At 39.6% G+C, this 72,089-nt stretch overlaps 1 protein-coding gene across 3 annotated transcripts; it reads left to right on the top strand.

Moving 5' to 3' along the window:
• Positions 1-22,549: 22,549 nt before the first annotated feature.
• On the top strand, positions 22,550-68,726 carry CREB1 (cAMP responsive element binding protein 1). Of its 3 annotated transcripts, XM_008050921.1 has the most exons (8): positions 22,550-22,672; positions 28,203-28,349; positions 29,085-29,126; positions 36,497-36,597; positions 41,993-42,135; positions 46,783-46,965; positions 49,221-49,371; positions 67,775-68,726. In XM_008050921.1, exons 1-8 carry the CDS (start codon positions 22,559-22,561, stop codon positions 67,917-67,919), a joined length of 1,026 nt encoding a protein of 341 aa, XP_008049112.1. In that variant the 5' UTR covers positions 22,550-22,558; the 3' UTR covers positions 67,920-68,726. The 3 variants fall into 3 exon arrangements, with proteins under 3 accessions (XP_008049112.1, XP_008049113.1, XP_021564706.1); XM_008050922.1 differs by lacking the exon at positions 29,085-29,126; XM_021709031.1 differs by lacking the exons at positions 29,085-29,126; positions 49,221-49,371; positions 67,775-68,726 and adding an exon at positions 48,325-48,628.
• Positions 68,727-72,089: the final 3,363 nt, after the last annotated feature.

Here is a 72,089-nt window from a genome sequence, read left to right as displayed (position 1 = left end):
GTGTTTGGCTCGGTGTGGTTGTAGCAAAGCCAAATTGTGGCCTCCGCTTTATTTTAAAATTGCTACTCCTGTTTTTACAGCACAGAAAAGTACTTGTAGCTCAATGCTAGAATTTATCGTTTCATTTATCCCGTACATACATTATCAGATAGAGGTTACATAAACTCGTTCACACCCGGCCTGGGGCATCATTTTGAAAATACCTTTCTTGATGTAACTTTCAGTGATGTCTTCTTTATTTGGTAGTTAGGGATTCTTTTTCTGACCCCTGTGTGGGCCTCTCTATACTTCGGTATTTCTCCAGACGACAGTTTATGGTAATTAAAATGTTTGTTTAACTCGTACTGTGACAGAGAATGTAGTTGAAAGAGTAAGAGGTTTGGAATCGCCAGCCTGGATTTGAATCCAAGCGTTGCCACTCTGTCCTTTGCCTACCCTCAAGGAATTTTGTGACCTGAGAGATGTTTCTTAATTTTTCTCAACCTCCATTTCCTTATCTGTAAAACTGGGGTAAGCCCATCTACTTCATAGGGGTGCAAGATGAGTCTCGAGCACCTGAAGGATTCCACTCGGGAGCTCTTCACCTGATGCTTTGCCTGTGGGACCTTGGGCAGGGTTCTCCTCCTCCACGCTGTGCTTTTCCTTGCTGGTAAATGTACAGTAGCTACTGAGAATGTGGGGATTACATACATCAATACACACTAAATGCCAGGCATTTTACAAGCCCACCTATTCTTTTTAACAGTGTGTATCACCACTTTTTAATACTCTGGGCCAGAAGTTGAAAATCCAAAGGTGAGTTGCACGGTCTTCTCTCTGCCGACTGTGTCCTAAGAAAGTAATCAAAGAAAGAGATCGCCTTGATGAAGTAAAAGGGAGTATATTTTTTATGCTTTCAGTTTTGCTTTTTGAACAAGTAATTCTTTCAGGAGGTGCTTAATTCAGAACATAAGAAATATAATACTGCAGGATGGTCTGCATTGTTTTGCCCTGTGACCCAAGTTTTACCAGTTTGTTATTGTCTTTTCGGGGATATTTTCTTCATATACAAGTGACAGGCATGTGCTCTCCCCCCTTTTTACACAAATGGTAGCACATTATATACGCACCGTCCTGTGTCATGTGCCCCCCTGTAATGTTGGCTTAGTAATTGGTTTGTATCATGAGAGCGACTTTATTCTTTTCGTAAATTTTGAGGCATTTCATCATATGACTAGGCTTGTATCTATTAAGCAGTTAGTGAACTGATTTTATTTTTAGGTCTTTTAACTGAGGGACTCTGTCGTGTCTTTATTTCTCTAAGTGAAAATATTTCACTTGAGAAATATCAAGTAGTTCTTGGCAGGAAGTTGTCTTTGCTGTGTCTCATTTCCTTTTTAGCTTTACTGTTTTGAGAGTTTTAGGCTAGGCATTGTGGCTGACGCCTGTAATGCCAGCACTTTGGGAGGCTTAGTCAGGAGGATTGCATGAGCCCAGGAGTTTGAGACCAGCCTGGGCAATATAGTAAGGTCTCATCTCAACCAAAAAAAAATGTTAAAAATTAGCTGGGCATAGTGGCACATGCCTGTAGTCCCGGCTACTGGGGAGGCTGAGGTGAAAGGATCACTTGAGCCCAGGAGATCAAGGCTGCAGTGAGCCATGATCGTGACACTGCACTCCAGCCTGGGCAATAGAGTGAGACGCTCTGCCTCAAAAAAACAAAAGTTTCAGTAAAGTGATCAAGGTGTACATGAGGAGGCAGGCAATCTGTGTGAGGGTTAACTCACAAAGTTAATTCAGTCTGAATTTAACTCTTGTTGAGGTTTTTGCAGCCTGAAGACTGCTTCTTTTAATTATTATTTTGACCTAAAACGTTTTTGTAGTTGTCTTTCAATGAGAAAGAACATTTTTTATAGTCCAGTCTTTTCTTATTGTAAACAGTCAGCTTGTGGGATATTAATTACCCAGTGAGCCTGGTCAACAGACTAGATTTCTCCCTGCATTCTTTTTTCTTTCTTTCTTTCTTTCTTTTTTTACATGCAGAGGGTGCCAAAAAAAGTATACGCTTTAAGAAAGGAAAAAATTGTAATACTCAATATATACCAATAACAAAAGACGAATACAAGTCATGTTTGACTTCTGCAATTACAAGAGGTGCTCAAAGTGTTTACTGTCAGCGTCCAGATGCTTCTGAATACGGTGAAAATCTCTTAACATCACTTAAAATGTGTATGCATTTTTTGGCACCACGGTATTCATTAACTTGCTTGATGGCTTTTTAATGTCTCTTAATGTAATTGTTAGTGAGCTTTTTTTTTTTTAATGTAAAAAAATAGCGAGCTTCACCTATGTGGTCTTCTACTGAGATGATAAACTTTACTGCTTGGGTAATCTTTTCCTGTGAAAGTCCTTGGTCTATGAGTTGGACCAAGTAATCTATATTTCAGCTAAAGCATGAAACAAGTTTCTTACCTTTCTGTTTGTTCTTCTTCCTTGACTCTTCAAAGCAGCCTTAAGCTACAGTGATTTTAAAAGTACATGCTGTTAATGTATTTATCTTGAAAATAAACAGACTAGAAAGTTCCTTTACATTGATTAAACTCAGGAAGTGATAACTAATGATAAGAGTAGCAGGGTCACAAATAAGTCTCCTGGCTTTAAAAAAAAAAAATCATTAAAGCTATCATGGTATATTTCATTCTTTGTATGCCCAAGTTGATAGTTACATGTTGTGATCATATGTGCTAAAATTTTTAGTGTAAGAATATTATCTTACTATTATTTTTGAGACTTTCTAGTATTTGGTATTAAATGTTACTATATGCTGTTTTTACCTGCTAAATATTTAAAATGTTGCCGGCTTGGTGGCTCAGCCTGTAATCCCGTGCTTTGGGAGGCTGAGGTGAGTGGATTACCTGAGCCCGTGGGTTCAAGACCCACCTGGGCAACTTGGTGAGACCTCATCTCTACAATAAATCAAAAAATTAGCCAGACGTGGTAGCGCACGCCTATAGTTCCAGCTACTTGGAAGGCTGAGGTGGAAAGATCCCCAGAGCCCAGCAGGTCAAGGCTGCAGTGGTGGGGAGTGGCCACTACACTCCAGTCTGGGTGACAGAGTAAGACTCCAACTCAAAAAAAAAAAATTTTTTAATGTTTACAAAGTACTTACCTATATAGGTGTGGTGGTGGGGTAGATAATTGAAATCTATAAGGAAGAAAAATTTCCTTCTGGAACAGATCTGTGAGCTACCAGAGAGGTAAATGATCCCTCTCAGTGTCCTGGAATCATCAGGGAATTGTTCTTGGGGTGGAGGTGAAGATCTCTGAATTAAAGCAACACACTGATTATGTGAAAGTGGCTGTTTGTTATTCCTCTGTCAGTTTAACATATATGCTAGATCAGTCATTATAGAAAAGCCTAACGCTGTTCCGATTGCTGAAGTCGTAAGAAGAGTGTTTCTAAACTTACTCCACACTGTCCTATCTGTAAATGTGAATTTTTCAAATGAAACCTGAGTAAGAACAGCTATCTCCCATTAATATATGCACACTTTTGTCTCACCTCCTGTTTTGCTTTGTTTTGCTTTTTTTTAAAACTCCTCCAGACAAGGCCCTATGAAGATATGTTTTGCAGGTTGATGGCTCTTATCAGAAATGCTTGGGACCAGAGTGTTTTGGAATTCAGAATGATTGCATATATACACATAATTGACTGTTTATGGATGGAACTCAAGTCTAAACGTGAAATTTATATATGTTTCATGTATATGTTATACATGTAGCCTGAATGAAACTTTATACAATATTTTGGATAATTGTGGGCATGAAACCAAGTTTTGCCTGGGTTGCAAACTGTCAAGGTCAGGTGTGGAATTTTCCGTTTGTGGCATCATGTCAGTACTCAGAATAGTTTCAAGTTTTTCATTTTCAGATTAGGAATACTCAATCTGTATTATATCTTGCCCATATTTTTGCTTGTTTTTGGGCTACCAAAAAGGGGAAAAAAGATTATCTATCATGTTCTGATGTTTGTTCTAACAGATAAGAAGGCAGTATCTCTAGTGATGAAAAAGTATCTATAATCTTACATATACATTCTACATTTCCAGTGGTGGAAAATGTATCTAAAACTATATATTAATTGTTTTTGTTTCTTGAGTCTAGGTATACAAATCTCAACTTCTTAAAAAACAAAACAAAAAAGCAGTAGGCCAGGTGCAGTGGCTCCCACTGTGATCCCAGCATTTTGGGAGGCCAAGATGGGAGGATTGCTTGAGCCCAGGAGTTGGAGACCAGCCTGAGCAACATAGCAAGACCTCGTTTCTACAAAAAAATAAAATAAAAAATTAGCTGGGCCTGATGGTACACAATGGTCCCAGCTGAGGCAGAAGAATCACTGGCTCCTAGGAGGTCAAGGCCATGGTAAGCTGTGATGGTGCCACCGCACTCTAGCCTGGGTGACGGAACGAGACCTGACTGGAAAACTAAAAAAACCCAGCAGTACTCCTTGATAAACTTATAAATGCCCAAGTTGCCTTTTCTTTGGGCTGAAGCAAGGTAAGTAATAAAAGAGCCTCTCACAAGTGGCATGAGCTATGTGAACAAAGGTGAAAAGGACCTATCATTTTTCGTCCTCCTTTTGGATTAACATGGGATCTCTAAGAAAGTACAGTTTAGAGAGAAAGAAGTCTGAGGGATGAATGGTGAGTTTTTCTGAAAGGAGAAAAAAATGAATGACATTTGGTTGGAGAAGAAACGTTAAATGGGAAGTTAAAATAGCTGAGTAGTGACCTTGTTCGGTGTAAGGGGTGAGTCTGACAGTTGACTTACACCAGTGATGATAGAGAAAGTGTCTTTCCCAAAGATCAGTGAATCTTCTCAAACCAAAGACAAATTTCTTTCATCAATTTCAAGTGTACTTCCAATGAGCTGAGTATCTGCATGTGAGTTTCTGGCTGTAATTATATGATAGTATTAACGTAGCTAAAATGGTCTGTGGCCATACCACCCTGAACATACCCAGTCTTGTCTAATGTAACTAAGATGTTTGTTAATTTAGCCAGGGCTGAATAATCATAATTTTTGAGGGCTGTTAATTCCTGTTGGTGTACGTGGTTGACAGTGGGAGACTCAGAAATATCTCGGTTTTCATCACTGAAGTGAAAATTATTGCTTATTCTGAACTATTTGTACTCTTAAAGGTATCAGCAGCAGATTTATTGTTTTCTGTGACTAGTAATAGTAATATCTTGGCATATGTACTATGTTTATCAATCTAATCATTTACTCAGTGAACATTTATAGACCACTGACTTCATTGAAATACAATGGTGAAATACACCTAAGAAGATTTATCCAGTTAGGTACTTATAAAAGTGATAACTAGATGTTAAATGAAGATCATTCTAGTTGCTCTAAGCAGTAGAGCCTAAGTATGAGGCTGCTACCCAAAAAGAACTTATGTCATAATGGAGATGATGAAATGGTGTAAGAATGATGTATACGTGTCAGAGTGTCAGTTTCCACTGTTTTGGAGGGCTGCAGAGTTCGCTGTCTTGAACTCTATACAAGGAGCTCAGTAAGGAAACGTTCTGTGGGGAAAACAGACTTTAAACTGGCTACAGAAGAGCTTGCATCAGTGGAGATAAAAGGGAAAGCACCAACAAAATGTCCTTATGCAGTGAGTAACTGTGTACATGTATCTACCATGCAGGAGGCATGAGAGTCAGGAAATCTGCATCTCAGCCCAATTCATCGTCGCACTTCTGTTTACATCTTACCTTCTCCCATGGAAGACATGGCAGTGTGGTGAACTCGATGTGTGCCTAGGTGGGTGACAGAAGGATTCGGTTAGCTGTAAGTCTATGTTGTGAGGAAGCCGAGTGAGGGAGAGAGTTTTACGTTTCATCTGGGAGGAGGTAAGACGTAAATAGAAGTGAGACGATGAATTGGGCTGAAATGCAGATATCCTGACTCTCATGCCTCCTCTGTTGTAGATACATGTACACAGTTACTCACTGCATAAGGACATTTTGGCGAATGGCAGACTAGACAGTGGTGGTCCCATAGATTATAACGGAGCTGTGTTTGTGGTGATGCTGGCGTAAGCAAACTTAGGATTCAAGAAAAGCCTCAGGCAAGTCCTTCAGGAGGTGTTCCAGAGTTTGTCATTACAGGAGACACAGCTCCAGGTGGCTCCAGGTGTGTTGCTGTGCCAGAAGACCTCCCGGGGGACAAAACATGGAGTGAAGACAGTGGATCCTGACCAAGTGTAGGCCTGGGTTCCTGTGTGTGCTTTTGTCTTAGTTTTTCACCAAGAAGTTTAAAGCATGAAAGAAAAAAGAATATTTTGGTACAGAAGTTTGTATTTAAGTGCTGATTACAAAGTCAAAAAGTTTTAAAGAATTGAAAAGTCGGGTCGGGCAGGGTGGCTCATGCCTATAATCCTAGCACTTTGGGAGGTGTGAGGATTGCCTGAGCCCATGGGTTTGAGACCATCCTGGGCAACTTGGAGAGACCTTATCTCTACAGTAAATTAAAAAATTAGCTGTCATGGTGGCGTGCACCTGTAGTTCAAGCTACTTGTAAGGCTGAGGCAGAAGGATTGCCTGATTCCAGCAGATCAAGGCTGCAGTGGCCATGAGTGTGCCACAGAACTCAAAATCTGGTTGACAGAGTGAGACTCTGACTCAAAAGAAAAAAGAATTGAAAAGTTAATACATTTTAAAAGGCAGTAAGCTAACGTTAGTTTACTTTTGAAGGATTTTTTTTTAAAAAAAGAGTGCAGCCTAAGTATACAGTGTTTAGAAAGTCCACAGTAGTGCACGGTCATGTCCTAGGCCTTCACACTCACTCACCACCATCCACTGACTCACCAGAGCAACTTCCAGGCTTGCAAGCTCCCTTCATGGCAAGTGCCCCGAACAGGTGGACCTTTTCGATCTTTCATACTGTGTTCTGACTGTACCTTTTCTGTGTTTAAGTATGTTAGATACACAAATACTGTACTTACCATTGTGTTACAGTTGTTTACAGTATTCATTACAGTAACATGCCATATGGCTTTGCAGCTTAGGAAGACTAGACTACAGCTAGTTGTGTAGTGGGCTACATTGTACCATCTAGGTTTGTGTAAATTCACCCTAGGATGTTCCCGCAGTGACAGAATCACCTATTGACACATTTCTCAGAATATAGCCCCAATGAGTGACACTTGACTGTATATATAGTGCAGTTAAAAATTGGACATCGTAATGGTTTTTTTTTGAGTTGGAGTTTCACTCTGTCACCCAGGCTGGAGTGCAGTGGCACGCTCATGGCCACCCCAGCGTTGACTTGCTGGGCTCTGGCGATCCTTCCGCCTCAGCCTTCAAAATAGCTGGAACTACAGTCAAGCGCTACCACCCCTGGCTCATTTTTTGATTTATTGTAGAGATGAGGTCTCACCAAGCTGCCCAGTCTGTTCCCGAACCTGTGGACTCAGTCAGTCTGCTCACCTCGGCCTCCCAAAGTGCTGGGATTATGCGCCTGGCCACAGATTTCTTTTTAAAATAGCTTTATTGAAGTATAAAATTCATATACCATGCAATCCACCCATGTGGTGTGTACAGTTCAGTGGTTTTCAGTGTGTGCACAAAGTTGTGCATCTGTCACCCCAGCCAGTTTTAGCACATTTTTATTACTCAAAACATAAACCCCTATATCCTAGCCATCACCTCCTAATCTCTCTACACCCCATCTCTAGGCAACTACTGATCTACTTTCTGTCTGTAAATTTGTCTCTTCTGAACCTTAAATATAAGTGGAATCATACAGCATATTGTCCATTGAGATAAAGTTTATCCTTGTTGTACATAAAAACAGTATTCATTTTTATTGTCAAATAATAGTCCATTTTAAGGACAAGCAACATTATATTCATACATGAGTTCATGAACATTATGAATAGTGCTGCCGTGATCATTCATGTGAATATTTTTTCATTTCTCTTGAGTATACTTGTATACCTAGGAATGGAATTACTGGGTTATATGGAAACTATTAATATGTTAAACCATTTGAGGAGATGGCCAGGCTGTTTTTCAAAGTGACTGCACTTTTTTACATTCCCACAGCAGTGTATGAAGGTTCTGATTTCTCTACATCCTCACTGACACTTACTTGTCTTTTTCATTATAGCTATCCTAGTGGGTGCAAAGAGGTAGCTTTTTGTGGTTTTGATTTGCATTTCCCTGATGACTAATGATATCAAGCATTTTTTCATGTGCCTGTTTGGCCATTTAAAAAATATAATTAATAATTTAATTTCTCAATTTAAAAATGTGGGGCACAATTCAAGATTGGGGAGATAAGAGGTCCTCATGCAGGGAAAGTTTCGAGCTCCCTGGGGTCCCCTCTTCGCCTAGTTTGAGATTGGGCGCCTTTATTGATGCTATGTGTGCCCCCATCTTTCCCCCATCCCCTGGCAGTTTCCTGCGACTGCCAGCCCCTTTCTTAGAAAAGCGTTATGATAAGTGTTCAGGGTCCACTTATGAGTGAGAACATGTGGCACTCAGTTCTTTGCTTCCGTGATAGATCACTGAGTATGATAGACTCTAAATTCATCCAACTTGGCTATGAAGTCCATAGTTTTGTCCTTCTTTATGGCTGTGTGATATTCCATCATGTCTGTGTACCACATTTTTTTATCCAATCCACTTTCGATGGGCAGCATGGTTAGTTCTACGTTTTTGCTATTGTGCTACTGATGCAATAAACTCTTTGGGAAATTTTCTGCTCAGATCCTTTCCCCATTCTATTCTGGGCTTTTTGTTGTCATGGCTCTTTGTTATTCTAGATGCGGGGCCCCTCTCAGATGCTCCCATCCTGTGTGTTGTTTTTTCACCTTCTTGGTGGTGTCCTTTGGGGCACAGAAGGTTTAAGTTCTGATGATTTCCAGTTGATGTAATTCTCCTGCCGCTGTTTGTGTCTTGGTGTCATGCTTGGTATGTCATGCATTCTTGTCTAGTTATTATAGGCAATTTCACATGTCTCTGTGAATGCCCATGCACACAACACAGGATTTCTTTCTTTCTTTCTGGTTTTGTTTGTTTTTTAGAGTCTCGTTCTGTTACCCATGCTGGAGTGCTGTGGCATGCTCATGTCTACTCATGCCTACCACAGCCTCAACCTGCTGGGCTCTGGCAATCCTTCTGCCTCAGCCTTCCAAGTAGCTGGAACTATAGGCGTGTGCTACTACACCCGACTAATTTTTTGATGTATTGTAGAGATGAGGTCTCACCAAGTTGTCCGCGCTTGTCTCGAACCCCTGGGCTCAGACAGTTCTCTCCCATCTGCCTCCCAAAGTGCTGTGATTACAGGTGTGAGCTACCATGCCCAGCAAACAGGTATCATTATTTAATGAAAAGTAAAACCACTAAGGCATATTTGGAGTTATAATCTAACTCTCTCTGGTCTTCTCTTGATGTTCATGTTTCTTAGTTTGGAGTGACTGAAGAAGCAAAGATAAAAATAAGAAATGGCAATACGTTTTAATTTGAGCTACAGTTGTCCCTTGGATCGGTCCCAGGACCCTGTGCAGATGCCAAAATCCACAGATGCTCAAGACTCTTATGTAAAATGACATTGTGTTTGCACATAACCTATACACATCCTTCTGTATACTTTCTTTTTTTTTTTTTTTGAGTTGAGGTCTTACTCAAGTCACCCAGGCTGGAGTGCAGTGACATAATCACGGCTCACTATAGCCCTAGACTCCTAGGCTCAAGTGATCTTCCTGTCTCTGCCGCCCAAGTAACTGGGACTACAGCCATACATTACCACACATGGTTATTTTTTTTTTTTTTTTTTGGTAGAGATTAGGTTTTGCTATGTTACCCATACTGGTCTCCAACTCCTGGACTAAGCAATCCTCCTGCCTCGGCCTCCCAAAGTGCTGGGATTATAGGCATGAGCCACTGCACTGTATGCTTTGAATCATCTCTAGGTTACTTAAAATACCAAATGCAATGCCTACACATCACTTCATTCATGTGGATTCAGTGTGGTACTTGATATGCAACAAATACAACTTTTGCTTTCGCTTTGGGGGTCTTTGGGGGATTTTTTTCCCCAAATGTCTTTACTCTTCAGTTGGTGGAATTCATGAAGTCCAAATCCTTGGACAGACTCCCACTTGTACTATGTTTCGAGAGTGTATTATGAGAAAATTTATTATGACTATGAGTGTAGTATGTTACTCACAAACTCCACCATATCTGGGAAATTCACACTTACAACACCCACGAAGGGAGTTCCTTTCATTTTTTACAAACTGAGTTGAGCTGAGTGGGGAGAACGTCAGGTGTATGTGTGTTTTTGTAGCTCTGCACAGGAAGGCAGTCTTCATCCCTCTGTTGTAGTTTTCTCTATTTGTGAAGAAAGTTTTCAACGCTTTTGCTTTTTTTATGGTTACTAAATTTTTGTTTCTAAGCAGTTGAGTTTGGATTTATGAATAGTTCACTTGGAAGAAATATTTTAGCCAAGATCATGAAAAAAATGTTGGTTTTGTCATGTTATTAATCAGATCTGTTTCGGATTGCCATAAATAGCAAGCTTATGCTTTACTTTTTTCCATAATTCACTGTATTTTTATCATTTCCAAATAAAAGTTTATAGTTTTAAATTACTGTTTATAAATACTTGTTTCTAGGGACTTACAGTTAAACTGGTTATAATGATGAGCTTATACTTTTTGAGTTCTTTTGCATATAATGTATATTTTAACCTCTTTAGGCTGTAAACTCTTGAGGAAAAGGCTCTTGTTTATTTTCTACTATAGTTCTCATAGTTTTCAGCCACAACACCTGTTGCATAATATGCACAGAACATTTGTTTAATGAATGATTCACTTTTAGAGGGTCACAAACTTGAAGGATTAGAAACAATTCCCCTGTAGAGTTGTGCAGATTAAAGGAAGTGGATATACATGTTTTGGTCAGTTAAAACTTACCGAAATTACAGATTTTTTTTTCTGAGGAAATTAGATTCATTTTCCATAGCTTAAAAGGAAGGTTTTCTACTTTTGAGTTTTTGTTAACTCTGCTGCTTTACTAATATAGGACTTCACACCTCTGAAACATGAGAAATAGCATGAGATTGTGGTGATCAAAGACCTTATCAGAATCACTGCCAGCTTGTTAAAAAATAGTACACCTATCTGAAAGGTTGGACTTGATGTTGATTCCTTCAGGACTAAAGATGAAGATATCTGAACTTGAAACAAGTCTTCTATCAAAAGGAACTGAAAGGAAAATACTCTGTATGATACTGTAATGGTGGATACATGTATAATCCAAACCCACAAAATATGTAACACCAAGAGTGAACCCAGATGTAACAGAAACAAACAAAAACCCTTGTACATAGAGTCTGTGCTGTTGTCTGCATGTTATTGATCGGTTTTGTAGATTAGCTGTGGGCAGTTTTTAAATATAGTTCAGTATATCCTTGGTACCATTGAGTTCTTGGGCTTTTTTCCTTTGCGGGTTGACTGGTAAGCAAAATATAATTAAAGTGATTAGCATATTACATAATGGTCCTTGTCATCCCATTGCCAGATAGACACTTTTTGTAATATTGGTGGCTTTGTGGTGTGGCCCTGAAGTCTTGTGAACTTCTTTACATATCTCTGAACATCTCTAGTTTTCTGTCAGTGAAGTCGACTGAAACAAGAAGTCGACTTATTATTCCTACCATAACATTGCTGCCTTACTTTAGGAAAACTGAATTTTTGCTCTTCCATGTCTAATTTGTAAATGACTTACCAAGTGTATCATTTTCAGAGTTTAGTGCAAAACAACTCTCAAAATAACAAATGTTGCTTCATAAGCGTATTAAAGAAAATCACGGGGATATTCACTTCCCATTTGCATGTAGTGATGATCACATAGTTGCTTCGACTTTGTTAAGTAAATGTAATAGCAGGCTACCCATGTGTAACTTCAGGTGTGGTACCTGTTGCGTCTGGGCAGTTTCAGCACTGAACTCATGTATGAAGTGAACTCAAGATGTAAAGACAACCTTACTCTCTAGTCAGTTAAAAAAAAGTTTATAAAAGTAATTCTGTGTATGAGGTATATGCTTCTTGCTTTCCTCAAAAAATGAAAGCAAGCCGGGCTCGGCGGCCCAGCCCGTCATCCCGCGCCTTTGGGAGGCTGAGGTGAGCAGATTGCCTGCGCCCGCAGGTTCGAGACCCGCCTGGGCAGCGAGACCTCATCTCGACAGTCAACCAAAGAATCAGCCGGGCGTGGTAGCGCGCGCCTGTAGTTCCCGCTACTCAGAAGGCTGAGGCGGAAGGATCGCTGGAGCCCAGCGGGTCGAGGCTGCCGTGGCCAGGAGCGGCCACTGCACTCCAGTCTGGGCGACAGCGTGAGGCTCCAACTCAAAAAATAAAAAATGACATAAAATCAACTCCAAAAATCTGTTTAATAACACTTCATAGTTAGAGGTTTTTGTAAGATCACTTCTTTGAAAGCCTCAAAGTGTAAAGAGCTGTGAACATAGTATAATTAGGTGGGTGTTTGGAACAAAAGGGGAACAGGATAAAAACGTTATCATCTAAAATAAAGCATAGTGATGTTTGCTGCTTTGCATAGCAACAGTATCTCTTGGTGACCAGCTACATGAAGTCTTGTTTCAGAGCCCTCCTATAGTCTTACTTGATGGGAAAGAAGGCAAGTAAACTTTGTCAATACTTTGAACAGAAAAAAACAAAAAATTTCATTTGAGAAAGCACTGAAGCTTTGTAGTTGGAAGATACTGTACACCTAGTTACATATTCTGGGATGACTGTGCAGGGCGTTTCTATGCTTCAAATGACACTTTTGTAATTCACTTCTGTTAAATGCTTTAAGGACAGCATCTTTTTCATAGGTATACTACTTTTTTTTTATTAGTCGGAATCTCACTCTGTAATCCAGGCTGGAGTGCTGTGGCATGCTCGTGGCCACTGCAGCCTTGACCTGCTGGGCTCAGGTGATCCTTCCACCTCAGCCTTCCAAGTAGCTGGAATCACAGGCGACTGCCACCACACAGGACTAATTTTTTTTATTTATTGTAGAGACATGGTCTTGTCAAGTTGCCCGGGCTGGTGTCTAACTCCTGGGCTCAGGCAGTCCTCTTACCTCCACCTTCCATAGTGCTGGGATTACAGGCATGAGCCACTACACCCGGCACATGTTTCAAAAATAAATATTAAAGATAGTATTCAAACTTCCTGGTAATCCCAGAACTACAATAAATTATAAAATATAAATATTGAACTTAAAAAGTGTCTCTGATTTAAATCTAATAAATATATCAGGAAATTTGTTTTCTTACAAAATACAGAAAATAGTCTTTTTTGCCGAACAGCACCTTTGTGGTAGTGGTGCTTGGGTTATTTTGGTGTTTATTGTAATACAAAGAATTTATGAAAGCTTATAAACAAATTTTTACAGTTTCTTATGTTTTGTCTTACAAGTAATTTGAATCACAGAGTTAACTTCATATACAGCCTTTCTTGCCTTTTAATGTCTAACCCTTTGTACTCGAATGTTCCCTCTGAGAGGACATCGTAAATCTAGCAAAAAAAAATCTAGCTGTTCTCTCTCAGGGGACATAAAGGGATTGCTGGTGACTATACAGGACAAACTTAAGCCAGTGCAAATTTTTCTAGAATGTTTGTTTACCTAAAATTTTCTATTCAAATTGTACGAAAAAGCACATAAAGAGATGGAATATGTACTGAGATATACATTTTTAAAAATATCGGCTGTCATTAACAGAGAACGTGTGAAGTGCTTTCACAGTGATGCACAGAGCAGACAAGAAATTACATATTATTAATGTGGGAGAATGAAAGTAAGACTGCATTGTCTGCTCCAAGAGGAAAATACCGGGTCGAAGATGTCAAACAAATGACATGCACATGTGTCAGGGAGCCTGCAGTGCATGCTGGCGACTGTGTCACACTTTACTACATACTGGGGGGAAAAAGGTATAATGTTTTGTTTTGTTTTGTCATAAGTAAGTTCCATTATAGACCAGATAGCATTACAGTAGAAAAACTGGTTCCAACACTGCTGTTTTGTGTAAAGTCATATGTTTCTCAGGATTTCATTAAAAAGCATGGTCGAGTTGCTGGTAGGTGATCTGCGAGATGTCTCCGAGTACAAAGAGCTAGACTAGAGGCCAAAATAGGATTTGTCCTTCATTTACGGGAGAAAGATTTTGCTAGGAGGACAGAGGCGATTCAACTTGGTAAAGACGCCAATTTATTTTAGGTTAGTACATTGCCTATTCTGGCTCATTCCCCTAAAACATATATAACCTCACTTTGTTAGGGTGGGATAAGTCTAAGCATAATCTAGATTTTATACAGTTGAGGTCAATACGTGTTGAGGGGTGTGTGTACATACATGTGTCTGCATATAGCTTCTGAGTGTGCTTTTTGCCTGACTGACTTCGGTGGAGGTGTGCTGTATTTAATACCAGTAGACTGTTTGTAGTATCAGAGACTTCGAGCATTGCTTAATTTCCAGTATCGATTGCATACATCTCAGTTCTGCTAGATTGGACATATGCTAAAGATAAATGGTAAGTATTTCAAGGTTAATAACCAAAAAATAGACTGGGAAAAAAAGTAGAGAAAAATAGGCAGTGCAGCATAGTTACTGATTTTTGAAAAGGTTAAAGTCTTGTGTGACACCTGAACATTTTGCCAACTCCTATAGTAAATTAATCATAACACTTGAGAAAATCAAGACATCAAAGGTGTAAGACTGTGCTAGCAAGGCTTTCACACAGTTATCCTGCAAACTGGATACAGGCACCAAATAAGTTTGTGGAAACTATGGTGTGTCACATGTAAGTGTTTCTAGGTGTATTTCAGAGTACTTTTGGTAACATAATCTGACTGTGACAAACAAGATAGTCATTTAGTTTTAAAATCATGCCTTTGCGACGGTTACACTGGAGATTTTATGTGATATCCTTAAATCCCTGGAAATTTGGATTGGTCAGAGTTTAGGACTTGCTTGCTTCCTAGTGTACAGAGAAAGTTTCTTTTTCTTTTTTTTTCTTTTGTTTTTTTGAGTTGGAGTCTCACTGTGTCGCTCAGACTGTAGTGCAGTGGCCGCTCCTGGCCACCACAGCCTCGACCTGCTGGACTCCGGTGATCCTCCCACCTCAGCCTTCCAAGGAGCTGGAACTACAGGCGCACGCTACCACACCCAGCTGATTTTTGATTTATTGTAGAGATGAGGTCTTGCCAAGTTGCCCAGGCGGGTCTCGAACACGCAGGCTCAGGCAATCCACTCATCTCAGCCTCCCAAGACGCGGAATTACAGGCTGAGCCACCAAACCCGGCTTTCTTTTTTTTCTTATTTAGGTCATTTCTGTTTTTAAAAGTCATAGCATGCGCTCCATTAGTTATAAATGCATTATTTCTCCTTTGGAGTCAAAATTCATAATTCATTTCTCTGAATATTATCTCATCCTAAACAGGATGAAATTTGTCGTAGATTTAGGAGATTAAAAAGTTAACTAGGTTGTGGGGCAGATGGGCTTATTTTGCATAAACTTAAACTAGAATTTTGAAGATTGTAAGGACTGGAATACTTCCTAAAGATCAAAATATTTTAGGAAAAAGAACAAGGTGAAGATATATAGCATTCTTCCCTTTTGTTTAGTGATTATTAGGAAAAAAGTGGTGACTGGCTGACTTTCTTTGATGAGCTTTTCTTTGCAGTTTGATGAAGATTTGTGTTAACTTGCTATCGGTAGATAGATAAGGAAATAATAACTGCCAGAATTTGCCCCTGATTCAGTATAACTGTACAGATGTTGAGAAGGTGAATTTAAATGCTACTTTATCAATAAGGATTCAATGATTGGTCTTTATTATAAAACTGACCTCCAACCTTCCCAACTTTATTTTTCTGAGTACTTCCCACCATCTGACTTACGTGTTTTGCTTATTTACTTTTTCTCCCTAGCCCCCACACACTCAAATGTAAGCTTCATGAAGGCAAAGTTTTAAGAAATGTATTTTATTCGTTGCTTTATTCCCACTAGCTATTATCATTTGTCTTTTTTCCTTGCTCTCTATACAAAATCGAATACCAGCTACTGACTTTGTCATTTCTGGAAAGGCCTGAGCACAACCTTTGCTCATACCAGTTATTTAATCAGAGTTTTTCTTCCACAAATTTATCAGTACTGTCTTCATCCTTATTGCCTTCACCACCCTCCTGACTATCACAGACTATGTTCTCTTTTATGTATCACGGAAGCAGTAATTTGACACTTGCTGGGTTGTTTACCAAACCACATTGTAAACTTTTTAGTATCTTTACTATGGAAAGGGTATAGGACTCAAACAGCCTGTAATACTAGGCAACTGAGGTAAATTTCTTGATGCTGTCTTGGAAAACGGCTTTGTCTTCTGACGCTAAGCAAAAGGACTTCAGCATCCCGTGGGTCACCGATCACCTGCTTGACCACACTTTTTTACAGAATCGTAAAAACGAATCACTTCATATTAAATAGCATAACATTAGAGCCAGTTATTTTATTGTAACAATACTTAGCTTTTGATGAATATTTGGACATTGAGGAACTTACTTGTGGCAAAAAAATCAAAATGTTATATCTTTTATTTTTCTAACATGTCACTGGCATGCATTGCAAGTTCATTGATACATATTGTACAACAGTAATTTGCTTGATGTCTTCTTTTTTTTTTTTGAGTTGGAGTCTCACTCTGTCGCCCAGACTGGAGTGCAGTGGCACGCTCCCGGCCACCACAGCCTCGACCAGCTGGGCTCCAGCGATCCTTCCGCCTCAGCCTTCCAAGTAGCTGGAACTACAGGCATGCGCTACTAATTTTTGATTTATTGTAGAGATGAGGCTAATTTTTTATTTATTGTAGAGACGAGGTCTCGCCAAGTTGTCCAGGTGGGTCTCGAACCTGCGGGCTCAGGCAGTCCGCTCACCTCAGCCTCCCAAAGTGCGGGATTACAGGCTGAGCCACCGAGCCTGGCTGCTGTCTTCTACCTGGATGTTTTTTCACCTTCTCATTTTCTTCCTTCCACATTAATATGTAATTTCTTGTCCAGTCTCTGCGCCACTGTGAAAGCACTTCACACATTCTCTTTCTATGTTAATGCCAGCTGATTTTTTTTTTTTGTATAATGTCTCAGTATTTATTCTGTCTCTATTTGCTTTTTTGCGCAGTTTGACTGGAAAACTTTAAAGAAACAAACATTTTAGAAAAATTTACACTGGCATAAGTTTGTCCTGTGTAGTCACCAGCAATCTCATTATGTCCCCTGAGAGAAGGACATCTGAGTGGTTTGCTAGATTTACGATGTCCCTTCAGAGGGGACATCTGAGTGCAAAGGGTTAAACTGTTGAATGACTCTAACAACAGCAGGACTGGAGCCACATTGTGAGAAAGACACAATGTTCACTATGTGAAAGAGAGGGTCATCATTGGATAATATTGTCTGGTCTTGTAGCATTTTTTAAGTACTGGTAGTAATCTCAAGTTGTAGAATCTTTATTGGATAATAGTTTGGTCTTGCAGCATATTTTTAAAGTACCGTCAATAATCTCAAGTTGTATTTCATTCTCATAATTACATAAATGAATGGTAATATATCCGTACTTGCCCAAGGGGAAGAGGCTAGGTGGCCTATTCTTATTCGTTGTGTCTTTCTTTACTATGTATATAAGTATATAGTAAAAGGGAATTTTTTCCTTTACCATAAACACTGCTTTATTATGTGGCCTGGGTAATTCTGTGTGTATGGTGGTTTGTGGTCTCAGTTCCTAGGATCAGAGGATTTAAAACGGGAAGCAATCTTTTCATTCATCTCTCTTGGTTTTATACATGAGAAACTGAAACACAAAAAGTTTAAAGCAGTTTGTCCACAGCCACTTGGTGACAAATCCAGCTTTCCACCAAATGCTAGACCCTGTTCCCACCGACTGACAGCAGCAGTCTTTGGTTTTCCTCAATATTGGGTATATAATATTACAGATTCATTTCACTTTTTATTTTTCACTTTAAGCAGGATTCTGGAGACCGTTATAGCAACATGGTGTGTGTCTGTGAATTGATTAAAATGTTGTTTCTTTTAGGCATGACACGATTTTGAAATTTGTTTTAAGTTTATAGTTTCTAAGGTGTTCGTCCTACGTTAATTTTTAAATATAAATCATGAAATTTTTCAAATCTTAAACATAATTCCACAAAAATTTTTAAATTCAACATTATTAGAAGAATGAGAATTACAAAACTGTCAAGCCAGCAGTATATTTTAAGTGATTTCTAAGGTACACTGTTGACGACGCTCCAGGCCCAATATTTATATAAGTTCCTATGTACTTGACCTTTTCTTAAGTCGTAGCATTATTTAGTCCTTTGTGGGAGGGGCACTTGTTTAATGAACTAGTACTCTCCTTTCATCAGACAACTTTGGAAACTCACACATTGGCTCTAATATCTGGCTCTGTGTCTGGATACTGGCACTGCTGACTAGACCAATACTGGCTTAATAGGAAAATTGTAGATTATACACGTGGTACTCTGCCATCTCTTCTCCACACCTGAGAGTATCAGCAAAAAGAGCAAAAGCTTTCAAAGTCCAAAATAATTGAATCCACTTTAAATGCTAGTTTAGTCCCATTGGGAGACTGCTATTTTGGTAACTTCAAGGTGAAAAATCAAAAGAACAGTGTCTGTTTTAGTTGAGTCAGTGAAGTTCTTCATCTGAAACATTCTTCCTTAAATCTCAGCAGCATTTTGAGAAAAGGCTAAATTTTTCTGTGTTTGTACTGTGCCCAAGTGGTTAGTATCTACTGAAGTTAAAAGTCATAAAAATTAAGAAGGCTTCTTTCTCTCTCTCTCTAATTTACTTTCTAAATAATTTTTTTTTCTAATCTTAAAAAAAAAAAAAGGCCATTGCCTTACTAGGCTCTGGTGTGACCATGTGCTCTTTGAGCTATGTCCATCGCCATGTTTCCTGGCTTTGGCCCTACCTCGGGGAGGTGAATCTCTCTCTCTCTCGCTAATGTACTTTCTAAGTAAACTTTTTTTCTAATCTAAAAAAAGAAGGAGGCTGTGCCTTACCCAGAAAAGGGACCAGTAGGCTGCCTGAATGAAATGACAGTGAAACATTAGCATTTTAAATGAGGGCTCCTATCCATTGGAAATATCATACTTTATCTTAAAAAGAATGAATATTGTCCCATTGGGGAGGGAAGAAGGACGAAAATCATATGTCTTTGCAGCTGTAGTTTACTTATACAAGCTAATGGCTTTGTTCCTTTATTATAATACAGTGACACATGTTTTCTAAAGCAAAAAGTTGTCATGATGCCCTATACCTTAAATGTAAAAATAAAAATTAACTAGTCTCAATGTGTTATAAACAAAAGCAAAAGTCATGATAGATCTGTACCTTGGATTGTGTTTAATAATAGAGTGAAACTACATACCAGGGGTGCCAAAAACCTGTATACATATTTTAAGAGATGTTATCTATGTATTACTTTTCAAAGTTGAATTGAATTACGTAACAGTGTGTAGTAGGACATTCGCTCAAAAGATGGCATTAATCTAATGAATGCTAGCTCGCATCACCATGCGGCAGGCAGGACAGTCAAAGGAAACGGTGGAAGCAGGGTTGTCGTTCGAGGAGCGCAAATACCGTTTTGAAGTGGCATTTGCAGTATGAGAACCTTGTGGAAGCATGACAGTGGAGGCATGAGAATGCAGCAGAACCTCCAACACGCCCGACAACGGCACGCATTCCTGACGCATCTGAGACACACGCGTGGTCCTGTGTGTGATGTGCACAAGGGAACATCTGCGAGTCCTCGCCCAACAGCAAGTCCTGCAGTGGTTCGCCGTCATCAGAAGAGTCTGGACACTGATGGGAGCCACTTTGAGCACCGCTTGCAGTTGCAGAAGTCACATGTGGCTTGTATTCATCTTCTGATATCAGTATATAATGAGCCTTAGAATTTTAATACAGTTTTTTTCTTTCTTAAAATGTGTGTATATTTTTTTGGCACCCTCTGTATATCGGATGACAGCATAGCTTAAAAAAATGTGACTTAGTAGTCTTTTTAAAGTAGTTGTGTATACTCTGTCTACAAAGGAGGTATGATGGTGATAAATCATTCTAGTTAAAATGATGACTTAGGGAAGAAAATGGAGAACGAAACTGTGGATGTACTCTTACCTTGACTTGGTACTATTCTTGAATGGATTTATTTATTTATGTTATTGTCATTGAGATTAGGTTTTTATTTTTACATGCCATTTTCTTCAAGACCCAAAGTATGGATAACTTATAAGTAAACTTTTTGCTGTTGTTGCTGTTGTTGTTTTGTTACATTTGATGTCATTCTTAAATTATTTGGAAAGAACATAGATTGTAAGTATACAACTCAGTGAATTATGTGATAGTAATCAAAGTCATTTGATAATTTTAAAAAACAGTTGTTTTCTACTATTTGGAAATGCAGGGTAAGCAGTTGTGGCAAAATTTAAACAAAAATGGCTATCTCATATAAAAGTATCTGGGATTTGAAAAATTTTTGTCCGTGAGCATCTCAAAATCACGATTTAAGTATAGTTTTGGTTCATCATTTTTTAAATGTTATATGTAACCTCGGATATTAAAGTTTAATTATACAAGTAATCCTGAATCTGTACTCACAGAGAGAAAAAAGAACCTCAATCAATACTAAAATACCAAAGTAAAAGGTGAAAGTCATCATTCTGTACTATTTCTCTCTTCAGAACCACCATTTATAGTTCAAGCCACAGCTTTTCCATGCATACATCTTTACAACAATTTGTTGTATACTTGTTTAAAATATAAATGAGTTCTGTTTTGAAGTATATCATTATGTTCTACATAGAATATTTTTTCATTGTTGTAATTTTTTAATGGTTCTCTTTTTTTTTTGAGATTGGGGGAGTCTCACTATGTTGCCCAGGCTGGTCTCGAACTTCTCAGGCGAGTCCTACCTTGACCGCCCAAAGTGCTAGGATTATACACAGGAACCACCTCACCTGGCCAATGGTTCTCTTAATGGTGGATACTTGCTTTCAATTTTTTGCTATTATAAAAAAATTTCTACTTTGAATACCCTTGAACAATATCTTTAAACTAGTCAGTATATGAACTTATTATTAACTAGTAGTTGTTTTATATTTTGGACATTACTGTGTTGATTATTATGGTCAGTGCACTTGTCTTGGTGGCTTTCTTAATATTTCAAATAATAATGTAGTCAAGTCTGTTTATCTTTTATCATCTGTGTTTTGTGGTTTTGGTATTTCTAAACTATATTCATTTCTGCAGAGATATTTTGATTTCCATTTTTAACTGTCACTTGTAAAACACTTTAGAGAGCCCTATGAATGGTAGCAAAATGTATCATTATCTAATACATTGTGATGGTGTGTCTCATGATCACATAAGGATCAGTGACAACTTTGATTATCACTTTCAGAGTTATAAAATAAATGAAGCTTATTCTGGAAAAATAGTGGGGTTTTGGTGTTTTTTTTTGTGACGTCACTATAGGTAGTCCCTCACTACTAACACATTCGTTTTTGACAGATAGTATGCGAGGCTCCAGACTATAAGCGGCACTAGAAGCGTTGCTATTTCCCTGAATCCCGAGGACAGAGCTGCTTCCCAGTTTCCAGAAATGTCTCTAGCCTCCACGTGTAGTAGCTGCTGCTTTTGCTGCTACCCAGCATCAGGTCACTCAATAGGTAGATGGGCTCTTAGCAGAGTCCAGAAACTGACAGAGCTCGGTTTTGATGAACTTCCTCGGAATCGTACAGTTAAAAATGTGAAAAGGAATTGTGTGTGTGTGTGATGTAGTGTTGCATGTTGTGCATGGATTGAGGCATCAGGACACCCTGACCTTTTCAGCGTCTGGGCCTCCAGTTTGCCTCTGTGGCCATTTATTCCACCTTTCTACCTTGAGACCCCACAACTTGGGCTCTTGAAGCTGGGATGATTTTGTCCTCCCTCTAGTGATCTCCTGTGGAAGTAGCTTGCCCTTTCTGTGCTTCTTCCATCTCTGGAGGGGATACTCTGATAGGAGGTGCCCTGAAGCCAGTATCACTCTGTCATCACTCTCTACCCCCTCTCTGTACCTGATTGGTACAGTTTGGAAAAAATTATAATTTTACATCCACTCCTCATTAATAGGAGAGGTTCGTGGAAGAGAGGAATTCCTCTTTTTTTCTAGGTGCGGTGATGTCCATTGAGAAGATACAACCAAGGGAGAAGAAAGGCCTTTTTCTTTTTTGAAGGGACTAGCACTTTTACATAAGCTCAGCAGATTTGGACAAGTTTGACATTAATTCAGTTACCTTGTAGTTAACTAGATTTCTGAGTGCATTTGCTAATGGAACCCACCACATATACCTATTTATAACTCGCAATTTGCCTTGAAAGTCACGAAAGCACAAAGCACTGTAGTGCTTGTAACACTCTTCCATGTTATTGTAGGTAACTAAATGACCATGGAATCTGGAGCAGAGAACCAGCAGAGTGGAGATGCAGCTGTAACGGAAGCTGAGAACCAACAAATGACAGTTCAAGCCCAGCCACAGATTGCCACATTAGCCCAGGTATAAAAGACATGGAGAGACTCCAAGTTGTGTCTCTTCCAAGAGGATTGTGTTTCCAAAAGAATTTAGTTTTCATTGCAGCGATGTACAGAGCAGAGATGTACTTAGAATATCAAACTTTCTGTTTACTCAGTAATGTTGAAAAATGATAGTATTAGTTCAATAACATAGCAGCATAGTGTTTTGTGAAACACTAAGTTAGTATTTTTAGTGACATGATCAAGAACTAGTTAGTTTTTAACTGATAAGTAAATTGATTTACTTTCAAGAGAGGAAAATCTTGGCTGCAACAACTTTTTTTAATGTCATTCTATTCTGCATGTGAGTGCAGATAATATGAAAGCCTTAGTTTCTATATGCTTAAGCTAACTAACAGGATAAGCAAATAAATTGACATGTAAGTAAATTTTGACAGTGATAGCAGTTTTTACTTCCTGTATGTTTTAATTCCTGATTCTGTCTTTGTCATAAACATCTTATCTTTAAGGGTATATTCTCTTTTTATTTTTTATTCTTATATATTTCCTTCAAATATTTTATTAACAATTGTTTACATAGATATGAGTGAGAAAGGTGATTAAAATAAAAACCAAACGACAAATATAAACATGCTACATAAGAGTATGACCTCTTTCAGAAGAAGACTCCCAGGAGAACATAATTCTAGCAGAACCTCTAGCTTCAGTTTCCCTGGGAATTTAAAAGTTCTAGGAAGTTTCTGGGCAAGAATGACTCATGGGAAATAGAGGGCTCATCACAGTTGGGGTGTCTGGCTAAGCTGCAGGATAGGCTAGACACGGGGTTTCCAACAAGGCTAGTCAAGAGTGGCCTGCTTTGCTTTCTCCTGCAATAGCCAGGGCCCACCGCCAGCCCTCAGGAGTAAGACAAAACCAAATACATTTAATGTACTCAGGTGAGACAGGCTGTAGGAGTAACCGGGAGAGCCAGGATCCACAGCAGGGCAATGTGGACACAGAGAAGAATCTGGACTCTTCCATTTTGCCCTATGCTCAAAAGAAGGTGCAGTGCCAGCTGGTGTCTTGGTGATGGCAGTCTTCAACATGGCTGTCTCTTGGGTCACTCTGTTCTGTCTGGTTGGGTTGTCCTCTAAGTCTGTTTTGTGGTGTCATCCTGGGAATTCCTTTCACTCTATTGTCTTTTTTGTGAGGTTTATATTTTTGATGTGGTAAAGCATGTTTTTCAGTGGTTTCTTGAGAAGGTTTAACTGGGTGAATAATTCTTGGTAATTTTTTTTTTTTTGGAGTTTTAAAAGATTTGATCCACAGTCAGCTTTTTCTTGTGTTGTTATTAGATTCCTTTCTTATCTCTGGTATCTTGTGAAATGTCTTTTTCATGGTGTTTCAAAACTTCATTATGGTAGACATTGGTTTAGATCACTTTTTGTGCCCTGCTATGTATTCAGGGGGCCCTTTTGTCATGGAAATGCGTGTCTTTTATTCTGGGCAGTTTCTTTAAATTATTTGGTGGATAATTTTTTTTCTTGTTTCACTCTAGGATCCTTGTGATTATATCTGGGTATTATACCTTTAGGACTGTTTCTCTTGCTTTTTCATCTTTTCCTCCTGTTTTCTGTCTTTTTGCGCTACTTTCTGGGAGATTTCCTCAATCCCTTTCAGCCTATCTGCTGAATTTCTTTTATTACTGCTGTCCTGTTTTCAAGAGTTATTTTTTTCTCTGAGAAGTCCTTTTATGTTTGCATAATATCCTATTTGTTTTTCACAAAGGCATTATTTTTTTCTTATCTCTGAGAATACTAAATAAAATGTTTTTGTTTCTTTTTTTCATCTAAGTGTTCTTCTCCCACCATGAATTTTCCTCCATATGGCCTTCCCCCCCCACACACACATTCGATTTGTTTGGGTCTCCATCTTAGATGTGAGAGGCTTTCCTCAAATGTTGGCAATTTGTGGTTGCCTGCTCAGGTTTAAACGTAGGGAATCAGAAAGCTGTGTTGGAAGCTCCGGGTGAGGCCTCACAGCTGTGTGAGCTGCGCGCTTCACTCTAGGCTGATGGTGGTGGTCTTGATGCCAGGATCTTGTAGGTCTTTCCCCCTGGTGTTGGTCAGGTTCCCCAGAGAGGGCGTCATTAGTCCCCTGCTGATGGGAGAAAAGAAGAGGGCTGAGGTTGAAGTTCCCACCTGTCGAAGCAGCGCCTGTTGCTGGGCAGTCAAGAGACCTTCTTTCCAGGGAATAATACTCCCATTTTTTTCCATGATGGTATTGTTTTGTTCTTCCACAGGGAGCTGAGGAGAGGATACAAGTGCTTTTCCAAAAACCTTCAGTCAGCCTTCCTTGTTTTCAGTCTCTTTCGCGCCACCTTCCAGGGTGTAGTAGGTCCCGAGCCTCTTGATCTCCTGCTAGAATCTAGCAGGCTTCTCCCACCTCCAGCTCCGGAGTTGGCTTCTGGGGTCTCCCACTAGCATTCATCCATCTGCTTTCCAGCCTCCAGAGCTCTATTGCTCTGACCTCCTTTCCATGCTCTTGCGCTTGTGTGGCTTTTCCTGCAAAAAGGAAATCTGTTTTGTGAACGGTGGTTGGGGGTTCAGGAGGGAGCAAAATCATATGCATGTGTTCAGTTGTCAGCTTGATCAGGCAGCCCTCTAGCCCCAGGTACTGAAAGGGGAGAGGCAGGCTCAGATTTGCATTGCAGGGAAGCTAGCATATGTTTATGTATATATTTTAAGTTTCTTTATTCCCGGTTACAGAGTTTTTTCATTTGCTCATCCAGTTGCCTTAACTCCCATACAGCATACGTTTTTGACATAATTTCCTCTCATAGTTCTGATTCCTGTTACTTTTTTTTTTTTGAGTTGGAGTCTCACTCTGTCGCCCAGACTGGAGTGCAGTGGCTGCTCCCGGCCACCGCAGCCTCGACCTGCTGGGCTCCAGCGATCCTTCCGCCTCAGCCTTCCAAGTAGCCGGAATTACAGGCATGTGCTACCACGTCTGGCTGATTTTTTTATTTTTTTATTTATTATAAAGATGAGGTCTCGCTGCCCAGGCAGGCCTTGAACCCGCGGGCTCAGGCAATCTACTCACCTCCGCCTCCCAAAGGCGCGGGATATGTTGGTCTTTAAATACTGGGAAAATAAAATGGTCAGACATACCCAAGATGATTGTGATTTGTTCAATGAATGGAAAAAACAAATCCAGCCACACAGAAAGGGAAGAAAGTCAATCTAAAACATTAATGTCATGCCTTATTTTACTTTTAGAATTTATAGAAATTTTTTTAAACTGGAAAAAAAACTGTTGGTTTGGATATGAGAATGTAAGTTTTTATAGATTTAAGTTAATATTATGGGGAGACACCTCTTATCAACAAGGGTGCCTGAACGAAGCATATTTGTATACTAACCCTTAACTGTACCCCACAATATCATAATAAAAAATACTGATAAAAAAAGATGATTATTGTAGTTTTCTTGTCATGTCAAATTTGAAAACCTAAATATATAATAATAAGAAAATTATTAAATTATGTAATTTTTTCTATTATACAGTCTTTTAAAACAGGCTAGAAGACTATTAATGGTAGAAAGATATTTGTAATGGATTTTAAAGATAACATTGTTTCCACAATAGTATACTATACAAATGGAAAGAATATAATGGAATTTTATTTTTGTATATCTATATTTTATACACAGAGAGAAGCCATTATGTAGAAAGATCAGAGTAGAAAAGGAATTATTCATTCAGTTAGTCTGTTTTATTTACCCCAGAGAAGACTCGAGGAAGAGATCATTAAGTGCCTCACACATTAGAAGAGCATTTATATGGAATTGGGATAAGATCCTCTGAATAGCCTTGAGGTTATATTTCTCCAGCTTCAGTGTAGGGGAGATTGTCACTGGGTCCTCTTAGACTCTGACTTTGCCAACAGGGCAGCCTGTGTGACTCGTGATGCAGGTGGTCCAGGACCACATTTGCGGTGGCCAGTGAGAACGTGGCTAACCGGGAGGCCCGGGCCTGTCTTCAGTAGGGACCGTTCCCCCAGTCTTCACAGTCAAGCCCTTCACTGCCTGCTAAGCATCTCTGCAGATTTAGGTGTCAAATCAAAACCAGCATCTTCCATGAAAATCCCAGTAACCCAAAAACCTGTCCTTACTTCTTGCATGTTCTCAGGTGACAACGTCGTCTCGGACATGAAACGTGTGTGTGTGGTCATCTGGGATTCTCCTCGCCTCTTTGGACCTGTCATGCATGAAGCCCTTCCTAGCCAGCTTCCACATTGTCACCAAATCACTTCTCATTCCATCCCTATGACCGCCATTCCTCTATTTTTGGCCTTCGTCATCTCACCTTCACTGCTGTGTAGGCTCTCTTAGTTGGTCTCCCTCCATCAGGTTTTTCTCCCTTCGACATAGGTCTCTTTTACACGGTCACTGAAGTGCTCTCTCCAAAGTGCAAACCTCACCATGATATTCAGGGCTTCAGAAGTCCTCCATGGCTTCCCCAGTACCTCAGGACAACATGCAAGTTCTTTGACATCACATGCACAAGGCATTCTGTGGCTAGCTCACGCAGCCCCTGCCCACCACTGTGTCTCCCCTGCTTCTGCATCACACTGTAACACACACCAACGTGCTCCAGGTGCTGTGCTCCAACATGCTGAGCCACCGGCTCTCCCTCTGCTTGCGATGCCATTTCTCTTGCGTTGGCCACTCCGGCCCTCCTTCTGAAGTCCTGGGCCTCTCCCCTGTAAGCCAACTTTTATTCTTTGTTTTAAGCTCACGCTTTTCCCTGGTAGCCCCCTTCCTCTTAGACTGGGTGGGGTAACTTCAGTATGTCTGTTTCTCTCTTCACGGTGCAGACCTCCTTACTGCACTGACTTGTGTTTACTTGTGTCTCTTTTCCCCATCCTTTCACATACACACCTCAGTAATTTTCTTGAGGTCAGAGACCCCAAGGAAGTTGGGGTCCTTTTTGTAGTTTCAGTTCTAACATTGTTCCTGACATGTAGACCCCAGTTAACTATTCAGCTAATACGCGAAAATAAGTAAAATTCTTATCCCTGAACGTGTTCAAGAATAGCAACAGTAAATAGCATCTGATAGACATGTGTGATTTAAGGACGCTTCCAACCTGGATATTGATTGACTCATACAAGCTGCCTTAATTCTAGCCTTAGTAGATCAGTTTACCCTAAGTTTGAGAACAATTAGATTTTGGAACATGACTTAACACATGAAAACTTGTATGTTTCTTCCAGGCTAGTATTTCCGTGGACCTTGGGTGAATTACTTAATCTGTCAGTAGAACATTAAAATAGCTGTTGCTTTTGGTCATTTGGGAAGAGCTGAAAAGGGTGGGGGCTGTAGTTCTTTGACTCTCTTTGTAGTTTTGTTTTTTAAAGAATATTTAATCATTGGTTTATTTCCTATCAGTGAAATGCTGGTGTAGCAACAAGTTCACATTCTTGCTCCTAAAAAGGTATTTAATATTGAACATTTGTTCTCCCGAGGAGGTGTCTGTGATGGTGATGTTTTCTGTGTTCAACACCGCAGGTATCTATGCCAGCAGCTCATGCAACGTCATCTGCTCCCACTGTAACTTTAGTTCAGCTGCCCAATGGGCAAACGGTTCAAGTCCATGGAGTTATTCAGGCGGCCCAGCCATCAGTTATTCAGTCTCCACAAGTCCAGACAGTTCAGGTATGTGTGTAAAATGTTCTACATCTACTTGAATGACTGTTATTTATAGCCATATCTCTCTCCTTTCATGAGTTATGAAAATAAGTACATATCTAGTTCAGAGTCTGTTTTACTTTACAATGAAGCAGTGTGTTACATCTGTATGTAGTCACCTTATGTATAGGAACATATATGCACAAGAACAGACATAAAAGAAAATGATTTTTTCTTAAACTTCTGAAGGAAAATGGTTAAGTACATGGGATAAAGTGGAAATGTTTGGGAGAGACTATAAGGATGGTATACCTCAGTTAAGGAAAATTGAGATACAAAAATAATAGGCATAATATTCTAAACCTACGGTTGAAAAAGAAATAAACCCTTGATCCAGAATTAACTAATAGCCTTACCTAAGATATTATTTGAACTTAGAGATCACATGAAGCATTTGTGAAATTTCCAGTTATAGTATTAAGTTTGAAATAATGTATTCAGGAGGTGCGTCTTAAAGGGTCAGGGACTGTGCTGTGCATGTTATCTTACTCTTTGGAGAGATCGTTCCATGCGGTTTCATCCAAGGGGAATAAGTCACCATAGACTTCCGGAGGTGACTTCTCTGCTTAACTTTAGGAAACCAGAAGCACTATAGATCTTTGCAACTGAGCTTATTGAAAAAAAGAAAGAAAAAAAATACTTGAACATTCATTCAAGTAGGCCATAACCCCAGCCTCCCATTTCATATTTTTTGCTTCACAGTCTTCCTGTAAGGACTTAAAAAGACTTTTCTCCGGAACACAGGTGAGTCCTAGGTCCTAGATTCGGAGAGAACTATTATTAGAAAGGAAGGTGAGAAATTGTTCTTTATGTCTTTGTCTTTTTTCCTCTATGAACATGGAATTTAAAGGTTTAAGTAAAAACCTTAAGAGATCTTCTAGATCGTATTTGTTACCTACCTGGCCCTTAGTCTATTGCTTATTCTCCTGTGTAGCATTTCTCCCCTCTTCTAAATGGTATCTGGCATTATACAGACTCTTTCAGAAAAGACTCTGTTTCTCCTGAGGTGTAATCTGTTTGCAATTAGGAGTGATTACTGATATTTTCTTCCCCATCTTTCTAAAACTTTTACCTGGTGATCCCAGTTCTAGTCTCAGAAACTAGATTAGCAAGTCTAATTTCTTTTCTCTTGAACTGCTTCCTCCCCATCGCCCACACACTTCCCATTTTTAAGAACATCTCCAGACTAAACAAACTGCTATTTTTTTTCCCAGCCACTTATCAAATGGTTTAACTTTGGTTCCCCTTCCCTGTCCTGGTTGTTTCCTTCTGGGTGAGAGCTGTCATGTTTTCCTTGGAGTGTGGTAACCAGACCTGATTGACGTCTACAGAGGGGAGAAGTGCTCTCTTTGTCCTGGAAGCATTCTATTAATGTCCTCATACTAGATTTTGTCAGCCGTTGTGTGCTGTTGAGCCATTGAGCTGCTGTTACCCACCTCTGTCATTCTGTTCTTGTGCTTTTGATTTGCTTAGACATTTGAGTGGGGGATAAAAAGAAGAAATGTTTTTGTGTGAAATCATCAAGTTGTATGAATTTCCACAAGGTACTGGGCGTGGAATTTGTTAATAAGTAGGAGATGGTGTTGGCCATTTACCAAAACCTAGGAATTTGATATTTCTGTGAAATCGCAATGGTTGAGCAGTAGTCCTTTGCCTCTGTTTTTATTCCATTGATGGTGACCATGCCATTCTCCACACTCCGCCATTAGTAATTTTCTACCCCATGTCCTCCTCTTGATAATAGTGGAACAAACTTGATCTGCTAGTCAGGAGATGGAGATTTCAGACCCAGTTTAAACGACCTTGGGGACATCAACCTGTACTCTCTCTTTTTCACTTATAGAAGAAGGTCTTTCTACAAAAAAAGAAAAATACACGAAGATTACTAAGATTATAGCTACAAAATTGGCTAGGATTACAATTTTTGATTATATTTAATTGTTGATTAGGTTCTTAATCTTTTTTTCTGGGCCAACATAATTTGAATATGGGGATTATATACCATTAGCTTTATAGAGATATGTATTCATCTTTTAAAGGACACATTTTTCTATTAAGGTGAGCTGTGCTTATTAATTTGGAGTACATATTTGTGAAAGAAAAATTGAACTTCTTGAACCCTGGATTCTACAAATAGAGACACAAATGCACTACTTTTTTTTTCTTCAAAGGGCCTAAACCATGGAGAATCTGTTCAACTTTAATAATCACTTTAACTGATTAGTAGTGATTAGTATTAATAACAGAAGTAGAAGTAGTTTATATAGGAAGAGATGATCACTGAGAAGAATGGTCTTTCAAACTTCAAGATGGAGAACTGTTAGTATTCTGAAACAAGTTTCCAAAATGCACAAGGTGCATTTCTCTTGATGTGAGAGTAAGTTACTAGAACTTCTGTTCATATGTTTCAATCTAAATATAGTACAAACTAAGCTGTACTAATATTTCATATGTGACTTGACTTTGGTATCCTAATTTTGTCCATATATGTGTCACATCGCAGATTCACTGAGAAGCTTCACAAAAATAATGGGAGTTGCACAATGTGTAGGGGTTGGCAGTGGCATCCTGACTTTTCCTTCCTTAGTTTTGACCATGTTTCAATACAGTGCAGATTAAATGTGCCAGACCGAGGACTTATGGCTTACGTTACTTTAAGTTATGGCATCCATTCCTTCACCAGATGTTTATTGATCACATGCTGTGTGCCAGTCACTGTTCTAGGTGCGAAGAAAGATACAGTGATCAGATAGTACCCGTCTGTTCTTGTGAAGAGAGATGGGCTGTGAGAAAGGAAAGTGCATCCACGAAGGCAAGTGCCGAGAGAGGAACCGGGGGGAAAGGAGTGGAGAAGGAGGCAGGGGAGGGGGTGCTTGCTGTGTCCGACTCAGGGAACGCCGTGAGCAGACTTCAGGCCACAAAGGGCCTGCCACGCAGTCCCCAGGCTTGGGAGTGAGGAGAAAATGGGACTGGAGCCACATAAGCCAGGAGCAGAGCAGCTGGAGATGAGACTTGAAGTGTGCGTGTGTCTCCTCGATGCTCGATGCTCAAGCCCTGCTAGGACCTTGGATAGGGAGTTTTCTGGGCAGCCTCCTTGGGTCCCTCCCACTGGGGGAGCTTTTCTGTCCTCTCAATACATCCTGCTTTCTAAGAAAGAGAAAGTTTTCTAAGCTGTTCAGAGTCTTCTGGAACTTCAGTCGGTGCTGAACTTTCTTGTTGAAAGTGTGAAATGGTGGCCAGGCGTGGTGGCTCATGCCTGTCATGCCAGCACTTTGGGAGGCCAAGGCGAGAGAATTGCCTGAGCCCATGGGTTCAAGACCACCTGGTCAACATGACGAGACCTCGTCTTTACAATAAATCAAAAAATTAGCCAGATGTGGTGGCATGCGCCTGTGGTTCCAACTGCTTGGAAGGCTGAGGCGGAAGCATCGTCTGAGCCCAGCAGGTTGAGGCTATGGTGGCCAGAGCAGCACATCACTGTGCCCCAACCTGGGCTGCAGAGGGTGACTCCAACTCAAATAAACAAGCAAGCAAATAAATAAATACATGAATTTAATTACATGCTTATAGTTAAAACTTAATATGGCCACCTAAGTTCTAACTGCTGTTTTATAATTAGCCAGCTTTAAAACAAAGGCTTCAAACCAGGCACAGTGGCTTGCACCTATAACCCCAGCACTTTGGGAGGTGGAGGTGCGAGAATTACCTGAGTAATAGAGTTCAAGACCAGCCTGAGCAACTTGGTGAGACCTTGTCTCTATAATAAATCAAAAAATTAGCCGGGCGTGGTGGCATATGCCTGTGGTTCTAGCTACTTGGAAGTCTGAGGCCGACGGATCACCTGAGCCCAGCAGGTCAAGGCTGAGGTGGCTGTGAGCATGCCACTGCACTCCAGCCTAGGCGATAGAGTGAGACTCTGACATAGATAGATAGATAGACAGATAGATAGATAGATAAGAAATTGTAACACCCTATTAGCGTGACAGAGTGAGACTCCGACCCAAATAAATGTATGAAACTGTAACACCTTCCTATTAGCATGCAGTGAACTGACTTAAAGCCAGGGAGAAGAAAATGCACCAGATATATCTCACTGGAAGCTTGCGTAATTGGTGGATGAAATGAAAAATGCTTTTACTTAATAGGCACAGCCTAAAATGTACTTACTTTTGTTATCCACATGTCATGAATTCTCTTTCTCAACACAAGCAGGTGCTAAATCACATTACGAAAAACCCAAGCTTAGAGTCAGATTTCTGAATGACTATTTTAAAATATTAAGTGACTTTTAATGAAGCGCATTACATTAGACCATTCTCATTATGAAAAAGTAAATGGTTTATCTTTAAGAGATGTAGAAATTAAATTTGAATATTCATATTTATCCTATTTAAGAGTTATTGTTTTATTATATAATTAATATACTTAAAATTTACAAATAAGATACACGCTTATGTAAACTTGTTTTATTTATAAAGGATACCTGCAGATCAAAAAAGTTTAAAGATCACTGCTGTCGACTTTTACTAAGCTTCTTGATCCAATGAGTAGATATTATCTTAACCACGAGTCTTATGAAGATCAGGTTTGAGTGAAGTGAGGCAGAGAAAGTACTTAAGTTTCAGGGGACCATGTAAAGGTTTAGAAAACATCTAATGGCGGGGAGGGGGGACATATAGCAATATAAGGGTACCCAAATCAGGCGAAATAAGGTGAAGTGAGGATCAGTTGGAGACCCAAACTTCACCTATATGATGACCACTTATGTACCTAATCCTGAATTGCACCTCACATCTTTAAAATAACATTAAAAAAGAAAGAACGAAAGAAAGCATCCAATATTAGCCATTGTTTTGATTTGGTTCTAGTCACTGTGTAGTTTATTTTGAAATTTCTGGTAATCAAAGTAGTTTTTCTACCCTTACAAAGAGTTGGTATACGTTTTAAACAAACCAAAGTTGAGAAATACAGATCTAAAGCTTTATGTGTACAAGTGGTAGTTTGGCTCTTTGAAAATTTCTAACCCTGAATTGCACCCCACACCTTTAAAATAAAAAAGTTAAAAGAGAAAAAAAAATCTCTTGACTTACCAGTGATCAAAATAAAAGATGAATTTGAGGAACCTGGAAGGATCAGTAAGAGGAGTGACCGGAGATGAGGACCAAAGGAATGGGTTCTATCACTGGAATGTGATGTTAGTATTTGATCCTTACAGTGGGGATATCATTTTTCATATGGTTACTTTAATCTATTGAATGATGATAATTTTTTATAAACTGGGTTTTTATTAGTCTCAGAAATGTGGATCTAGTGTTGTTGTTTTTTTAAGAGCAGTTTCTGGTTCACAGCAAAATTGAGAGGAAGGTACCAAGATTTCGCATATACCCCCTGCCCCCTACATGCATAGCTTTCCTCATTTTTTTTTCTTTTTTCTTTTTGAAAGCAGGATTTATTGAGAGAACAGAAAAGCTCCCACAGTGGGAGGGGACCCAGGGGGCTTGCCCGCTTTCCCCATTTCTTAGCATACCCCTCCAGAGTGGTGCATTTGTATTATAATTAAGTGCCCTAAATTCGCGCATCATAATCCCCTAAGGTCCATCGCTTACATTAGGCTCCATTCTTGGTGTTGGCACATTCTATGGCAGATTGAGAGAAACTGTAGGAGTTGGCTCATGGTTTACTCCTCTTCAGATAGTATTTCCAAAGAGGAAATATTACATGCATTATGTGGTATTGAATAGTTCTGAATTCTCTTAAACATTTGAAAAGTTAAAAGCACTAAATAGTAATAAGTGAATTTCTTCTGTCTGAATTGACAAAATCTTTTAGATCAGAGAACAACCTTTTTTCTACTTAAGAGCCATAGAGGCATTGTGTTTAAAAAAAAAAAAAGAAAGAAAGATCACAGATAAAAAGCAGCATTATTTTATTTCAAAACTATCCTGTAGGTAGTTTTTGTGGCCTATTTCAGTATCGCCTGAATGAGTTTCGCCCTAGAAAGGGATGTTCTGTGTCTTTTTTCTTTTTTTTTTTTTGAGTTGGAGTCTCACTCCGTCGCCCAGACTGGAGCGCAGTGGCCGCTCCCGGCCCCCACAGCCTCGACCTGCTGGGCTCCGGCGATCCTTCCGCCTCAGCCTTCCAAGTAGCTGGAACTACAGGCGCACACTACCACGCCCGGCTAATTATTATTATTTTTTTTTCGATTTATTGTAGAGACGAGGGCTTGCCAAGTTGCCCAGGCGAGTCTCAAAGCCGCGGGCTCAGGCAGTCCACTCACCTCGGCCTCCCAAAGCGCAGGATTGCAGGCTGAGCCACCGAGCCCGGCTTGTTCTGTGTCTTTAAGATGAGGGGGTATGGATGGGGCAGGGCAGAGAGAGGAGGAGCCGTGGATGGGCTGAGCAGACGCGGGAAATGACACTTGTCACAGTACTGTCCTCTTGGAGCTGTCTTGTTGCTGTTCCTTGGATTTCTGACGCTCGCGAGATCCTTTTTTTAGTTCCGGATCTGCTCTGCATCTGTGAGAAAGTTGTGCCGAGACTGTCTAGTGGGTCAGTTCCGGATTCATCATGTTTAGGTCTTTCAGGCTGAACTTCTAGACTTTAAAGTGTTTGAATGGGGCACACATTACTTGATTATAGGTATATTTTGCTAAGAGTTGCTAGAGTCCCCCAGTTTCACTTTAGAGGGAGCATGCTTAGCACAAAGCCCTGTCAGAGTGAACACCCACTCTCCAGAACCCATGGGCTCCCTCTGCATACGTTTTTTTCTTACTGCTGTTACCATATGTTTTGACATGGAGCGAGCCCACAAGACCTTGTCTTGGCTCAGTAGACTTCTCAGTTTGACGGCGTTGTGTGCACTCAGTTGAGGAAAGAGCACAACTCCTGCCAGCTGGACCAGAGAAACTTGGGCAGAGTACATAACACAGACAAACATTCTTCTAATCTACACATGCCTAAAGGGGCCACCACCTGCTCCTTCGAAACTGGAATGGTCTGGTTTGCGACTAGAACCTCCAGGGTTTGTGGCTGGTGTGCATGTCTAAGGCAGAGGTGCTAAGTAATGGCAGGCCTCCAGTACCTCCTGGCTCAGTTTCTTGGGTGAGTTCCTTGACTTCTGTGTGCTTTGGCTCTTCCGTCTGTAACATGGATGTGGCAGTACTGTGCTCGTCTGGCGCCTGTGTTACTGTGTGGATCAGATAATGTCATCGGTGGAAGTGCTTAGCGTAGCACCTGGCACATAGTATGTTATCAATAAATTACAGTTTCTATTACTAATATCCCATGTGAAATTTTTATTCACTCGCCTTCATTGCTTTTTAATCTAGGGATCTTACCAAAACACGTAGTTCTTTACCCTGAATTTTTGTTTAAAAATAATTGTAGAGTGCCAACTTTGAAACGTATATACACGTAGAAGACGACTTTTTCTCTAATTTGCTGGAAACAACTGTTGGGGAAGTGGTGAGGGATCACCAGTCTTATTGACACAATTGTAAGTGCATTCATACGTGCTCACGCAGTTAAAGGAAGTATCTTTACAGTCACTGTATAGACTTGTGATCACATGTTTAGTCATTCATCCTATCCCTTCATGTCAAAAACCTTTATCCCAACAAATACAGAGGATGCCAGAAAAGTGCCTTTTAAGAACGGAAAAAATGATATTAAAATGTAATACTCAATATATACCAGTTACAAAAGATGAACGCAAATCACGTTTGACTTCTGCCATTACGAGAGGTGCTCGAAATGGTCACCATCCGCGTCCAGACACTTTTGTTTATAGCAAACGTCTCTTAAAATGTGTATACATTTTTTTTGTACCCCCAGTATAAGGAAAAGCTGACAGGTGACACTGATGTGCTCAGGATTGATTATGTGGAGTCCTGAAAAACATTAAGCTGCAGCTGTTGCAGGCTCTCTGATACCATCTTAAGTCTGTAGGGCAAGTAAAGCGGGGAGAGAGTGGTTGATGGGGCTGTCTCCATAAAAAATGATTTTTTTCTACTGAAGCATGTACAAGGATTATATATCCTTTTGTATTTGACTTTTTCTTAAAATTTTTTGGGAACTAAATTTGATTATCAAGATAAAGTTCTTCTTTATTTTCAGATTTCAACAATTGCAGAAAGTGAAGATTCACAGGAGTCAGTGGATAGTGTAACTGATTCCCAGAAACGAAGGGAAATTCTTTCCAGGAGGCCTTCCTACAGGTATGGAGTGCAGTAGAATAAAAGATGCAGGAAGCCTTGGCTCGTTGCAGGTAGAGAGATGTCAGAAAACCAGTTAGCTGCTCATGTCTTCACCTTGAGTTACTGTCCCAAATACATTGAAGCTTATTGTACGGAATTCAGAGCATTTCTTATTCACAGCAGTCCTGAATAAACTCTGACATTTTTGTTTCTGCTTTTGTAGACTATGCTGGCTCCTGCCTTTCTGTTAAAAAATTTGGAGTACACTTGATACAGTTAGAGCAGTTTTTAGTTATAAGCCGGTTCTGAGGCTATATCATTTACCTACTTAGTCACACATTTGCAAACTGTTTTTATGCTATGGTACTTAGTAGATAACTACTTATTAATTTAATAGCTGTCTCAGGGCGATGGTTTGCTAACATCACCTAATTTTAGGGATACCTCACTATAGTTTTTATGTTCAATTATCTGGTTGCCTAGTCCGGCCTTGTCTCCAAAGTAGACTCAAACCTTTTTTAATATGTAGAAATTGAGCCAGGTTCAGTGGCTCAGCCTGTAATTCCGCGCTTTGGGAGGCTGAGATGAGTGGATTGCCTGAGCCTGTGGCTTCGAGACCCTCCTGGACAACTTGGCGAGACCTCATCTCTACAATAAATCAAAAAATTAGCCGGTTGTGGTAGCGCACGCCTGTAGTTCCAGCTACTTGGAAGGCTGAGGCGGAAGGATCGCCGGAGCCCAGCGGGTCGAGGCTGCAGTGGCCGGGTGCGTGCCACTGCACTCTAGTCTGGGCAACAGAGTGAGACTCCAACTCAGAAAAAATAAAAAAAATATGTAGAAATTAGTTTCATAGTCAATATTTTCAGAAAGGGCAGCAGCACAATCTCAATAAACTTACTTCAGAATTCAGTAAACTTCAAACTCATAATTGTCTTCCTTTTTGTTAGTCTAAATTAATTCTATGTATGTATAGTCTTATTTTTCAAAGCAATGGTTGATTTCTTTTTTCCTCCACTTACTTGGCTACCAAACCAACCCTTTTCTCTATCTTTACAGTTAAATTAAGGATTCTAAGTGAATAGGATTTTGAGAAGTTGCAGGTAGAGAGATGTCAGAAAACCAGTTAGCTGCTCATGTCTTCACCTTGAGTTACTGTCAAGGTAACTCAAAAGAAGTTTATGTTATCAGGTATATGCTGTACAGATTTATACTCATAATTCTTTTGTTTTAAATATAGCTAGTGTTAAATTTTAACTTTGGAGTATATCTCATGTTCCTGAAGCAAATCTAACCAGGTATCACTTCTCTGTATAGATTCTAAGCATATCTTAGCTGTAGGCCTTATAAAATATGAGCTCTTTACTAGAAAAAAATCTTTTATTTGCTTTAGTTGGTATGCAGACTTAAATCTTAGCAAAGGTTGTTTAAATAACCTTAATAATCAAGTGAAAGATGCCATGAGACCACACACACGTAGAGAAAGGACTGCTATCATGAAGGATAATGGTATCTTCCTCTAGAATCAAACTTTCCCACTGAGTTATTGTCATTTTGTTTCAAGTTTATACATTTCTGAAACCCTACCTTCTGTGTCAAAATATTTAATACAGTTCTTAAAATATGCTTGCAAAGTTGGAGAAACGGAGATTAAGGGTAATACAAGATGGATTCTTACTGGAACAACCCACTTCTATAGTGATTGATTTATATCCAGGGATGTTCTTGAAGGGCTGTCTACTTGGTTTCATTTGACTTATTTTCACCAGCAATTTAGTTGAGAAGCATAGAAGCCATGCTTATCAAATTTGCAAATGACAGAACCCTAAGGGGTAAGTACCCTCATAGATGAGAGCATAAGTACTTTGAAAGATCACAGCAACCGAGGGAAGTAAAAACAAATAGAATGAAATGATAGTGATCATCGTAAAGTTTCTGAACTTGAGTCTGAAACAGAACTAGTTATTCACTTATAAGATTCTGGCTTAGGAATTCATTTGAAAAAGATAATTATGCTCTTTAATTATTACTGATACAATATGGTTGTCAAAAAAGCCAGTGCACTGTAAAGCTACATTGGCAAAGACCTAGAATCCAGATTAAGGGAGGGAATTACTCCTACCACTCACACTACATCTGGAATATTTTTTGATACTCCAGGAAGTGACCTGTACCCAGGGAAGGTGGCCAAGGTGATCTAGAGAGCAATAATTTGAAAAACTATAAAGAGAAAACTAAGAATAATCACTTCATATGTTTGTATGGGCATGCAAAAGAGGAGGTTTATTTGTAGGTCTAGTAGCTTTTAAACTCTTTTGACCGACCATAGTCCAGTAAGAGCTATGTCTTTAGATTTAATTCTAAAATTAAAATTTTTTTTTCTTGAACGAAGAAGCAGATGCATATTTTCCATATGCATAAATGCACACATATATAAATTATATTCGTGTCTACATATGTGTGCATACTCACTTATGTACATATACACCTGTAGACAGCTGAAGCAAAAGTTACACAAAGCAGTACTAAACCCTTTTCGTGTGTGCTGTTCAGCTATTTTTTATTTGTTGTTCTGTCGTGTTGGTTAATTGGTTTGTCTGAGTTGGAGTCTCTGTCACACAGACTGGAGTGCAGTGGCACAGTCACAGCTCACTGCAGCCTCGACCCCCTGGGCCAGGCGGTCCTTCTGCCTCAGCCTCCCAAGTAGCTGGGACTACAGGTGCATATCATCGTTCCTGGCTAACTTTTTAAAAAAGTTTTTGTAAAGATGAGGTCTTGCTATGTTGCCCAGGCTGGTCTCGAACTTTTGGGCTCGAGAGATCTTCCCGCCTCAGTCTCCCAAAGTGCTGGGATTACAGACATGAGACATTGCACCAGGCCACACTTAATTGTTTTTATGACTCACATGTGAATTGTGTCTTTAGTTTGAAAAGCATCGCTCTAGAATCCAGTACTGCTTAAAATGTGGTCTACTGACTTGACTGCAAACCAGCCTCTGGTTTGGTGTGCAAATTCTTGGGCCCCGGGCCACACCTAATAGGTTAGATTCTAGAGTGGGTACTCAGGCATCAGCTCTAACCTATTCTCTAAGTACTACTTTTGCTTGCTGAAGCTTCAGAAATATGGCTCTATAATAGAGCCTCCCAAAGCATGTGATCTGTTGACCTGCTCCAAGCTGTTTAGACCAGTTACGTTTCTCATTTGAAAAAAGATAAAAGAAAAGTATCTTTGCAGGAAGAACAGGAGGTAGAAAAGCACCAATAACAAATCTTAGAAATAGGAAATAGAAGTACATTTATAGGAGTTTTAAAAATAAACAGGCAAACTAATACAAGTTTCTGATTGAGAGACTTGGTAGACTGGAAGAGGATTGAGAAAACGACTGAGAATGGGGAACAGAAACAGATAGAAAATGGGAGCAACGGGTAAAAAGCCATGGAGAACGGAGTGAGATGCTCTGGCAAGAAGCACTTGGAGTATTTGCAGAGGGGGAAATGAACAGAAATGAAAGTATTTAAAGAGAGATAAATTTTCTTTACTACTAGTAAAGGTAATTATATACGTAATAAAAAAGCCAGTATTATTATAGTTTTGGTTGTAACTCCTTTTTCCCTATTTGATTGGAAAAACAAAGGCATAAAATTATAACGTAACATAAAAGGACGGAGCATTGGTAGACTGCTGAAGCTAAATGTAGAATTCAGACTCGTGTTATAAATTTAGGATACCAAAAATTACTTGGGTCGGGTCTTTCTCTCTTCATTGTGATTAGGTTATTCATTTGAAATATGGTATATTTCATTCATTTTTGTGTTCTGTTTTAAAGTTTATCTTAGTTTTTTTGTTGTTAGTACGTGAAACATTTAACACTATTTCAAAAGAATTGTACAACAAAGCAAAGTTACTAGCGCCCCCCTCTCCCTTTTCTCCTTTTCACTTCTTCTCCACCTACCCTTAGGGGGGTCTAAACTCTTTAACCTCAGATTCCGTGCTGTATCCATCATTCGCATGTACTGTAGTTTATTCACCCACTCTGTGGGCACACAGACTGTGTCCAGTGTTTTCCAATTATGAACAGTGCTGCTGTCAACAACCTTCAGCAGGTGTATTTTTTGTGCTGTCAGAAGTAAGGAAAATTCCTGAAAGTGGAATTGATGCATCAGTACATGTGGTTTCTTAGATGTTGCCAAGTTCCTTCTGTCAATGTCATGAATACCAGTGTTACACTTCCAGCAGCCATGTACTGAGAATATCTGTTTTTTTCATAACTTTGCTAACGATATATCATTGCATTATTTTCATTTTTACCAGTGTGAGAATTGAGACATTAAAAATGAAGTTCTGGTCTTTTTTCCTCCCTCATTTTTTTTTTTTTTTTTTTTTTTTGCGTTGGAGTCTTACTCAGTCGCCCAGACTGGAGTGCAGTGGCCGTTCCCGGCCACCGCAGCCTCGACCTGCTGGGCTCCGGCTATCCTTCCGTCTCAGCCTTCCAAGTAACCGGAATTACAGGCACGCGCTACCACGCCCGGCTGATTTTTTGATTTATTGTAGAGATGAGGTCTTGCTGCCCAGGCGGGTCTCGAACCCGCGGGCTCAGGCAATCCACTCACCTCAGCCTCCCAAAGGCGTGGGATTACAGGCTGAGCCACTGAGCCCGGCTCCTCATTTTTTTTTTTACTTTTTTATTTTTTTAGTTGGAGTCTCACTGTCGCCCACACTGGAGTGCAGTGGCCACTCCCAGCCACCGCAGCCTCGACCTGATGGCTCCGGCGATCCTTCCGCCTCAGCCTTCCAAGTAGCTGGAACTATTGGTGCGCGCTACCACACCCGGCTAATTTTTTTTTTTTGATTTATTGTAGAAATGAGGTCTCGCCAAGTTGCCCAGGCAGGTTCTCGAACCCGCAGCCTCAGGCAGTCCACTCACCTCAGCCTCCCAAAGGCGTGGGGTTACAGGCTGAGCCACCGAGCCCGGCTCCCCCCCCTTAATTTTTAAGAGTTCTTTATATGTTGGGGATATTGGCCCTTGATCTGTGACACATGTAAATGTTTTCTCCTAGTTAGTGGATGATTTTTGACCCTTTTTTTTTTTGGTGTTCATTGAGAAACAGAAGACTTTTTTAAATGTAGTCTTCGTGGTTAGTGTTTTCTTTAATTGCACTTGGATTGTGTGTCACATTCAGCCTTTCCTTACATTCAGGAAGGTTAAAGAAAATCTTTTATTAAAATACTTATTTGAGTTCCTTTTGACATAGAGGTCAGCCCCTGACCCTTCATTTACTCTTGTAACTACACATTGTAAACATCTGTCCTCAGCACTGGTAGCTTTCTGCCAATTTCCTGATCTCTCACTATGATTACTGGTAGTTAGCCAGTAAATTTTACATACATTTTTAATTAATCTAGCTCTCTACTTTTTTAGGAAAATTTTGAATGACTTATCTTCTGATGCACCAGGAGTGCCAAGGATTGAAGAAGAGAAGTCCGAAGAGGAGACTTCAGCACCTGCCATCACTACTGTCACGGTGCCAACTCCGATTTACCAAACCAGCAGTGGACAGTATAGTGAGTAATCAACAATGTCTGTTTTTAAAAGTGAGAAGAAGATCTAATGGCTGCATTCTCGTTAAAGGAATCTGCAAGCACCCAGTCTTTTCTCAGTCTTGCTGCCGTTATTGTGTTTCCTTTCCTCTTCAAGATACAAAGGTCTGTGATGGAAGCGTTTTCTTTTCCTCCAAGTTTTAGTCAGGATCACTCAGGTGTGTAAACCTTTAGGTGTTCCCTTGTTTAGTGCAGATGCATGAAGAGTCAGAAGTTTTTTGAGCCACAAATCAAAACCCTGGTTTTTAGTTCTCGTGTGTGTTAAGGGAGAACGTGGGTTTTTTTCAGACAGAGCAAACAATCGTACTTGGATGTAAGGCCAATAGCAGTCTCACTGTTGTTCACTTTAGCAGTTTGTCTTCTTTTCTAAATGTAGAACTTTAAAATCTTCGTATTTGATGTTTCAAGTGGGGTGGGGTGGCTTGGTTGTAGTCTGCCAGCGCATTCAATGATGTTTCTTTTCATGTAGAATGAGTTATGATAATGTAACCACAAGGACTGCTGAAATTAGCAAGACAGGTTGATTTTTGGCTCACAGAAAGCCAAGCTTTCTCCTGGAAAATTATCAGCATTTTCATTTCTCTGATGTCTCTATCTGGTACTTAGGTCTCTATTCTTCTCCCTTACCTCCTGTCTTCACCTAAATCTGTTAGGAAGTACCTTGAAATCCTGCTTTTGTTTGCTCAAAGGCACTTGTCCCTCCTTTCCCTGTTCCTCGGCCTTTCAGAGTGCCTCATTTATCGTTGGCCTCTTCATTTTGGTTTGTTCATTAAACATTCCACTGCCCAATATATAGTCCCCACCCCCACCCTGATTGCAAATTGAAACTCCTAGGTTGCATTCGCTTTCTAGTACCATAATCCGTATCAGAAATGTGTATAAAAGCTTGACCCCCAGGTTACTAGTTTTTTAGTTCCAGCTCGGCTTTGTTTTGCCTAACTCTTAATTTGCATCCAACTGTGTTAAAAACAGAGTCTGAAGTAGCAAACTTTTTAGCTCCCCCAAAGCTGAAATTTCTAAGAGTAAGTAGAAGGAAATATCTTTGACTAAACTTTTTGCCCACTAAGCTCAATGAGCTCAGTCATCTTTTTCCTTAAATTCTTTGTGGTAGAGAGAAAGAGGTATATCTGTGTGTGTGTGTGTGTGTGTGTGTGTGTGTGTGTGTGTGTGTGTGTGTGTTTTCAGTTTGATAGACTCAGATCCAGATTGTTATTCAAGATTTATGTTCTAAGACATTGATGCCTGCGCTTTACTTTTCCTCCACTTCAGCGTACCTGAGGAATACAACATGCTCCTGTCAGTCAGAGAGGTTCTCTCTGTTGCGGATTCTCACTTAAACTAGAAAGCAGCTGTTTAGGAAAGCGGCCTATCCGAATCTGAAAAGGGGATGTAAAGGTTAGAGAAGTACCACTGTCCCTCTAGATGCCAAATTTGGTGCGCCCGACTCCTCTAGGAGTGGAAAATCGCTAGTTTTAAGAGATTAATATATTAAAGTTTTCAAAGTTGTATTCATCATCTTTACCCCTTGTCCTCTCTGTACGTGCACATATGACTTTGATGGAACTGATTTAAGGTTGTTCTTGATTTTTATTAAGAGGTAACATAATAAATACTCACATATACAGTAACATTTATATATGTTTCTTAACTTAAAAAGGGAATATATGCTGGGCTCGGTGGCTCAGTCTGTAATCCCGTGCCTTGGGCGGCTGAGGTGAGTGGATTGCCTAAGCCCGCGGGTTCGAGACCCGCCTGGGCAACTTGGTGAGACCTCATCTCTACAATAAATAAAAAATTAGCCGGATGTGGTAGCGCGTGCCTGTAGTTCCAGCTACTTGGAAGGATTGTCGGAGCACAGCAGGTTGAGGCTGCAGTGGCCGGGAGCGGCTACTGCACTCCAGTCTGGGCGACAGAGTGAGACTCCAACTCAAAAAAAATGGGAATATATGGTGGCTGAAATCAAAATACTGGAGGTTTATAATATTAGTGAAAAGTAAGAACCCTTTTTATAAGTCCCCAGTAGTAAGAGCATGTTCTTCAGTTATTTTCCATTGTGCACATACTATTGTGTACATGTCGTTGTGCTTTTTTACACAGGGACAGCTGACATTATTCATAACCATAGGTATAGACATGCACATATAGCTATATGCATTTTTTCTGTAACAGTTCCATCGTGCTTCTGAGTAAAGATAATCTGTATTCAAACATGCTTCTGCTGACGAACACTGAGGACATTGCCACTGTTTCAGACTTGCCATTTGACATCCTTCTGCAGGGCCTCAGTGGGACTGTTTCATGAGTGGGACAGAGTTAAAGCACATTCTCCTCGTTGCCCTTGAGGTAGATGCATCTGTTTGCATTCCTTTCATGGTTGCTCATGTATTCATGCTTATACTAAATGGATCCATTACTCAGTTCACTATTCCAGGTAGTAAAGTTTTGTTAGGGGTTCTACTCCTAACAGGAAAACATGGATCTTTTACTTTGAACTTGAATTTTGTGTTTCACTAAATAAAACTACAACTTACAATTGCCTCTTTATTCTGACTGCTCAGATTCTCAGCTGAGTTTATGTTTAATTGTATCTGTTTATTAGTCTATTTTTGTTTGAATGAATTTGGTTTTAGAAAGCTGCCACACATCCGTTTGGAATAATGAAGAGTATTGATAAAAACTCTAGAGAAAAACCATGTTTAATAGGATTAGACATCAGTTTTCAAAGTACTTTTATATACCTAACCTCATTTGATATTATAATTGTACCTCATAGCTGGAATCAGCAGCTTTTATTTTCTACAGAAGAGATAACAGGTTCAAATAGCAGATTAGAGCTGGAAGTTGAACTAGAACCGAAATCATCTCATACATGGTTTACTGGTTCCTTCCTCCCACTTTGAGTTCACTGCTGTGTACCAAGAAGAAAGTGGTGTGTTAAGTACAGTTGAGTTTATTAACTCTGTAAAAGAAATTGTGGTTTGAGTCTGTTGATCTTCTGATTCTTTCAAGTAATCGTGCAAAATTAGTCTTAGAATAGTTCTTATTCCATTTTTTCCCCCATGTCTAAGATAAGTAAAGTTTCTGGGATTAGCTAAAGTGGATAGATTGTACGTGCCAGTGTCTTTATTTCCTCAAGTATCATTTTGCTAAACTAATCACACCATAGTCATTAACTCTTCTTATTTCTTGATTAAGCGATGGATAATCAATTTTTCATGTGCAGATGACTCAGGATATTCTCATTACCCAGAGCTGACTAACAACGGACTCCAAACTAATTCCTTTCGAACAGATAGTAACATGTCTAAGTTAGACATGTTGACTTGCTTGCATTGTTTACTTTTTTCTTATTCAGTCCAAATCCACTGTGCAGTTTTACATGTAATATTGTGATTTTGGGGCCTTCTCTTTCTGGAGAGCTTGACCACAGCAGGGAGAACTGTCTGGGGAAGAAGCAGTCACCCAGCTCAACACTGGTATCCAGAAGGTTGGCTCTTCCACATACAATAATGATCTGTTTTTAAATTAACTTTTTAATATAGTGTAACATAAAAGTTATTTCTGTTTTTTATAAAGTGGAATGCCTGCTAGCATGAGAAAATATTGACTGATTCATTTTGTAACAAATGAATGGTGAGTGTGGTTAGTTATGATATAAACACACAGGATCCAACATGAGAATGCCTGAGTATGTAACTTAGAAATGACAGTGAAAGCCAGGCTCGGTGGCTCAGCCTGTAATCCCGCGCTTTGGGAGGCTGAGGTGAGTGGATTGCCTGAGCCCGCGGGTTCAAGACCCACCTGGGCAGCTTGGCGAGACCTCACCTCTACAATAAATCAAAAAATTAGCCAAGCGTGGTAGCGCGCACCTGTAGTTCCAGCTACTTGGAAGGCTGAGGCGGAAGGCCACTGCACTACAGTCTGGGCAACAGAGTGAGACTCCAACTCAAAAAAAGAAATGAGAGTGAAATATTTTTTTCTAAGTGATGCTCTTGAGCTGTGATTGTAAATTCCATGATGGATTCTCTGATAACTAAGTTCCATAGAATATATCTGTTGTTTCATTGAGTGGTCTTTTGATACAGTTTATCAAAACTGGTTTATCTAGAAGAGTTAGGGAATAGAGTGCACTGATGAACTGCTTTATTAATTACACTTTAAAACAACGATTTATTGGGTACCAGCCACTTTGCCAAGTACATGAAAGTAGAGTAGAAAAATCACATTTTCTACCCTCAAGAAATTTACTAGTGGGGCAGCAAATACTAAAACAATTGATACACTAATGCTAAAATGAAGGAATCACGAAGTGCAACGTCCTCAGAACCAAATTACTTCAAAAGAAATAACTTTTCTGACCTGTTTTTTAAAAATTGTTCACAGGCATTATTATAATAAAAAATAGTATCGTTTATAGAGTACATCTCTACTGTTGAAGCTGGACGTAGGTTTCCTGAGCAACAGGTTGTTTGAGTATACCAGATTCTGGGTGATGATCTGCTGTAATTCTCCCAGGTTGTCTTACAAACTAGCCTGCATTGGACTAAGTGTGTTTTAAAGTCTCAAATGGTATTAATTAAACTAGTAACCATAAAATCCATTGGGTTTTAGTTGCCATTACCCAGGGAGGAGCAATACAGCTGGCTAACAATGGTACGGATGGGGTGCAGGGGCTGCAAACACTCACCATGACCAGTGCAGCCGCCACACAGCCGGGCACGACAATTCTGCAGTATGCACAGACTACGGATGGACAGCAGATCTTAGTGCCCAGCAACCAAGTTGTTGTACAAGGTAAGGGAAGTCAGAATTCACAGGTGTGGTAAGTTCTATGAAATACTAAAATTTTATAAACACAGAAAAAGTAAGTATCATATTGCAGATGTTGAACTGTAGTTAATTTTTTCTTCAGTGTAATCAAGATAGATGATATTTTCCATGAACTCTTCTGCTGTTCCAATTGGACCAAAATGTCATGGCATAAAAACAACTATTTTCAGTTTTTAAAAGTAACATCTACCTTAACAACTTTAGTACTTGGGGTTGGAGAACCAGGGCAGGTTAGAAGGAAGGACAAAGACAGCAGGAGTTAGGAAAGGTGGGTTTTAGACCTGGCACTGCTTAGGTCTGCTGTGTGACCTTCCTTGAACAAGACCCAACCTCCCTGGGTCTAAATTTTTTCATGTGTCAAATGAGAGCTGGACTAATCACTGATAAGAATCTTTGGAGGTTCAGGATTTTGTTCTCTGTGCTTTTTATTCAGAAGAAACTTAGATCCTCTTTTCTAAGAACATCAGTTTTAATTTCTAATGGAAACATTGTATTCCAGAAGATCTTATACCGGTATGCAAATCTAAAGTCTTTAGAGAAAAAGTAGTGGTTAAATCCTTGATGAATTACAGAAATTACTTTTTTGTTGTTGTTGTTTTCTTTTGTAGTTGTTGATTCCATTTGTTTTCTGGTATTTATTTCAGGAATCTTATGGATAGGAGTTGGCCATTCTTTGAATTCATTTGAGTATTTCTTTTTTTTTTTTTTTTTTGAGTTGGAGTTTCTATTACCCAGGCTGGAGTTCTGCCACCCAGACTAGAGTGCGGTGGCATGCTCACCACAGCCTTGACCTGCTGGCCTCGGGTGATCCTTCTGCCTCAGCCTTCCAAGTAGCTGGAACTACAGGCATGTGCCGCTATGCCCAGCTAATTTTTTTTGGGGGGGGGATTTATTATAGAGATGAGGTCTCACCAAGTTGCCCAGACTGGTCTCGAACCCATGGGCTCAAGCAATCCTCTCACCTAGGCCTTCCAAAGTGCTGGGATTATAGGTAAGAGCCACCACGCCCAGCCTGAATAGCTCAAGAATGTAGTTAGTGCCAGATTAGAGATTTGCAGATAGAAGGAATAGTACTAAATTTGTTCCTGAAAATACTTTCATAGATAACAATGCATTTTGCCTGTGTAAGGTAATGATAGTTGTATCCCTTCGTCATGGGTAATAATTTGGGAATAACCCTAAAACACCAACTAGAGAGAATTGTGACGTATTTAAAGATCTCTAATGTATTTACAGAAGATAGTCTGTTACTGAACAAATATTTGAAAAAGAGAATACTTTGCTTATTGATGAGAGTAAAACACCTTTTCACTTTACATGCAGGTACTCAAAAATTGTAAAGCAGGATGTCAGTGAATTTGAATTCTGAACGTCAGTTTGAAGATGGTAACATGTTTAGTATATAAATCTTTTCCACTCAAACTACACATTTTAATTGATATTAATAACGAATATGAATAATTTTTTAAAGACCTTCAAATTTTCTTAAATAATGATAGGTTTCTTATTCCTAGAAGATCATATATTATCAACCTATTTTTAGAAGCAGTTTGGCACATAGTGATTGTGTTTCTTTTCACAAATGGTGGGTCAGCTAGTTAGAAAATTAGAACTTCAGTTTATTTAGCCATTTAAATTGAAACAATATGTTTACAGATCAAATAATTGGCATCAGTTGGTGCACTTTTTCATACTTTCAGTTTTGTTTCAATTAGAAATTTACAGTAGTTGACCATAATGCTTTATTTTCTCTTCCATTTTGCTATTTTATGAAAAATCATGGTCGTTTTTATGTCGTGGCAAGAGTCTGCTTGAAATTTTTTAATATGAATTTACCAAAGTCAAAGGAAGACATTGAGGACTATATCTAGGAAGATCATCCAAGCTGTGCCCTACTTACCTTTTAGACTTAAAAGGTTGGTAAGCATGTTAACAACAGAATAGAGCTGCATTCCAGTGAAAGATAAATATAAGACCCAGCAGACATAGGTTGAGACCTCCTTCGCCCAAGTGTGTATGCTAATAGATACCTTAAGTTGGGAATGATTTCTTAGTAATGGCCCACAGTGTGTTGATTGTTTCAGCATTGTAGCCAGAATCACCTGTTCTTTTTGTTTGCCTTTTAATCCAAAATCTGTGCTAAGACTGATGATTGGTACACCATTGAGTCAAGGGGCGGTGTTTCAGCCTTACACCATGCTCCCTGTTCTTCTTTCCAGCTGCCTCTGGAGATGTACAGACATACCAGATTCGCACAGCACCCACGAGCACTATTGCCCCCGGCGTTGTTATGGCCTCGTCTCCAGCACTTCCTACACAGCCTGCAGAAGAAGCAGCACGGAAGAGAGAGGTTCGCCTCATGAAGAACAGGTACATATGTTGTGTTCACTTAGATTGCTGTGGTCCACTGGGGCCTCAAATTCTGCCAGACGTGTGCTTTACATCCGTTGATAGTAAGACCTTTGCATTGGATTTTTTTTTTTTTTTTTTCTGGTAGAATTGATGGCTCTTGTTAGGGCTTCTTTATTTACTAAGCTACACTTACAAGGTAGCTCGGGAGACTGTGAACCCATCTTTGATCATAGAGTAGTGTGTTTTCTTGCAGTTTCCCCGGGGAGATTTCAGGCACAATTTGCTATGTTTTCACTGTGTCCAACCAACTAGTTAGGTTATTAAGAATTGTTTATTTTCATGAGTAGTGTTCAAGAAGGTCAAGAATTTCATATATGTATAATATATTATATTTTGACTTTATAAAATTTACTCGATGTAAAGTAAATGTATGATGTAAATGATGCAATAGCAATTTAGCACTTAACGATTCTTTAAAGATATATTGTGAAAGTACCGTGTTACGGTCAAAAATCTTAAAAATAGATAGTCTTCAACAATGAAAATACTTACATATCAAAATCTGTGAAATGTGGATAAAGCAGTTCTCAGAAAATAAATTCATTGCTGTAAATGGTTTTGAATCCTATAAAAGAAAGTTTCTAAATATTTCACTTAGAATTTTAATATGAAAACGACTAAGACAAACAGAAGAAAATGAAAATAAAGTATATAAAAATAGAAAAGGTTTTAAATTGGTGAAAGTATTCCACTGTTCACCCCAAGGTACTTCAAACACTGGTAAAGTGAAAGAAACAGAGATTGAACTTGGAAGATCTGGCTTCAAGGTTTGGCTCTGTCCTGTAGCCATGATTTTGGGAGAACGTACTTATTTTCTACACCTTGGTTCTCTCCTTGGTAAAGTGGGATCCCACCACCCAGAGTGTTGCTTTAAGGGTCAAGGGAGATGTTCCTCTGAAAGTGCTTTGTGACTGCAGTGCTCTGGTGAAATGTGTTTGGTGTGCACTTTCATTTTTCAACTCAGATCGACCTCTTTCTCCTTAAAGTTTTGTCCACTAATTTTGGGATTCACCAGTAATTCTTATCGACAGTAATCATTACTATGGTATTCTCGTGGGAATTTTCTGTTTCCCGCATCCCTTCTACATTTATTTACTGGAATTCTTCTATACAGAAGATTTGTTCCTTCACATTATTTAATTGTATCAGTGTAGACTTATGTATATTTTATTTGGGGGATTATAACCTAATACTGTTGTTATTTATTGTGTTGTTCAGTTTGTTCTGGCTTTGACATGCCTTTGTTTCTTTTTTTTTTAAAAAAGCGTATCCTTACTTTTTGACACTAAGATTGTCCAGGTTCAAATGTTCATCTTGCGTTTTCCCTTCATTAGCCTGGGAATCGGCCATTCCTCCAGTGAGCCCTAGTTCTTTCCATAGAAAATGGCATTGGAAAGTCAAGAACTGGGCATTAGGTGTACTCTTTGTTTCATGGAATTTTATACTTGTACACCCTCACAAAGACAGCTAAGAAATGTACCTATGTATGCCCACATCCTTATTTCTGTGTCTGGTTGGCTTTCTGTGTCCACAGGTTCTTCATCCATGGATTCAGCCAACCATGGATCAAAAATATTGGAGGAAGGAAAAAAACAGTAAAAAGTAGCAATACAGCAACAAAAATGCAAATAAAAGAGCAATACAATAAACAGTTACTTACATAGATATGTGCTGTGTTGTTATATGTAATCTAGAGGTGACTTTAAGTGCAGGAAGATGTGCATTGGTTATCTGGCTAGTCTAGAACCACACAGTTAATTTTAGACTCCCCTTTGCTTAGTTGTAACTTGCTGTCTTTAATAGAAACTTGGCTTGCTTTCAGAATTGGTAATATGTACCCCTGTGAGAAACAAATTTACCAATTACAGTGTAGCATTTATATACATTTATTTATTGTATTTTTAGCCTAATAGGATTCAGTGAACATGCTGTTTTTTTAAAGTTACTTACCCCTGCTCCTTTGTCTCTACCTGCTGCAGTGAGGTTATTTTATTCATTTGTACTACAATTAAGATTTATCACCATCTTCATTCAATTCTGAGACTCTCAGAACATCCTGTTTTTTATATTTAAACTTACACATACCTAAGTTCACCTGCTGTATAGTTTTATGGGTTTTGACAGATGTATGGTGTCATGTATCTACAACCACAGTGCCATATGGAACAGTAATACTAATGTAAAAGTAACACCTTGTGATGTCCCTTTGTAGGCAGCTTCTACCCCTTCCTCTAGGCCCTGAAGACCACTGAACAGTTTACCATCCTGTTATATAGTTTCATCTATTCCAGAACCTTATATAAATGGAATCTTACAATACGTAGCCTTTTAGATCTGGTTCCTTCACTTAGCAAAGTGCATTTCAGATTTATTAATATTGTTACATGAGTCAGTTACTGGCTTTATGCCAAAATGTTCCATTGTATGGATGTCCTGTGGTTTATCTATCATCTTGGTTTTTTCTATAAAGATTTTCATGTGAACTTTTAATTCCCTTTGATACATATCTAGGATTAATTTGGCTGGGTGGAATGCAACTGTATATTTAAACTTAAGATATACTTCCCAGTTGTTTTCCAGGTGTCTGTACCATTTTGCATTCCCACCAGCAACGTGTGAGAGTTCCAGTTGCTCTCTGTCCTTGCCAGAAGTCGACATGGTCAGGTTCATTTTTCTCGACATTCCAGCAGTTATGTAAAGGGTATCTCATTATGGTCTTAATTAACTTTTTATTTGTGACTTTTATGTGTATTGCCAGCTCTCTATTTTCTTTGGTAAAATACCTTTCAGATCTTTTGCCCATTTTTCATTAGATTGTCTTTTATTTTGTAATATCTTTTTTCTGGATACAAATATCCTTTGTCGGAGCAAGCCAGTCTGTGACTTTTCGTTCTTTTTTTTTTGGCAGTATTTGACACAGCAAAAGGTTTCGTTTTGACGAGGTCCCTTTTTTCAGTTTTATTCTTTTATGCATTATGCTTGTGGTGGTGTATCTTAAGACTCTTGCCTAGATAGGCCCAGCTCACTGGCGTTCATTGTCCTGGAGCCTGTGGATAGGCCCGTGGGCACCCATCCTGCCCCCAGCCGGGGTTCTGAGGACCAGCCTGCTGCCGCCACCACCATGAGTGCCATACGTGCCACCTGGATACCTAAGGTCAAACCTGCCTGACCTGCTGCTACACCACTGAGACCAGAATTCACTAGCTGTGTTTTCATAGACGAAGCCTACCTGGCATTCCCATCCCTAGCAAATCCTTGCCACAATTGCAGCCTAAGCCACTGAAGAATTCACAGACACCACTGCCATTTACAGCCGGATAAGTCAAACTGCACCCCCCCAGAATAAAACCCAAAGAACCCTAACCAGCTAACACTATGCATTTTCTACAGTAAAAGTCCTTCCCTACAAAAGACAATCCATGAAATTAGATTAAGCAGCTGTTATTCCAGGTGCAGATACTGGCGTAACAACACAAGAAACATGAAGAAAGCTTAATGCCTCCAAAGAAGCTAAATAATTTTTAGCTAACAGATAACAAAGAAAAGAAAATCAGTAAAATAACCAAAAAAGAATTCAAAGTCAATCTTAAGGAAACTCAGCAAGAAGTAACAGGGCTAATACAACAGAAAATTAGGAAAGCAGGGTAATGATCTGAATAAGAAATGCTCAAAGAGGCAAATATCATTTAGAAAAAAACTCTGAAACTGGAGGGTTTAATGAAGTGCAAAAGTACAGTCAAGAGCTTCAATTATAGACTAAGCAGAAGAATTTCTGAATTTTAAGACAAGTCTTTTGAAATAACCTAGTAAGACAAAAAAAAAAAAAGAATAAATGATGAAGGAAAGCATAAATGACATATTTGAATTTTGAGAGTTTCAGAAGGAAAGAGATGGGAAAAGGAATAGAAAACCTATTTAATGAAGTAATAGCTGAAGACTTCCCATGCTTTTCAGAAGGTAGAAACATCCAGATACAGGAAGCTCAAATATTCCCAAATAGATACTTTCCAGAAAGGTCTTTTCCAAGGCACATTATAGTCAGACTGTCAAAGGTCAAATACAAAGAGAATTCTAATAGCAAGAGAAAAATGTCAGACCACTTAAGGGAATCTACATCAGACTAACAGATTTATCAGCAAAAACCTTACAGGCTAGGATATTGTATTCAAAATGCTGGGGTGGGGGGTGGTGGTAAGCCAAGAATACTGCACCCAAATGAAGGAAAAATAGTCATTCCCAGACAAGCAAAAATTGAGGAATTTCACCACAACCAAACTGGCCTGACAAGAAATGTGTAAGGAAGTCCTACATTTGGAAATGAAAAGATGATGTCTGGCATCATGAAAACATATGACAGTATAAATCTCACTGATGAAGCAACTACACAATTGAGAAAAAGTAAAGAATTAGACATTATCATTACCAAAAGTTACCAAATCACAAATACAAACAAAAGAAGAAAGGAAGAAAGTATATACAAAATAATTAGCAAGCAGTTACTAAAGTGACAGGAGTAACTGTACCTATCATTAACAACTTTGAATATAAGTAGTTTAAATTCCCCAATTCAAAGATACAGGCTGGTGGAACAGATAAGAAGATATGACCCATCATAATAATATATGCTTTCTCCAAAACACTCATCCCCTATAAAGACCCACATAACCTGAAAATGAAAGTATGGAAAAAATATTCCACACAAATGGAAACCAGCTATATTTATATCAGACAAAATAGACTGTAAGCCAGAAACCATAAAAAGAAACCAAGGAGGTCATTATATAATGATAAAGGGATTAATTCAGTAAGAAGATATAACATTGAAAATATATAAGCACCCAGCACTGGACTACCAGATATATCAAGTAAATATTAGAACTAAAAAGGAGAGATTGTTGGCAATATAATAGTTGAAAACTTCAAAAGTCCACTTTCAGGTCAGGTACGGTGGCTCATACCTATAACTCCAACACTTTAGGAGACTGAGGCAGGAGGATTGCTTGAGACCATCCTGGATAACACAGACCTCGTCTCTGTTTAAAAAGTAAGTAAACTGAAAGGCGGAGACGGAAGGATCGCCAGAGCCCAGCAGGTCGAGGCTGCGGTGGCCGGGAGTGGCTACTGCACTCCAGTCTGGGTGACAGAGTGAGACTCCAACTCAAAAAATAAAAATAAATTAACTTAAAAATTAAAATTTAAAAAACTTCATTTCAGCATTTGGCAAATTACCCAAACAGAAAATCAACAAAGAAACCTTGGACTTAATCTGAACTGTAAACCAAATGAACCTAACAAACATTTACAGGACATTTCAGCCTATATAGAATGTATATTCTCATCAGCACATAGAGCATTCTCCAGGATAGACCTTATGTTAGGCAACAAAACAAGTCTCAACTTTAAGTTTAATAAAAAAATTCAAATTATATCAAGGGTCTTCTCAGGCCACAGTGAAATAAAACTAGATATCAGTAACAAGAGGAACGTCAGAAACTGTACAATACATAGAAATTCAACATGCTCCTGAATGACTTTGGGGTCAATGAAAAAATTTAAAAGGAAGTAAAAAATCTTTTTGAAACAAGTGAAAATGGAAGAAAACTTATGGGATTCAGCAAAAGCAGTCCTAAGAAGAGAATTTATAGCAATAAATGGCTCCACAAAAAAATTTTTTTTTAATAACCTAGTGGTGGCCAGGCTCGGTGGTTCAACCTGCAATCCCGCGCTTTGGGAGGCCGAGTGAGTGAATTGCCCGACGCTGCAGGTTCGAGACCCTCCCGGGCAACTTGGCGAGACCTCATCTCTACAATAAAAAATCCAAAAATTAGCCGGGCATGGTAGCACGTGCCTGTAGTTCCGGCTACGTGAAAGGCTGAGGCGGAAGGATCGCCGGAGCCCAGCAGGTCGAGGCTGCGGTGGCCAGGAGCGGCCACTGCACCCCAGTCTGGGCGACAGAGTGAGACTCCAACTCAATAAATAAATAAATAAATAAATAAATAAATAACCTAATGATATACCTCAAAGGAGAAAAGCAAGAACAAATGAAGCCCAATAAAGAAATAAAGCTAGTAAACCACTCGTATGTCTAACCAAGAAAAAAGAGACAATCCAAATAAAAAATTAGAAACTAAAAAGGAGACATTATAACTGAAACCATAGAAATCAAAGGATTTCTAGAGATAATTATGAACAAGTATACACCAACCAATTTTTAAGACACAGAGGAAATGGATAATTTTCTTGGCATATGTAACCTATAAAAATTGAACTAGGAAGATTAAGAAAAGCCCAGGACCAGTTGTCTTTATTGCTGTATTCTGCCAAACTTATAAAGAAGAGCTAACACTAATTTTCCTTGAGCTATTGCCAAAAAAGTGAGGAGGACAAGATTTTTCCTAATTAATTCTATAGGGCAAAATTAATTTACCCTGATACCAAAACCAGTCAAGGGCACACAGACACACAGAGAAAACTACAAGCTCATAAACCTGATGCACATAGATACAAAAAGCCATAACAAATGCCTGGAAACTGAATCCAACAAGGCATCACATAGATAGCACGCCATGATCACGTGAGGTTTATCTGGGGATGCGAGGATGGCTCAAAACATGCAAGTCAATGAAAGTGGCACATCACATCCACAGAAGAAAAGACAAAAACCACGTGAGCATCACTGTAGATGCAGGAAGAGCATGTGATAAAAATGATCAACAAATTGGGTATAAGCATACTACAAGACAATAACGACTATGTATGATAAGCCCATAGCTAGCATTATATTGAATTGAGAAAAGCTGAAAGACTTTCCTCTAAGAAATGAAGCAAGACAAAGATGCTCACTTCTACCACTGCTATTCAGCAGAGTACTAGACATTTAAGCCTGAGGCAGTTAGGCAAGAGAAAGAAATACAGGTCATCCAAGTTGGAAAAGAGGAAATCAGATTGTCTCTGTATACAGATGAAATAATCTTACATGTTTAAAAAAAAAACAACTGGACTCTTAGAACTGATAAACAAGTTTAGTAAAGTTGCGAGATACAAAATCAACATGCAAAAATAGCATTACTAAACACCGTAATGAACTGTCTGAGAAAGAAGTCAAGAAGGCGATTTCATTTACAATAGCTCAAGGGAAAAAAAAACCTAGAAATAAATTTAACCAAAGAAGTGAAAGACTTCTACAGTGAAAACTAGAAAGCATTGATAAAAGAAATTAAAGAGGACACACTCAAATGGAAAGATATCCAATGCTAATAAGTTGGAAGAATTATTATTATTAAATTGACCACACTACCCAAAGCAAGCTATAGATTCAATGCAGTTCCTGTTGAAATACAGTGACATTTTTCACAGACATAGAAAAAATATCCTCAATTCCTTACGGAACCAAGTAAGAGCCTGAGTGACCAAGACTCCTGAGCAAAAAGAACAAAACTACACTACCTTCCTTCAAAGTTTTAGTAACCTTAGCCTTAACCTTGACATGGTCTTGAAATAATGACAGATACATAGACCAGTAGAATAGAGTAAAGCACCAAATAAATATACATTTATAGCCAGCTGATTTTCAACAAAGATGCCAGCCAAGAACTTACATTGGGGAAAGGATACCTTTTTCAATAAGTTGTATTAAGGAAACTGGATTTCTATGTGCAGAAGAATAACACTAGATTTCTATTACCAAACAAATCTATTCAAAATGGATTAAAGGCTTAAACATAAGACCTGAAAATTTAAAACTACTAGAAGAGAATGGGAGAATGCCTCAGGACATTGGTCTAGGCAAAGAATTTATGGTTAAGACTTAAAAAGCACAGGCCAAAAAACAAAAAAAAATAGACAAATGGCACTATATTAAACTAAAAAGCTTCTGAATAGCAAAGGAAACAGAGTGACAAGACAGCCTGTAGAATGGGAGAAAATATTTACAAACTATTCATCTGATAAGGGACTAATATCCAGAATATACAAGGAACTCAAAACGACAGGGAAAAAAAAATTACACTAATCCCATTAAAAACTGGGCAAAGGAACTGAATAGACATTTCTTAAAAGAAGACATACAAATATATGAATTAATATGTGAAAAAAAGCTCAGCATCACTAAGCATCAGCTCAAACCCACAATGAGATATCATTTCACCTTCATTGGAATGGCTGCTATCAAAAAACAAAAAAAGTGGAGAAAAGGGAACTTTTCTGTTGGTGAGAATGTACATGAGTACAGGTATTATGGAAAACAGTGCAGAAGTTTTCCTAAAAACTAAATACAGAACTGCCATATGATCCAGCACTCCCTGGGTATTTATTCAAAGGAAAGGAAATCAGTTTATTAAAGGAAGGTACCTGTACTCCTGTGTTTATTGCATCAGTATTCACAGTAGCTAAGATATGCAATCAACCTAAATTCCCATCAACAGATAAATTGATAAAATATGGTGTTATATACACAGTTGAGTACCATTTAGCCACTAAAACAAATGGCAATTCTATCATTAATGACAACGCAGATGAGTTTGGAGCACATTATAGATTAAGCATAAGAAATCAGGCACCAAAAGATAAAGTTAAAATTTGGAGCTCGTGGAAATGGAGAGTAGACCTGTGGGTGATTAGAGTCTGGAAAGGGGAGCTTGGGGAAAGGTTGGCTAATGGATACAAAATTACATCTAGATAGGTGGAATGAGTTCTGGTGTTCAGCACTGTGGGTGAATATGGCTGGCTACAGTTTGTTGTATATTTTCAGAAAGCTAGATTTTAAATGTTCACAACACAATGAAATGATTAAATAGATGTGATGAGTATGCTAATTACATAATTTGATCATTACACATTGTATAATAGAATGGTGTTTTTTTGAGTTGAAGTCTCACTCTGTCACCCTGACTGGAGTGCAGAGGCACGCTTCTGGCCACCACAACCTCGACCTGCTGGGCTCCGGTGATCCTTCTGCCTCAGCCTTCCTAGTAACTGGAACTATAGGCGTGCGCTACCACGCCCGGCTAATTTTTTTGATTTATTGTAGGGATAAGGTCTCACCTGCCTAGGCGGGTCTTGAACCCACGGGCTCAGGCAATCCACTCATCTCAGCCTCCCAAAGCGCGGGATTACAGGCTGAGCCACCGAGCCCAGCGTATATATAGATATTAACCTACCACTCTATCCCATAAATATGTACAACCAAAAAGGAAGAAAAAAATAATTGTTTGCCTCACCCAAGATTACACAGAGTTTTCTTTGCTTTTCTCCAGATGTGTTGCAGTTTTGTGTTTCACATTTAGGTCTGTGATCTCTTTTGAGTTTACTTTGTCTAGGGTGTGAGGGATGTGTCAGGCTTCATTTTCTTACATGAGGACATCTATCTGTTCCAGACCATTTATTTAGCAGGCAGTTATTTCTCTATTGAATTGCTACTGCTCTTTTTTTTTCAGTTGGAGTCTCACTCTGTCACCCAGACTGGATAGGGTGCAGTGGTACACTCCCGGCCACCACAGCCTTGACCTGCTGGGCTCCAGCGATCCTTCCACCTCAGCCTTACAAGTAGTTGGAACTACAGGCGCGCGCTACCACGCCCGGCTAATTTTTTGATTTATTGTAGAGATGAGGTCTCGCCACATTGCCCGGGCGGGTCACGAACCCGCGGGCTCAAGCAGTTCGCTCACCTCAGCCTCCCAAAACGCTGATACTGTAGTCGTGAGTCACCGCGCCTGGCCTGAATTCACATCTGACAGTACTCAGTTTTCCGTTCCATGAACATATACTCTCCACTTATTTTTTGGCATGTAGAGCCTGCACATATCTTACTAGAATATACCTAAGTACTTCTGGGTTTGTGTTTCAAGGCAGGCACTGTTTGAAATGGTAAATTCTTAGTTCGTTGCTGTTATGTGGAAGTAAAGTTAGCTTCCACGTATTAACTTTTTATCCTATGATCATTTTAAATTCACTTCTTAGTTCCTAGTTCTACCTTTTTTTGTAGATCCTTTGGGATTCTCTATATGGGCAATGATGTTGTCTACAAATAAAGACGGTCTTAATTCCTCCTTTCTAATCTATATGTCTTTGTATTTATTTTCCCCCTTATTGCAGTATCTAGGACTTATGGTACGATACTGACTAGGAGTGGTGAGAGGGGACATACTTGCCCTGTTCTTGGCCTTAGCAAGGGCATTCGTTTTCTGTTGCTGCTTATCACAAATTGTCACAGACTTAGTGGCTGAAACAACGCAGATGTATTCTTCTCCAGTTCTGTAGATCAGAGGCCTTCATGGATCTTACTGGGCTAATACGATGTCGACAGGGCTACACTCTTTTCTGGAGGTTCTGGGGAGAAATATGTTTCTTTACCTTTTCCAGCCCTAGGCCCCCCACATTCCTTGCCTCATGGCCCCCGTTCTCTGTCTTCAAAGTCAGCAGTGTTGCGCATCTCTGTCTTCCTTCCGTAGTTGCATTTTCTGCCTCTTCTACTTTTAAGAACACCTATGGTGTCACTGGCCCACCCAGATAATCCAGGATAATTCTCTACTTTTAAGGTCAGCTGATTAACAACCTTAATTCCATCTGTAGCCTTAATTCCCCTTTGCCGCATCACGTAGCATACTCGCAGATTCCCAGGAATAGTACAGCGACATCTTCGGGGAGACCACAAGTAGTGTGACAGCTGTCGTTTCTTTGTAAATGGTCTTTATTAGGTTAACAAAAGCTCTCTTCTGTTTCTAGTTTTCTGGGAGTTTTTAATCACACATCGTTGTTGAATTTTGTCAAGTGTTTTGCGGAATCTGTTAAGGTGATCATATGGTTTTTCTTATGTAGTCTGTAATTGGGTGAATTAACACTGATAATCCAATTTTGAGACATGCATGCATTCCTGTGGCGGACCCCACTTGGTCATGAAGTGTCATTTTAACATGTCGCTGGGTTTAATTTGTAATATTTGGTTGAGGATTTTCATGTCTACATTCATGACCATTATGGGATCTTAGTTTTCTTTTCTCACCATGGGTTGGTTATTAGGAGGCGTTCCCATCTCTTTTTCTGGAAGAGCTTGTGTAGAATTGGTATTATGTATGCATTCAGTGGTTGGTAGAATTTGCCAGCAAAACCATCGGTGCCTGGGGTTTTCTTTCTTGGAAGGCTTCTTTTTTTTTTTTCTAACAAATTAAATTTATTGAATAGATATGGGAAAATTCAGACTGTATTTTATTCAGTGAATTTTGGTTTGTGTTTTTCAGAATATTGGTCCATTTCTTCCGTGTTGTCAAATTCGTCAGAATAGAATTGTTTATAGTGTTTTCTTAGTATGGAATGTACACGGGGTCCACGGGGATGTCTCCTCTTTCATTCAATAATTTTGTCTTTTCTCTCCCTCTCTTTGTTCACCGCCTCTACCCACCTCCCCTTGTTTCTTGGTGGTGGTGGTGGTGGTTAGTCTGGCTAGAGGTTTATCGATTATGCAACCCAAATTTTTAGTTTTCTTGGTTTTTCTCTTTACAGTTGCACTGATCTGTACTCTGATCTTTATTATTTTTCTTTCTTCTGCTTGCTTTGGTTTCAGTTGTTCTTATTCTAATTAAGATGGAAGTTGGATCAGAGGTTGGCAAACCTTGGTACATAAAGGGCCAGAAAAGTAGATACTTCAGGCTTTGCAGACCACATGATCTCTGTCACAGCTGCTCGTCTCTGCCAGTCTGGCACCAAGACAGCCCTGGACGACACAGCAACACGTGAGCACAGCTGTGTTCCAGTGAAACTTTGTTTGCAGAGACAAGCCGGGGTGGGCACAGCGGCTCAAGCCTGAATCCCAGCACTTTGGAGGCAAACGTGGGGGTTTTGCCTGAGCCCGGGGATTCAAGACGAGCCCAAGCAACTTGGCAAGGCCTCGTCTCTACAATAAATCAAAAAGTTAGGCGGGCGTGGTGGCATGCGTCTGTGGTTCCAGCTACTTGGAAGGCTGAGGTAGAAGGATCGCCTGAGCCCAGGAGGTTGAAGCTGCAGTGGCTGTGAGCACTCCACTGCACTCCAGCCTGAGTGGCAGAGTGAGACTCCAACTCAGAATGAAGAAAAAGAATAACATTTAAAAAAACTAGCAACGAGATGCAGTTTGGCAATCCAAAGAATTTAACAGCTGTGGTGGTGCACACCTGTAGTCCCAGCTACTTGGGAGGCTGAGGCAGGAGAAGAACCTGAGCCCATGAGTTCAATGCTGCAGTGACCCATGATTGTGCCTCTCTCTCCAGCATGGGTGACAGAGGGAGACCTCGACTAAAAAAAAAAAAAAAAAAAAAAGAAAAGAAAAATTTTGCTTACCTCTGCCTTAGGCAGTCAGTTATCTTTTAGAGCACTTGAAAACATGGGTCATCATTAAATTGTGTGTCACATATTGTCAACATCTGTGTGACATCTGAGTCTGTTTCTGATCGTCACTTGCTCTCTCTCGGGAGTGTAGATAATTTTGCCTGTCCGTGTGCTTTGTGATACTTAGTTGGAAGCTAGACAGGTTGCATAGAACAGGTGCTGAGGTGCGGTGAGCCTTTTTTTTATGCTGGAGACAGGCACATGTCTCCTGTGGGGACTATGGTGTAGGAGAAGGAGGGAGCTGGACTGTTTGTGGGTGCTGCAGTTTCCCTTCAGGTCCAGGAGAGCAAGCTTGTTTCGAGGGTGGGAGTAGTTTCCAGAGCAGATGTCTGTCTGATCCTTCGCTTACTTCTTCCCTTAGTGCTGACCCTCTGGTTGCTTATTTGCAAGCTCTTGCTTCTTCGTGGCCTCCCAGCAGTATTCCATCGTTACTGGTTGTGTGTAGCTTTGGGGGTGAAGGCTCAGTCCTGGTATGCCCTGGGTGTCCTTTGGTCTCCGTCAGGGACACAGTCTTCTCCGGTCTTCCTTGCCCCTCCCCTCAGAGGTCAGACCTTGCGTACCCTCCCAGCTGCAGTGAGTGCCCCCCAGTGCCCTTCCTCCACAGATTGAGACATTTGTTCCCTGTGGAGGTGGGCTCCCTACAGTGTTCTGTGTCCGTCCCGCTCTGCTGATTTCCCCTCCCCAGGTTTGCTCCACAGTGAGTACTACTTAGTACTCTGCGGCTTTTCTGTGGATACCTGATTAGGTTGATGTAGAAGAAGCCTTCAAGAACATGCAAACTCTCCCGATTGCTGCAGGCCCCAGAGGTGGTACACTGACAATCCCCAGCCTGCATTCTAGCCTCCATCAAGCTTTCACCTGTTCCAGGTGATCTCTCTCTACCACTGTCCAGTCACATCTGTTCCAGATGAGGCTAGACACAACTCTTGAAGCACCGTCTCCCTAGATTTTTGGTCAGTTTGCTGTGCAACCTTTGCTTTCTGGTGGATCGGTTGGGCTGGGGGTGCAAATTTGAAGTTAGTCCCTTTTTGTTCATGATAAGGGTAAGGGTAACATTGTTCTCTGGTGGTGTTGTGGAGTGGCACAGCAGAAGGGCTTTTGCCAGGTGCAGCCCCTCAGCCTTGGACTTCTCAGTCTTCAGAATTGTGAAAGGTGAATCTCTTTGTAAGAGTAACTCTTTACAAGTTACCTGGTCTTATGGTACAGATTGCATATTCCTTCTACGAGATGGCCTGAGACCAAAATGCTTTGGTTTCCAGTTTTTTTAATATTTGCATTTTACTTACCAGTTGAGCACCCCAAATATTTGCAAAATGCTCCAGTGTAATTTCTTTGAGTGTCATTGCAGTGCTCAGAAAGGTTCAGAACTGGTACACTTTGATTTGGGATTTAGAATGTTCAACCTGTATTCTGTTGCCAGCAACACCAAACAGACTGACAGGGCAAGTTCAGTAAATGTAGGAGGCAGATGTTGAAATAACTTTTTCTCTAAAAATATGTCAAATTAATTTCAGAATTTATAGGCCATTTGCCTACATGGGTTCTTGAAATCTTTATAAAATCCTGTTTTTGTATTGAAAGAGATATCAGAGGTCAATTTTATCTTCAGACTAAGTCCCAAGACTAATCCACTGGGAAGGTCCTCTCATTCTTCTGTTCTTAAAAAAAAAGGTTTTACGAGGCACTCCAAACTAGAGATTTTTAAAATTGCTTAAAGTTAATTTGAGTTTTATATTCTACTCTAAAATATAAAACTGTTTATCTTAGTACAAAAATGCCTGCTACCCTATCCACTAAAATTGGTGCTGTAGAATGACATACCATGTTTATTCCCTGGTTTTGCATGTTCTTTAATACAAAACTAATCTGTGTCTTGGTTTGAGACATGTTGATGACTCCTTTAAAAAAAAGAAGAAAGATGAGGTAGCGGTCCCTGAATGGGAGGGGACTTGCAGGAAGCTGTACAACTAGTGAGCATCAAGACCAGGATCTGGTGGGGCTTGGTGTCTTGCACCTGTAATCCCAGCACTTTGGGAGGCCAAGGCAGGAGGATTGCTTGAGCCCAGGAGTTCCAGGCCAGCCTGTAACCTGGGCAACATTGTGAGACTTCATGTCTACAAAAATAAGAAAAATTAGCCAGGCATGGTGGTGCATGCCTGTAGTCCTGGCTACTTGGGAGGCTGAGGTGGAAGGATCCCTTGAGCCCAGGAGGTCAAGACTATGATGAGTCATCATTATGCTACTGCACTCCAGTCTTGGCAATAAAGTGAGACCCTGACTCAAAAAAAAAAAAAAATTGAAAAGCCAGGATTGGAACCTAAATTTCCTTCCTCAGGTTAGAACCTGTCACAGTACATCACATGGCACTGTTTGTATCCAAATCTGCCTATTTGAAACTGTGACTAACTTGAGCATCCGTCTTCAAGACAGTGTTATTTGAAATTTGTTCAGTGTCCTCCTCTCCTACCCCCTCCCCAAAGTATTGTATAGTCAGATGAAGTTGGGTCATGTTACATGGAATTCCTTTGTGGAGAGTCTCAGTTCACCTTGTATATCGAAACAATCCAAGAGCTCTTGTGTTAAAGAAATGTTAATTTTCTTAGCCTAGTTTCAGTTTATTTTCTTTCGAGGAACATATCTTTTAACCTTTTAGAACACTATGCTGATGATGGTGGAACAATTTGGGATGTGCTAACCTATAGGGTCATGTCAGTTTAACTTTGGGAGCTAGCACGTCGACACAGCCTTCATGTGGACAGTCAGCTTGGAGACCATGGACTTTCAGGTAATGGAGAGGAGAAAGCAAGGAAAATAAGTTCAGTAAACCCAGGCTGAAGTTAGGTGTGTAAATGTACACACATCCCGCATGTTCTCGGTATCAGAATTCAAACACAGTATCCGCATCGAGCTGTGAATCATTCCCACTGCCATTCTTTCCAGGACATGATTTTCATCTTGGCCCCAAAGCACCTCCTGGCTTGTCTTTTTCACTGTTAAGTAAATGTTGTACCGTTTTGTTTTATCTTATTTTATTTTTTGAGTCAGAGTCTCACTCTGTCACCCAGACTGGAGTGCAGGGGCACATTCATGGCCACCACAACCTCAGCTTGCTGGGCTCAGGTGATCTTCCCATCTCAGCCTTCCAAGTAGCTGGAACTGCAGGCATGCACCACCACGACTGGCTAATTTTTTTTTTTTTTTTTAACTGTAGAGGCGAGGTCTTGGGTTTTTTTTTTTTAACTGTAGAGGCGAGCCCAAGCTGGTCTCAAACCCCTGGGCTCAGCCAGTCCTCTCACCTCTGTCTCCCAAAGTGCCCCCACGTCCAGCCTGTTGCGCCATTGTTAAAGAAATTGCTTCCAGTGGTAAAATGATGCCATGGGTTATCCATGTCTGTCTATGACGGGTGATAAAACATTAGATACAGGATTTTCTGATCCCAAAACTCAGCTTGTATTAAAAGCAAATGCTGCTTTTTTCTGAATTGATGTGAGGATGAAAACATTAGTGGAGTAGCAGTATATTACCATTTTGTGTGCTTTGCATATATTAACTTATGTAATCCTCACAGACCTTTTGAGGCAGGTAATATGCCTTTTTTACAGTCAGGAACCTAAGGTTAAGGTGTGTCTCTTGACCACAGAGAGCTAAAAAAGAGTTTACTGGTTTACATTTAGCAGCTTGCTGAAGAATAATTTGTTATTTTTAATTTGTTAGAGTTTTAAAAAAATTACTTACTTTTAATTGTGGTTTTACAAATACAGCATAAATTTAAAGTGGTTAATTGTAAGTATACAGTTCAGCAGTATTTACATTCACATTGTGGTGCAATGGGTTTTCCGAGCTTGTTCATCTTGCAAAACTGAAACTCTTACCCATTAAACAAGAACTTACTATTACCCTCTTCCCCATCATTCTAAGTCCTATTTCTGTGAATTGATCAGATGCCTCCTATAAGTAAAGTTATATAGTATCTGTCTTTTTGAGACTAGCTTATTTCACTTAGCTTAGCGCCCTCCAGTTTCCCCCATGTTGTAGCCTGCTGCAGGCCTTCCCACAACTTGGTAACATTCTGATGTATGTGCATGCCATGTTTGTTTATCATTAACCGGTTGATGGGCATTGGGGTGGCTTCCACCTCTTGGCAGTTGTGAATCATGCTGCAGGGAATGTGGGTGTGCGTATGTCTCTCTGAGGCCTTGCTTCCATCTGCGTGGGATACGTGGCAAGGAGGAGGAGAGCTGGATCATGCAGTAAATTTCATTTTTAGTTTTTTAGGACCCCAGCCCCCATTCTGTTTTCCACAGCAGCTGTACAACTCGACATTCCCCTCAGCGGGACACGGTGGTTCTGATTTCTTCATGTCCTCACCAGCAGTTGGTATTTTCTGCTGGTGGTGGTAGCTTTTGATAGTAGCCCTCCTGATGGTTGTGAGGTGCTCTCTAGTGGTTTAGACTTGCATTTCCCTAGTGACCAGTGATGTTGAGCATCTGTTAATACGCTTATTGGACTTTGTGTATCTTTGGAAAAATGCCTATTCAAGTTCTGTGTCCATTTTTTCCACTGGATTCCTATGTTGCTGTTGAGTTGCAGGAGCTTTTCGTAGACTGTGGATCTTAGCCCCTTAGTAGGAACATGATTTGCAAATATTTCCTCTCATTCTTTAGGCTGCTTTTCACTGTTTATTGTGTCTCTTGATGTGCAGATGTTTTATAGTTTGATACAGTCCTATTTGTCTATGCTGCTTTTGTTGCCTGTGTTTTGGTGTTGTGTATGCAAAATCACTGCCAAATCCAGTGTCAGAAAGCTTTTTCTTTATGTTTTCTTCTAGAAATCTTATACTTTTAGAAATCTTATACTTTTAGGCCTCCATTCCATTTTGTGTTAGTATCTATATGTGGTATAAGGGTAAGGGTCCTACTTTATTCATGTGCATATGGATGTCCAGTGTTCCCAGCACCATTTGTTGAAGGGACTGCTGTAATTGATTTTTTTAAATGCCTTGAAATGAAGGTTTTCTATTTAAATGATGTTTTTCACACTGAAATGTAGCTTTAATATTTTCTTAGTTCTTGTTATGGATAGAATTTTAAGTTTGGCAGGTATGAAGCAGAACATTGTGATTGTGAGAGATGTAATTTTTTTTTTTTTTTTTTTTTTTTTTGAGTTGGAGTCTCACTCTGTCGCCCAGGCTGGAGTGCAGTGACACGCTCCCAGCCACGGCAGCCTCGAACTTCTGGGCTCTGGTGATCCTTCCGCCTCAGCCTTCCAAGTAGCTGGAAGTACTGGCGCATGCCACCACGCCTGGCTAATTTTATTGATTTATTGTAGAGATGAGGTCTCGCCAAGTTGCCCAGGCGGGTCTCGAACCTGCGGGCTCAGGCAATTCACTCACCTCAGCCTCCCAAAGTGCGGGATTACAGGCTGAGCCACCGAACCCAGCCAAGAGATGTCATTTTTTGTTTTTGTTTTGTTTTGTTTTTTGAGTTGGAGTCTCACTATGTCACCTAGACTGGAGTGCAGTGGCACGCTCCTGGCCACCGCAGCCTTGACCTGCTGGGCTCTGGCGGTCCTTCCACTTCAGCCTTCCAAGTAGCTGGAACTACAGGCGTGCACTACCACGCCCAGCTAATTTTTTTGATTTATTGTAGAGATGAGGGCTCACCAAGTTGCCCAGGCGGGTCTTGAACCCACGGCCTCAGAAAATTCACTCACCTCGGCCTCCCAAAGCACGGGATTACAGGCTGAGCCACCAAGCCCAGCCGAGAGATATAATTTTTAAGTGACTATTTAACTTTTGTTTATGGAGTTTTCCCCCTTTTTTGAATTTAGCCTTCAATGATACAAGATTAAAATTCAATATAAGGTTATTTCCAAGTCATCCAGTATATCCTTTCAGATGCCTAATATATGCTAAAATATTTGTTGCTTTGAGCTATTTCTCCTTTTAAAAATAAATTTTATATGCCTTGTTTGCATTATCTTTACTGTCATTTTTTGCTTGTAGGGAAGCAGCCCGCGAGTGCCGGAGGAAGAAGAAAGAGTATGTGAAATGTTTAGAAAACAGAGTGGCAGTGCTTGAAAACCAAAACAAGACATTGATTGAGGAGCTAAAAGCACTTAAGGACCTTTACTGCCATAAGTCAGATTAATTTGGGATTTAAATTTTCACCAGTTAAGGTGGAAACGGACTGGCTTGGCCACAACCAGAAAGACAAAAAACATTTTATTTTCTAAACATTTCTTTTTTCTATGCGCAAAACTGCCTGAAAGCAACTACAGAATTTCATTCGTTTGTGCTTTTGCATTAAACTGTGAATGTTCCAACACCTGCCTCCACTTCTCCCCTCAAGAAAGGTCCAGCGCCAGGAATCATGAAGACACTTCGCTTTTCCACCCCTGCTCTCCTCGAGAAGTAATACTTTGTTTACTTGTGAATTGATGGGGGAAAATAAGGAAAGAAAGTGTTTCTAAGATGAGTTAAAGGTTCGTGCTGCACTCCCTGGTGGCCAGGCGCAGGGGGAGTGTCGATGGCCGTGGTGAAGCCTTTCGCATTTCCATTGTGAATTATGTAAAACTGCTAAGAGACATCCCTCTACACAGCATTTTAGTGTGGTATTGGGGAAATTAGGAATGAATTTGGAGTGCTTTCCACGTACACTCTGCTCTTCAGTACTGAAGATGTGTCCCTGGTTCTCAAGACGTTCTGTGTTAACTGAGCTCTTCCACAGGGCAGTCGTTGCTTCTTAATTCAGTTCTGTATGTGTTCAACATTCTTGAATACATTAAAAGAAGTAACCAACTGAATGAAAAAGCATGGTATTTGAATTTTAAACTAAGTCAAAGTAAATACAAGTATAAAGCTTATTTTAGTTAATATTAAATTCTTAGTAAAAAGGTTAGTAAACCAATCCCTTGAGTCATATAATAATGATTTTGAATGAATGGTGTCCTCACCTCCAAAAATATTTATACTGTCACTCATTCACTAAAAAACAGTTCTAGTGCGCTGCTGGCCTTTGCACTTGAGTGACACCACCACCAAGAAAGCCTTCCAGTGTTCAGCAGGCAAGGCAACATACTTGTTTACGAAATGATACGATGCTGTAGAAAGATCCTGATTTTAAGTCTTCTCCATATTAACATAGTTTAACAGAGAATCTCTAGTGAATTTTTAATGAAAGAAATTGTGAGGCTAGGCTCTAAAAATCAGTGTCAGCTGTGCCCAAGGAAGCTCCTCGGACCTATTGAAAGACTGCTGTGCTGCAATATTTGGGTGGCGGGTCTTACAAACAGCTTTCTGTCCTCTTCCGAAAAGAGTTGTGCTTTGGCTTGACAATAGGGTATATACATGACCTCTGTCATTCTATAATTTTAATCCTGACTGTGACAGTCTGTGTGTGTCTCATATGCTGTTTCCAGTACTGCTTTTAATTATTAACTACTCATTCTGTCTACTATGCCTGATGATCTCAAGGTTACCCTTTAAAAGAAAAGTAAGACTGAGGTGGGTTTTTAAACTCGAAGGCTGACCTGATGTTAGATTGTAATTTCTCATTTGAGAAGGAAAATTTCTTTAAAAAACAGTCAAGAAACAGAAAATGTATGTTTTCTATTTAGTCAGGGGTTATTTAAGAAAATTAAGTTTGTTTAACATAATAACGAAATGTGCAGGTGTAAGTGTTAATTATTGGGTCCATTTTTAAAAGTAAGACTTTTAACTAATATTCGTAAATGGTGTATTTTTGTTTGTAACAAACCATTGTCTTTTTTTCAAGGATGAACAGTGTATGAAGGAGCATCATTCTAAGAATTGGGTGATGTAGTCTTTGTTTGGACAATTCACCAGATTCTCAAGAAGGCTTTCAAACGACTCTAAAGTGTGATGTTTGTCCTGCTGAGCTAATAGGAAAAGTTATAGCATACAAATTGTTTGTATACCAGCATAGATGTGTCATTTTCTTAAATTGGGTTAGCAGAGACTGTGCAAAGTCACAAATATGTTGTTATTTCTTATTGAGTCAAAATGTCAAATTGAATATTTGGGATGCCATAAGTGTTATAACGGAAACACTGTCTGGTATTTAGCAATTTATACTCTTAGTTTATCTGTTTTTCAAAAGATGAGGCTTTCTACTTTTGAGGAAGTTGGTGGTCCTTTCAGACCATGATAAATCAAGGCAATCACATTCATATGAGCTGTATGGAATTGTAAGTTATAGTGACCTCTGGTCCTTTATACCATGAGAATAATTGCACTGTTTTGAAGTCAGTTACTTACTGGTGAGGTAAGAAATGTATCTTGTTGCTAAATCTGTTTTAGACCCTTGGAGAGACTTGAAGATTTCAGTTTATACAGACAAAATTAAGCATCTTTTGTGCAGGCTTTTTTTAAAATATGAGAATGGGGGGGTGTTAGTTTTTAAGCATGAGACTTTGAGAATCTTTATTAAGAAAATGACATAATTTAAAAAATATGACAGCCAAGAACGTATGTGGCCACATTAAAATAAATGTGTTTTTTTCTTCATATTGGCCAAAAGGGAATTAAAATGTCATCATAGGAATTTGTACATATGCTACTGATTTGCCTAGAAAATAGCAAGTTTGGTATTGCTCACTTTGCAAATATAGGGCCGTATTTGGCACTTTTATCTATAGGACAGATTAACTCTAATAAAAATGAAGTGGGAGGGTTTATTTTTGATATATTACTCTTAATGAGTTTTTGAGCTTTGATAGTGTTTAACTGAAAAGTGGTTTAGAAAGGGCTAGAGCCAATGTGTTCATTATTAAAAAATCGATACCAGATACAATTTTAAGTTCATTATTTTTCAAATTCTAGTACCATATTGGCAACCATGATATTGTCATAGGTGCTCTGTTCATTTGGATGTCTTGGGGGTGGCATTTGTATAATATGTGTGTACATATATATATATATGCATATAGTATATAACCTAAAGCTCTGAGAGCTCCTCAGTCAGGAATGCTGAGTATTCTCGTCTGTTGAGGCCAGATGAACTCTTTTTACATTTGTGTGTGTTCTCTTGCATCCCTTCTGGCAGTTTCTGCAACTGCATTACTCCGGCACTCACAATTGATTGTTATTCTCTAGTTTTCTTCCAAGTGTTTTTTGTAAGTTTCTTCGGCTTGGTACTTTCAAGTATGTGGCTGGTCACTTGAAAGCCCCCCCCAACCCACACACAAACATTTGGTTTTTGTGCTTTGTCTCGGGCAGCTATCGCAGTGGTGAGAGCTTTTTGAAGATGGCTTTCAAGAGGAACCGCTGGTTTCTCAAAAGTCATCCTTGGGGAGGAGTTCCGGTGTTTCATCTGAGTGGGGATTTTGTCAGAAAATGTGTTTTGACAGGTCAGCAGCAGTGCTGGTCTCTGAAAACACAGTCCCGGTCAGGCAGCCCGCCCCGTCAGATGTCATCTGGCTGAAGTCTATCTCTGTCTCTCAGGACTGATCCCTACTATCTTTTTGACCTTTTGACGTGTGGAATCATACAAAGGCTTAGGAAGAAACAAGTTTGTTTAAACCAGGATGCTTTTACTTACTTGAAGTGACTTCTGTTTAGATTTATTATTTTCATATTTACTAAGTTTTAAATTTTGTGATCAGCTAACAGTCAGCTATTAGTGTAAATTGGCCTCTGTTTATTTTGAAGATCAAAGTCTGCTTCATTTTGCAGGATTAAATACGGCTGATATATCTTAACGCTGAGATTTTGAATTAAAGCGAGATTTAGAAGTAGTGGTTATAGGCCTTTCCATTTATTTTTGAGAGGTTTTATTTTGTTGCCTTTGTAGCCCTAAACACTGTTGATATATTTTTTTCCCCATTGACCTAATACAAAAGGTGTATATTTATTTGGATTATATTTACATTATATCCTTTGTAAATGTTTGGTGTAACTTGCACTTTTTAAAATGACCCAGTTTGGGTATTAGCAACTTAAGAAATTCCCTCATCAATTAATTATCAACTGACTTTTGGTCTTTCTCCTCTCTTCAAATCATGTTACTTTTTTTAAATGGAAGCTTTTCATTGACTAAAATATTTTAGCACCTAAAAGCTAGCCTTTAAGAACAGCTATGAGAGAAAAATACCAGGAAGTTAGATTTGACTAGCCCAGCTACTTAAAAGATGGGCTCACACCTTATTTTTTTCCATCCTGGATAAAGACTGAAGGAAAAGTAACTTAAATGAATAATGTGTATTTTCAGTTTAAAATGGGACTTTATCCTCATCCCCTCACTAATACCGTGTTGTGCATAGTGTGCCCAAAATACCCACTAATTTGTCTGGAGAAGTAA

This window comes from Carlito syrichta, unplaced genomic scaffold (genome assembly GCF_000164805.1).
Source record: "Carlito syrichta isolate Samal-C Ts95f unplaced genomic scaffold, Tarsius_syrichta-2.0.1 Scaffold154360, whole genome shotgun sequence".
Classification (NCBI taxonomy): domain Eukaryota; kingdom Metazoa; phylum Chordata; class Mammalia; order Primates; family Tarsiidae; genus Carlito; species Carlito syrichta.
The sequence above is the reverse complement of the archived record's forward strand: the minus strand, read 5'-3'. Positions and strand labels throughout refer to the sequence as shown.

Excerpts from the sequence above, each read along its gene's own strand:
- CREB1 (XM_008050921.1), top strand. The coding sequence starts at position 22,559 with ATGACCATGGAATCTGGAGCAGAGAACCAGCAGAGTGGAGATGCAGCT. Across the intron at positions 42,136-46,782 it reads AACCAGCAGTGGACAGTATA|TTGCCATTACCCAGGGAGGA; the intron begins GTGAGTAATCAA and ends ATTGGGTTTTAG. Across the intron at positions 46,966-49,220 it reads CAACCAAGTTGTTGTACAAG|CTGCCTCTGGAGATGTACAG; the intron begins GTAAGGGAAGTC and ends TCTTCTTTCCAG.